At 55.6% G+C, this 70,377-nt stretch overlaps 3 protein-coding genes across 3 annotated transcripts; all 3 read left to right on the forward strand.

Annotated features, from left to right (window-relative positions):
• The first annotated feature begins 22,670 nt into the window (after positions 1-22,670).
• Positions 22,671-43,022, forward strand: LOC142924191 (dual specificity tyrosine-phosphorylation-regulated kinase 4-like). Its single transcript, XM_076065999.1, has 10 exons — positions 22,671-24,518; positions 28,644-28,698; positions 29,805-29,904; positions 31,513-31,670; positions 33,207-33,343; positions 34,684-34,830; positions 35,817-35,955; positions 40,417-40,498; positions 42,171-42,498; positions 43,016-43,022. The coding sequence occupies exons 2-10, from the start codon at positions 28,696-28,698 to the stop codon at positions 43,020-43,022; spliced, it is 1,101 nt and encodes a 366-aa protein (XP_075922114.1). The 5' UTR covers positions 22,671-24,518; positions 28,644-28,695.
• Positions 43,023-43,219: 197 nt separating this feature from the next.
• LOC142924192 (uncharacterized) lies at positions 43,220-47,940 on the forward strand. The gene is made up of 4 exons (XM_076066000.1): positions 43,220-43,387; positions 44,353-44,470; positions 44,959-46,890; positions 47,190-47,940. The coding sequence occupies exons 1-4, from the start codon at positions 43,315-43,317 to the stop codon at positions 47,536-47,538; spliced, it is 2,472 nt and encodes an 823-aa protein (XP_075922115.1). The 5' UTR covers positions 43,220-43,314; the 3' UTR covers positions 47,539-47,940.
• An 11,510-nt stretch (positions 47,941-59,450) lies between these two features.
• On the forward strand, positions 59,451-62,345 carry LOC142924193 (uncharacterized). The gene is made up of 4 exons (XM_076066001.1): positions 59,451-59,579; positions 60,067-60,664; positions 61,131-61,300; positions 61,608-62,345. The coding sequence occupies exons 2-4, from the start codon at positions 60,086-60,088 to the stop codon at positions 61,954-61,956; spliced, it is 1,098 nt and encodes a 365-aa protein (XP_075922116.1). The 5' UTR covers positions 59,451-59,579; positions 60,067-60,085; the 3' UTR covers positions 61,957-62,345.
• Positions 62,346-70,377: the final 8,032 nt, after the last annotated feature.

Genomic DNA, 70,377 nt, shown 5'->3' on the forward strand with positions numbered 1-70,377 from the left:
CGAGTGAGTGGGACGGTGTGGGAGGGTGAACGAGTGTGTGGAAGGGTGAATGAGTGAGTGGGTTGGGGAATGAATGGATGGAAGGGTGAGTGGGAGGGTGAGTGGGAGGGTGAACGAGTAAGTCGTTGGGTGGAGGAGTGAATGGGAGAGTGAACAAGTGATTGGGAGGGTGAGTGGGTGGGTGAACGAGTGAGTGGGAAGGTGAGTGGAAGGGTGAGCGGGAGGGTGAACGAGTGTGTGGGTGGGTGAGGGAGTGGATTCTTGAACGAGTGAGTTAGATGGTGTACGAGTGAGTAGGTGGGATTGGGAGGGTGAACGAGTGTGTGGGAGGGTGAGTGGGTGGGTGAACGAGTTATTTGAATGGTGAGTGTTTGGGTGAACGAGTGTATGCTAGGGTGAACGAGTGAGTGGGAGGGTGAACGAGTGAGTGGGTGGGTGGACGAGTGAGTAGGAGGGCGATTGGGAGGGTGAACGAGTGAGTGGGAGGGTGAGTGGGATGGTGAACGAGTTATTTGAAGGGTGAGTGTATTGGTGAACGAGTGTGTGCGAGGGTGAACGAGTGTGTGCGAGGGTGAACGAGAGTGGGAGGGTGAGTGAGTGGATTCGTGAACGATTGAGTTGGATGGTGTACGAGTGAGTAAATGGGAGGGTGAACGAGTGTGTGGGAGGGTGAACGAGTGTGTGGGAGGGTGAGTGGGTAGGTGAACGAGTGAGTGGGTGGAGGAACGAATGGATGGAAGGGTGAGTGGGAGGGTGAGTGGGAGGGTGAACGAGTAAGTCGTTGGGTGGAGGAGTGAATGGGAGGGTGAACAAGTGATTGGGAGGGTGAGTGGGTGGGTGAACGAGTGAGTGGGAAGGTGAGTGGAAAGGTGAGTGGGAGGGTGAACGAGTGAGTGGGTGGGTGAACGAGTGAGTGGGAAGGTGAGTGGAAGGGTGAGTGGGAGGGTGAACGAGTGAGTGGGAGGGTGAGTGGGAGGGTGAGTGGGAGGTGAACGTGTGAGAGGAGGGTGAGTGTTTGGGTGAACAAGTGTGTGGGAGGGTGAACGAGTTAGTCGGAGGAAGAGTGAGTGGATTCGTGAACGAGTGAGTTGGATGGTGTACAAGTGAGTAGGAGGGTGAGTGGATGGGTGAACGAGTCAGTGGGTTGGGGAACTAATGGATAGAAGGGTGAGTGGGAGAGTGAACGAGTGAGTGGGTGGGTGAGGGAGTGGATTCTTGAACGAGTGAGTTAGATGGTGTACGAGTGAGTAGGTGGGATTGGGAGGGTGAACGAGTGTGTGGGAGGGTGAGTGGGTGGGTGAACGAGTTATTTGAATGGTGAGTGTTTGGGTGAACGAGTGTATGCTAGGGTGAACGAGTGAGTGGGAGGGTGAACGAGTGAGTGGGTGGGTGGACGAGTGAGTAGGAGGGCGAGTGGGAGGGTGAACGAGTGAGTGGGAGGGTGAGTGGGATGGTGAACGAGTTATTTGAAGGGTGAGTGTATTGGTGAACGAGTGTGTGCGAGGGTGAACGAGTGTGTGCGAGGGTGAACGAGAGTGGGAGGGTGAGTGAGTGGATTCGTGAACGAGTGAGTTGGATGGTGTACGAGTGAGTAAATGGGAGGGTGAACGAGTGTGTTGGAGGGTGAACGAGTGAGTAGGAGGGTGAGTGGGTAGGTGAACGAGTGAGTGGGTGGAGGAACGAATGGATGGAAGGGTGAGTGGGAGGGTGAGTGGGAGAGTGAACGAGTAAGTCGTTTGGGTGGAGGAGTGAATGGGAGGGTGAACAAGTGATTGGGAGGGTGAGTGGGTGGGTGAACGAGTGAGTGGGAAGGTGAGTGGAAGGGTGAGTGGGAGGGTGAACGAGTGAGTGGGTGGGTGAACGAGTGAGTGGGAAAGTGAGTGGAAGGGTGAGTGGGAGGGTGAACGAGTGAGTGGGAGGGTGAGTGGGAGGGTGAGTGGGAGGTGAACGTGTGAGAGGAGGGTGAGTGTTTGGGTGAACGAGTGTGTGGGAGGGTGAACGAGTTAGTGGAAGGAAGAGTGAGTGGATTCGTGAACGAGTGAGTTGGATGGTGTACAAGTGAGTAGGAGGGTGAGTGGATGGGTGAACGAGTCAGTGGGTTGGGGAACTAATGGATGGAAGGGTGAGTGGGAGAGTGAACGAGTGAGTGGGTGGGTTAGGGAGTGGATTCTTGAACGAGTGAGTTAGATGGTGTACGAGTGAGTAGGTGGGATTGGGAGGGTGAACGAGTGTGTGGGAGGGTGAGTGGGTGGGTGAACGAGTTATTTGAATGGTGAGTGTTTGGGTGAACGAGTGTATGCTAGGGTGAACGAGTGAGTGGGAGGGTGAACGAGTGAGTGGGTGGGTGGACGAGTGAGTAGGAGGGCGAGTGGGAGGGTGAACGAGTGAGTGGGAGGGTGAGTGGGATGGTGAACGAGTTATTTGAAGGGTGAGTGTATTGGTGAACGAGTGTGTGCGAGGGTGAACGAGTGTGTGCAAGGGTGAACGAGTATGTGCAAGGGTGAACGAGAGTGGGAGGGTGAGTGAGTGGATTCGTGAACGAGTGAGTTGGATGGTGTACGAGTGAGTAAATGGGAGGGTGAACGAGTGTGTGGGAGGGTGAACGAGTGAGTAGGAGGGTGAGTGGGTAGGTGAACGAGTGAGTGGGTGGAGGAACGAATGGATGGAAGGGTGAGTGGGAGGGTGAGTGGGAGGGTGAACGAGTAAGTCGTTGGGTGGAGGAGTGAATGGGAGGGTGAACAAGTGATTGGGAGGGTGAGTGGGTGGGTGAACGAGTGAGTGGGAAGGTGAGTGGAATGGTGAGTGGGAGGGTGAACGAGTGAGTGGGTGGGTGAACGAGTGAGTGGGAAGGTGAGTGGAAGGGTGAGTGGGAGGGTGAACGAGTGAGTGGGAGGGTGAGTGGGAGGGTGAGTGGGAGGTGAACGTGTGAGAGGAGGGTGAGTGTTTGGGTGAACGAGTGTGTGGGAGGGTGAACGAGTTAGTGGGAGGAAGAGTGAGTGGATTCGTGAACGAGTGAGTTGGATGGTGTACAAATGAGTAGGAGGGTGAGTGGATGGGTGAACGAGTGAGTGGGTTGGGGAACTAATGGATGGAAGGGTGAGTGGGAGAGTGAACGAGTGAGTGGGTGGGTGAGGGAGTGGATTCTTGAACGAGTGAGTTAGATGGTGTACGAGTGAGTAGGTGGGATTGGGAGGGTGAACGAGTGTGTGGGAGGGTGAGTGGGTGGGTGAACGAGTTATTTGAATGGTGAGTGTTTGGGTGAACGAGTGTATGCTAGGGTGAACGAGTGAGTGGGAGGGTGAACGAGTGAGTGGGTGGGTGGACGAGTGAGTAGGAGGGCGAGTGGGAGGGTGAACGAGTGAGTGGGAGGGTGATTGGGATGGTGAACGAGTTATTTGAAGAGTGAGTGTATTGGTGAACGAGTGTGTGCGAGGGTGAACGAGAGTGCGAGGGTGAGTGAGTGGATTCGTGAACGAGTGAGTTGGATGGTGTACGAGTGAGTAAATTGGAGGGTGAACGAGTGTGTGGGAGGGTGAACGAGTGAGTAGGAGGGTGAGTGGGTAGGTGAACGAGTGAGTGGGTGGAGGAACGAATGGATGGAAGGGTGAGTGGGAGGGTGAGTGGGAGAGTGAACGAGTAAGTCGTTGGGTGGAGGAGTGAATGGGAGGGTGAACAATTGATTGGGAGGGTGAGTGGGTGGGCGAACGAGTGTGTGGGAAGGTGAGTGGAAGGGTGAGTGGGAGGGTGAACGAGTGAGTGGGTGGGTGAACGAGTGAGTGGGAAGGTGAGTGGAAGGGTGAGTGGGAGGGTGAACGAGTGAGTGGGAGGGTGAGTGGGAGGGTGAGTGGGAGGTGAACGTGTGAGAGGAGGTTGAGTGTTTGGGTAAACGAGTGTGGGAGGGTGAACGAGTTAGTGGGAGGAAGAGTGAGTGGATTCGTGAACGAGTGAGTTGGATGGTGTACAAGTGAGTAGGAGGGTGAGTGGATGGGTGAACGAGTGAGTGGGTTGGGGAACTAATGGATGGAAGGGTGAGTGGGAGAGTGAACGAGTGAGTGGGTGGGTGAGGGAGTAGATTCTTGAACGAGTGAGTTAGATGGTGTACGAGTGAGTAGGTGGGATTGGGAGGGTGAACGAGTGTGTGGGAGGGTGAGTGGGTGGGTGAACGAGTTATTTGAATGGTGAGTGTTTGGGTGAACGAGTGTATGCTAGGGTGAACGAGTGAGTGGGAGGGTGAACGAGTGAGTGGGTGGGTGGACGAGTGAGTAGGAGGGCGAGTGGGAGGGTGAACGAGTGAGTGGGAGGGTGAGTGGGATGGTGAACGGGTTATTTGAAGGGTGAGTGTATTGGTGAACGAGTGTGTGCGAGGGTGAACGAGTGTGTGCGAGGGTGAACGAGAGAGAGAGGGTGAGTGAGTGGATTCGTGAACGAGTGAGTTGGATGGTGTACGAGTGAGTAAATGGGAGGGTGAACGAGTGTGTGTTTGAGGGTAAACGAGTGAGTAGGAGGGTGAGTGGGTAGGTGAACGAGTGAGTGGGTAGAGGAACGAATGGATGGAAGGGTGAGTGGGAGGGTGAGTGGGAGAGTGAACGAGTAAGTCGTTGGGTGGAGGAGTGAATGGGAGGGTGAACAATTGATTGGGAGGGTGAGTGGGTGGGTGAACGAGTGTGTGGGAAGGTGAGTGGAAGGGTGAGTGGGAGGGTGAACGAGTGAGTGGGTGGGTGAACGAGTGAGTGGGATGGTGAGTGGAAGTGTGAGTGGGAGGGTGAACGAGTGAGTGGGAGGGTGAGTGGGAGGGTGAGTGGGAGGTGAACGTGTGAGAGGAGGGTGAGTGTTTGGGTGAACGAGTGTGGGAGGGTGAACGAGTTAGTGGGAGGAAGAGTGAGTGGATTCGTGAACGAGTGAGTTGGATGGTGTACAAGTGAGTAGGAGGGTGAGTGGATGGGTGAACGAGTGAGTGGGTTGGGGAACTAATGGATGGAAGGGTGAGTGGGAGAGTGAACGAGTGAGTGGGTGGGTGAGGGAGTAGATTCTTGAACGAGTGAGTTAGATGGTGTACGAGTGAGTAGGTGGGATTGGGAGGGTGAACGAGTGTGTAGGAGGGTGAGTGGGTGGGTGAACGAGTTATTTGAATGGTGAGTGTTTGGGTGAACGATTGTATGCTAGGGTGAACGAGTGAGTGGGAGGGTGAACGAATGAGTGGGTGGGTGGACGAGTGAGTAGGAGGGCGAGTGGGAGGGTGAACGAGTGAGTGGGAGGGTGAACGAGTGAGTGGGAGGGTGAGTGGGATGGTGAACGGGTTATTTGAAGGGTGAGTGTATTGGTGAACGAGTGTGTGCGAGGGTGAACGAGTGTGTGCGAGGGTGAACGAGAGAGGGAGGGTGAGTGAGTGGATTCGTGAACGAGTGAGTTGGATGGTGTACGAGTGAGTAAATGGGAGGGTGAACGAGTGTGTTGGAGGGTGAACGAGTGAGTAGGAGGGTGAGTGGGTAGGTGAACGAGTGAGTGGATGGAGGAACGAATGGATGGAAGGGTGAATGGGAGGGTGAGTGGGAGGGTGAACGAGTAAGTCGTTGGGTGGAGGAGTGAATGGGAGGGTGAACAAGTGATTGGGAGGGTGAGTGGGTGGGTGAACGAGTGAGTGGGAAGGTGAGTGGAAGGGTGAGTGGGAGGGTGAACGAGTGAGTGGGAGGGAGAGTTGGAGGGTGAATGGGAGGGGAACGTGTGAGAGGAGAGTGAGTGTTTGGGTGAACGAGTGTGTGGGAGGGTGAACGAGTTAGTCGAAGGAAGAGTGAGTGGATTCGTGAACGAGTGAGTTGGATGGTGTACGAGTGAGTAAATGGGAGGGTGAACGAGTGTGTTGGAGGGTGAACGAGTGAGTAGGAGGGTGAGTGGGTAGGTGAACGAGTGAGTGGGTGGAGGAACGAATGGATGGAAGGGTGAGTGGGAGGGTGAGTGGGAGGGTGAACGAGTAAGTCGTTTGGGTGGAGGAGTGAATGGGAGGGTGAACAAGTGATTGGGAGGGTGAGTGGGTGGGTGAACGAGTGAGTGGGAAGGTGAGTGGAAGGGTGAGTGGGAGGGTGAACGAGTGAGTGGGTGGGTGAACGAGTGAGTGGGAAGGTGAGTGGAAGGGTGAGTGGGAGGGTGAACGAGTGAGTGGGAGGGTGAGTGGGAGGTGAACGTGTGAGAGGAGGGTGAGTGTTTGGGTGAACGAGTGTGTGGGAGGGTGAACGAGTTAGTGGAAGGAAGAGTGAGTGGATTCGTGAACGAGTGAGTTGGATGGTTTACAAGTGAGTAGGAGGGTGAGTGGATGGGTGAACGAGTGAGTGGGTTGGGGAACTAATGGATGGAAGGGTGAGTGAGAGAGTAACGAGTGAGTGGGTGGGTGAGGGAGTGGATTCTTGAACGAGTGAGTTAGATGGTGTACGAGTGAGTAGGTGGGATTGGGAGGGTGAACGAGTGTGTGGGAGGGTGAGTGGGTGGGTGAACGAGTTATTTGAATGGTGAGTGTTTGGGTGAACGAGTGTATGCTAGGGTGAACGAGTGAGTGGGAGGGTGAACGAGTGAGTGGGTGGGTGGACGAGTGAGTAGGAGGGCGAGTGGGAGGGTGAACGAGTGAGTAGGAGGGTGAGTGGGATGGTGAACGAGTTATTTGAAGGGTGAGTGTATTGGTGAACGAGTGTGTGCGAGGGTGAACGAGTGTGTGCGAGGGTGAACGAGAGTGGGAGGGTGAGTGAGTGGATTCGTGAACGAGTGAGTTGGATGGTGTACGAGTGAGTAAATGGGAGGGTGAACGAGTGTGTGTTTGAGGGTAAACGAGTGAGTAGGAGGGTGAGTGGGTAGGTGAACGAGTGAGTGGGTTGAGGAACGAATGGATGGAAGGGTGAGTGGGAGCGCGAGTCGGATGGTGAACGAGTGAGTGGGAGGGTGAATGGGTGGGTGAACGAGGGAGAGGGAGGGTGAGTGGGTGGGTGGGTGGACGAGTGCGTTGGAGGCTGAGTGGACGAGTGAGTAAGAGGGTGAGTGGGAGGGTGAACGAGTGAGTGGGTTGGGGAACCAATGGATGGAAGGGTGAGTGGGAGCGTGAATGGGAGGGTGAACGAGTGAGTGGGAGGGTGAGTGGGATGGTGAACGAGTGAGTGGGTGGGTGAGGGAGTGGATTTTTGAACGAGTGAGTTAGATCGTGTACGAGTGAGTAGGTGGGATTGGGAGGGTGAACGAGTGTGTGGGAGGGTAAGTGGGTGGGTGAACGAGTTATTTGAATGGTGAGTGTTTGGGTGAACGAGTGTATGCTAGGGTGAACGAGTGAGTGGGAGGGTGAACGAGTGAGTGGGTGGGTGGACGAGTGAGTAGGAGGGCGAGTGGGAGGGTGAACGAGTGAGTGGGAGGGTGAGTGGGATGGTGAACGAGTTATTTGAAGGGTGAGTGTATTGGTGAACGAGTGTGTGCGAGGGTGAACGAGTGTGTGCGAGGGTGAACGAGTGTGTGCGAGGGTGAAAGAGAGTGGGAGGGTGAGTGAGTGGATTCGTGAACGAGTGAGTTGGATGGTGTACGAGTGAGTAAATGGGAGGGTGAACGAGTGTGTGGGAGGGTGAACGAGTGAGTGGGTTGGGGAACTAATGGATGGAAGGGTGAGTGGGAGAGTGAACGAGTGAGTGGGTGGGTGAGGGAGTGGATTCTTGAACGAGTGAGTTAGATGGTGTACGAGTGAGTAGGTGGGATTGGGAGGGTGAACGAGTGTGTGGGAGGGTGAGTGGGTGGGTGAACGAGTTATTTGAATGGTGAGTGTTTGGGTGAACGAGTGTATGCTAGGGTGAACGAGTGAGTGGGAGGGTGAACGAGTGAGTGGGTGGGTGGACGAGTGAGTAGGAGGGCGAGTGGGAGGGTGAACGAGTGAGTGGGAGGGTGAGTGGGATGGTGAACGAGTTATTTGAAGGGTGAGTGTATTGGTGAACGAGTGTGTGCGAGGGTGAACGAGTGTGTGCGAGGGTGAACGAGTGTGTGCGAGGGTGAACGAGTATGTGCGAGGGTGAACGAGAGTGGGAGGGTGAGTGAGTGGATTCGTGAACGAGTGAGTTGGATGGTGTACGAGTGAGTAAATGGGAGGGTGAACGAGTGTGTGGGAGGGTGAACGAGTGAGTAGGAGGGTGAGTGAGTAGGTGAACGAGTGAGTGGGTGGAGGAACGAATGGATGGAAGGGTGAGTGGGAGGGTGAGTGGGAGGGTGAACGAGTAAGTCGTTGGGTGGAGGAGTGAATGGGAGGGTGAACAAGTGATTGGGAGGGTGAGTGGGTGGGTGAACGAGTGAGTGGGAAGGTGAGTGGAAGGGTGAGTGGGAGGGTGAACGAGTGAGTGGGTGGGTGAACGAGTGAGTGGGAAGGTGAGTGGAAGGGTGAGTGGGAGGGTGAACGAGTGAGTGGGAGGGTGAGTGGGAGGGTGAGTGGGAGGTGAACGACTGAGTGGGACTGTGTGGAAGGGTGAACGAGTGATTTGGATGGTGAGCGTTTAGCTGAACGAGTGTGTGGGATGGTGAACGAGTGAGTGGGAGGGTGAGTGAGTGGATTCGTGAATGAGTGAGTTGGATGGTGTAGGAGTGAGTAAATGGATGGGTGAACGAGTGTGTGCGAGGGTGAATGAGTGAGTGGGAGGGTGGATGGAAGAGTTAGTAGGAGGGTGAGTGGACGAGTGAGTGGGAGCGTGAGTGGGAGGGTGAACGAGTGAGTGTGTGGGTGAACGTGTGAGTGGGAGGGTGCGTGTTTGGCTGAACGAGTGTGTGGGAGGGTAAACGAGTGAGTGGGAGGGTGAGTGGGTGGGTGAACTAGTAAGTGGGTGGGTGAACGAGTGAGTGGGACAGTGTGGGAGGGTGAACGAGTGTGTGGAAGGGTGAGTGAGTGGGAGGGTGAGTGAGTGGATTCGTGAACGAGCGAGTGGGTGGGTGGAGGGGTGGACGAGTGAGTAGGAGGGTGAGTGGGAGGGTGAACGAGTGAGTGGGTTGGGGAATGAATGGATGGAAGGGTGAGTGGGAGGGTGAGTGGAAGGGTGAACGAGTAAGTCGTTGGGTGGAGGAGTGAATGGGAGGGTGAACAAGTGATTGGGAGGGTGAGTGGGTGGGTGAACGAGTGAGTGGGAAGGTGAGTGGAAGGGTGAGTGGGATGGTGAACGAGTGAGTGGGTGGGTGAACAAGTGAGTGGGAAGGTGAGTGGAAGGGTGAGTGGGAGGTGAACGTGTGAGAGGAGGGTGAGTGTTTGGATGAACGAGTGTGTGGGAGGGTGAACGAGTTAGTGGGAGGAAGAGTGAGTGGATTCTTTAACGAGTGAGTTGGATGGTGTACAAGTGAGTAGGAGGGTGAGTGGATGGGTGAACGAGTGAGTGGGTTGGGGAACTAATGGATGTAAGGGTGAGTGGGAGAGAGAACGAGTGAGTGGGTGGGTGAGGGAGTGGATTCTTGAACGAGTGAGTTTTATGGTGTACGAGTGAGTAGGTGGGATTGGGAGGATGAACGAGTGTGTGGGAGGGTGAGTGGGTGGGTGAACGAGTTATTTGAATGGTGAGTGTTTGGGTGAACGAGTGTATGCTAGGGTGAACGAGTGAGTGGGAGGGTGAACGAGTGAGTGGATGGGTGGACGAGTGAGTAGGAGGGCGAGTGGGAGGGTGAACGAGTGAGTGGGAGGGTGAGTGGGATGGTGAACGAGTTATTTGAAGGGTGAGTGTATTGGTGAACGAGTGTGTGCGAGGGTGAACGAGTGTGTGCGAGGGTGAACGAGTGTGTGCGAGGGTGAACGAGTGAGTAGGAGGGTGAGTGGGTAGGTGAACGAGTGAGTGGGTGGAGGAACGAATGGATGGAAGGGTGAGTGGGAGCGCGAGTCGGGTGGTGAACGAGTGAGTGTGAGGGTGAATGGGTGGGTGAACGAGGGAGAGGGAGGGTGAGCGAGTGGGTGGGTGGACGAGTGCGTTGGAGGCTGAGTGGACGAGTGAGTAAGAGGGTGAGTGGGAGGGTGAACGAGTGAGTGGGTTGGGGAACGAATGGATGGAAGGGTGAGTGGGAGCGTGAATGGGAGGGTGAACGAGTGAGTGGGAGGGTGAGTGAGAGGGTGAACCTGTGAGTGGGAGCTTGATTGGGAGGGTGAACGAGTGAGTGGGTGGGTGGACGAATGAGTAGGAGGGTGAGTGGGAGGGTGAACGAATGAGTGCAAGGGTGAGTGGGATGGAGAACGAGATATTTGAAGGGTGAGTGTTTGGGGGAACGAGTGTGTGCGAGGGTGAAAGAGTGAAGGGGAGGGTGAGTGGGTGGGTGAACGTGTGAGTGGGAGGGTGAGTGGGAGGGTGAGTGGGAGGGTGAACGAGTGAGTGGGTGGGTGGGTGGACGAGAAAGTGGGTGGAGGAACGAATGGATGGAAGGGTGAGTGGAAGGGCGAACGAGTGAGTGGGATGATGAATGGGTGGGTGAACGACTGAGTAAGACGGTGAGTGGGAGCGTGACTGGGAGAGTGAACGACTGAGTGGGACGGTGTGGAAGGGTGAACGAGTGATTTGGATGGTGAGTGTTTAGCTGAACGAGTGTGTGGGATGGTGAACGAGTGAGTGGGAGGGTGAGTGAGTGGATTCGTGAATGATTGAGTTGGATGGTGTAGGAGTGAGTAAATGGGAGGGTGAACGAGTGTGTGCGAGGGTGAACAAGTGAGTGGGAGGGTGGATGGAAGAGTTAGTAGGAGGGTGAGTGGACGAGTGAGTGGGAGCGTGAGTGGGAGGGTGAACGAGTGAGTGTAAGGGTGAACGTGTGAGTGGGAGGGTGCGTGTGTGGCTGAACGAGTGTGTGGGAGGGTAAACGAGTGATTGGGAGGGTGATTGGGTGGGTGAACTAGTAAGTGGGTGGGTGAACGAGTGAGTGGGACGGTGTGGGAGGGTGAACGAGTGTGTGGAAGGGTGAATGAGTGAGTGGGAGGGTGAGTGGATTCGTGAACGAGCGAGTGGGTGGAGGGGTGGACGAGTGAGTAGGAGGGTGAGTGGGAGGGTGAACGAGTGAGTGGGTTGGGGAATGAATGGATGGAAGGGTGAGTGGGAGGGTGAGTGGGAGGGTGAACGAGTAAGTCGTTGCGTGGAGGAGTGAATGGGAGGGTGAACAAGTGATTGGGAGGGTGAGTGGGTGGGTGAACGAGTGAGTGGGAAGGTGAGTGGAAGGGTAAGTGGGAGGGTGAACGAGTGAGTGGGTGGGTGGACGAATGAGTAGGAGGGTGAGTGGGAGGGTGAACGAGTGAGGGGGTTGGGAACGAATGGATGGAAGGGTGAGTGGGAGCGTGAGTGGGAGGGTGAACGAGTGAGTGGGAGGGTGAGTGGGAGAGTGAGTGGGAGGGTGGACGTGTGAGTGGGTTGGAGAACGAATGGATGGAAGGGTGAATGGGAAGGTGAGTGGGTGGGTGAACAATTGAGTGGGATGGTGAATGGGTTGGTGAACGAGTGAGTGGGTGGGTGGACGAGTGAGTATGAGGCTGAGTGGACGAGTGAGTAGGAGGGTGAGTGGGAGGGTGAACGTGTGAGTGGATTGGGGAACGAATGGATGGAAGGGTGAGTGGGAGGGTGAGTGGCTGGGTGAACGAGTGAGTGGGAGGGTGATTGGGTGGCAGGATGAGTGGGTGGGTAGGTTAATGAGTGGGAGGTTGAGTGGGAGGGTTAGTGTGAGGGTGAACGAGTGAGTGGGAGCGTGAGTGGGAGGTGAACGTGTGAGTGGGAGAATAAGAGGGTGGGTGAACTAGTAAGTGGGTGGGTGAACGAGTGAGTGTGACGGTGTGGGAGTGTGAACGACTGAGTCGAGGGGGAGTGGTAAGGTGAACTAGTGAGTGGGTTGGGGAACGAATGGGTGGAAGGGTGAGTGGGATCGTGAGTGGGAGGGTGAACGAGTGAGTGGGAGGGTGAGCGTTTGGCTGAACGAGTGTGTGGGAGGGTGAACGAGTGAGTGGGAGCTTGAGTGGGAGGGTGAACGAGTGAGTGGGTGGTCGGACGAGTGAGTAGCAGGGTGAGTGGGAGGGTTAACGAGATATTTGAAGGGTGAGTGTTTGGGTGAACGAGTGTGTGCGAGGGTGAAAGAGTGAAGGGGAGGGTGAGTGGGTGGGTGAACGTGTGAGTAGGAGGGTGAGTGGGTGGGTGAACTAGTAAGTGGGTGGGTGAACGACTGAGTGGGACGGTGTGGAAGGGTGAACGAGTGATTTGTACGGTGAGGGTTTGGCTGCACGAGTGTGTGCGAGGGTGAACGAGTGAGTAAATGGGAGGGTGAACGAGTGTGTGCGAGGGTGAACGAGTGAGTGGGAGGGTGAGTGGGAGGTGAACGTGTGAGAGGAGGGTGAGTGTTTGGGTGAACGAGTGTGTGGGAGGGTGAACGAGTTAGTGGAAGGAAGAGTGAGTGGATTCGTGAACGAGTGAGTTGGATGGTGTACAAGTGAGTAGGAGGGTGAGTGGATGGGTGAACGAGTGAGTGTGTTGGGGAACTAATGGATGGAAGGGTGAGTGAGAGAGTGAACGAGTGAGTGGGTGGGTGAGGGAGTGGATTCTTGAACGAGTGAGTTAGATGGTGTACGAGTGAGTAGGTGGGATTGGGAGGGTGAACGAGAGTGTGGGAGGGTGAGTGGGTGGGTGAACGAGTTATTTGAATGGTGAGTGTTTGGGTGAACGAGTGTATGCTAGGGTGAACGAGTGAGTGGGAGGGTGAACGAGTGAGTGGGTGGGTGGACGAGTGAGTAGGAGGGCGAGTGGGAGGGTGAACGAGTGAGTGGGAGGGTGAGTGGGATGGTGAACGAGTTATTTGAAGGGTGAGTGTATTGGTGAACGAGTGTGTGCGAGGGTGAACGAGTGTGTGCGAGGGTGAACGAGTGTGTGCGAGGGTGAACGAGAGTGGGAGGGTGAGTGAGTGGATTCGTGAACGAGTGAGTTGGATGGTGTACGAGTGAGTAAATGGGAGGGTGAACGAGTGTGTGGGAGGGTGAACGAGTGAGTGGGTTGGGGAACTAATGGATGGAAGGGTGAGTGGGAGAGTGAACGAGTGAGTGGGTGGGTGAGGGAGTGGATTCTTGAACGAGTGAGTTAGATGGTGTACGAGTGAGTAGGTGGGATTGGGAGGGTGAACGAGTGTGTGGGAGGGTGAGTGGGTGGGTGAACGAGTTATTTGAATGGTGAGTGTTTGGGTGAACGAGTGTATGCTAGGGTGAACGAGTGAGTGGGAGGGTGAACGAGTGAGTGGGTGGGTGGACGAGTGAGTAGGAGGGCGAGTGGGAGGGTGAACGAGTGAGTGGGAGGGTGAGTGGGATGGTGAACGAGTTATTTCAAGGGTGAGTGTATTGGTGAACGAGTGTGTGCGAGGGTGAACGAGAGTGGGAGGGTGAGTGAGTGGATTCGTGAACGAGTGAGTTGGATGGTGTACGAGTGAGTAAATGGGAGGGTGAACGAGTGTGTGGGAGGGTGAACGAGTGAGTAGGAGGGTGAGTGGGTAGGTGAACGAGTGAGTGGGTGGAGGAACGAATGGATGGAAGGGTGAGTGGGAGGGTGAGTGGGAGGGTGAACGAGTAAGTCGTTGGGTGGAGGAGTGAATGGGAGGGTGAACAAGTGATTGGGAGGGTGATTGGGTGGGTGAACGAGTGAGTGGGAAGGTGAGTGGAAGGGTGAGTGGGAGGGTGAACGAGTGAGTGGGTGGGTGAACGAGTGAGTGGGAAGGTGAGTGGAAGGGTGAGTGGGAGGGTGAACGAGTGAGTGGGAGGGTGAGTGGGAGGGTGAGTGGGAGGTGAACGACTGAGTGGGACTGTGTGGAAGGGTGAACGAGTGATTTGGATGGTGAGCGTTTGGCTGAACGAGTGTGTGGGATGGTGAACGAGTGAGTGGGAGGGTGAGTGAGTGGATTCGTGAATGAGTGAGTTGGATGGTGTAGGAGTGAGTAAATGGATGGGTGAACGAGTGTGTGCGAGGGTGAATGAGTGAGTGGGAGGGTGGATGGAAGAGTTAGTAGGAGGGTGAGTGGACGAGTGAGTGGGAGCGTGAGTGGGAGGGTGAACGAGTGAGTGTGTGGGTGAACGTGTGAGTGGGAGGGTGCGTGTTTGGCTGAACGAGTGTGTGGGAGGGTAAACGAGTGAGTGGGAGGGTGAGTGGGTGGGTGAACTAGTAAGTGGGTGGGTGAACGAGTGAGTGGGACAGTGTGGGAGGGTGAACGAGTGTGTGGAAGGGTGAATGAGTGAGTGGGAGGGTGAGTGAGTGGATTCGTGAACGAGCGAGTGGGTGGGTGGAGGGGTGGACGAGTGAGTAGGAGGGTGAGTGGGAGGGTGAACGAGTGAGTGGGTTGGGGAATGAATGGATGGAAGGGTGAGTGGGAGGGTGAGTGGAAGGGTGAACGAGTAAGTCGTTGGGTGGAGGAGTGAATGGGAGGGTGAACAAGTGATTGGGAGGGTGAGTGGGTGGGTGAACGAGTGAGTGGGAAGGTGAGTGGAAGGGTGAGTGGGATGGTGAACGAGTGAGTGGGTGGGTGAACGAGTGAGTGGGAAGGTGAGTGGAAGGGTGAGTGGGAGGTGAACGTGTGAGAGGAGGGTGAGTGTTTGGATGAACGAGTGTGTGGGAGGGTGAACGAGTTAGTGGGAGGAAGAGTGAGTGGATTCTTGAACGAGTGAGTTGGATGGTGTACAAGTGAGTAGGAGGGTGAGTGGATGGGTGAACGAGTGAGTGGGTTGGGGAACTAATGGATGTAAGGGTGAGTGGGAGAGAGAACGAGTGAGTGGGTGGGTGAGGGAGTGGATTCTTGAACGAGTGAGTTTTATGGTGTACGAGTGAGTAGGTGGGATTGGGAGGGTGAACGAGTGTGTGGGAGGGTGAGTGGGTGGGTGAACGAGTTATTTGAATGGTGAGTGTTTGGGTGAACGAGTGTATGCTAGGGTGAACGAGTGAGTGGGAGGGTGAACGAGTGAGTGGATGGGTGGACGAGTGAGTAGGAGTGCGAGTGGGAGGGTGAACGAGTGAGTGGGAGGGTGAGTGGGATGGTGAACGAGTTATTTGAAGGGTGAGTTTATTGGTGAACGAGTGTGTGCGAGGGTGAACGAGTGTGTGCGAGGGTGAACGAGTGTGTACGAGGGTGAACGAGTGAGTAGGAGGGTGAGTGGGTAGGTGAACGAGTGAGTGGGTGGAGGAACGAATGGATGGAAGGGTGAGTGGGAGCGCGAGTCGGGTGGTGAACGAGTGAGTGTGAGGGTGAATGGGTGGGTGAACGAGGGAGAGGGAGGGTGAGCGAGTGGGAGGGTGAACGAGTGAGTGGGTTGGGGAACGAATGGATGGAAGGGTGAGTGGGAGCGTGAATGGGAGGGTGAACGAGTGAGTGGGAGGGTGAGTGAGAGGGTGAACCTGTGAGTGGGAGCTTGATTGGGAGGGTGAACGAGTGAGTGGGTGGGTGGACGAATGAGTAGGAGGGTGAGTGGGAGGGTGAACGAATGAGTGCAAGGGTGAGTGGGATGGAGAACGAGATATTTGAAGGGTGTTTGGGGGAACGAGTGTGTGCGAGGGTGAAAGAGTGAAGGGGAGGGTGAGTGGGTGGGTGAACGTGTGAGTGGGAGGGTGAGTGGGAGGGTGAGTGGGAGGGTGAACGAGTGAGTGGGTGGGTGGGTGGACGAGAAAGTGGGTGGAGGAACGAATGGATGGAAGGGTGAGTGGAAGGGCGAACGAGTGAGTGGGATGATGAATGGGTGGGTGAACGACTGAGTAAGACGGTGAGTAGGAGCGTGACTGGGAGAGTGAACGACTGAGTGGGACGGTGTGGAAGGGTGAACGAGTGATTTGGATGGTGAGTGTTTGGCTGAACGAGTGTGTGGGATGGTGAACGAGTGAGTGGGAGGGTGAGTGAGTGGATTCGTGAATGATTGAGTTGGATGGTGTAGGAGTGAGTAAATGGGAGGGTGAACGAGTGTGTGCGAGGGTGAACAAGTGAGTGGGAGGGTGGATGGAAGAGTTAGTAGGAGGGTGAGTGGACGAGTGAGTGGGAGCGTGAGTGGGAGGGTGAACGAGTGAGTGTAAGGGTGAACGTGTGAGTGGGAGGGTGCGTGTGTGGCTGAACGAGTGTGTGGGAGGGTAAACGAGTGATTGGGAGGGTGAGTGGGTGGGTGAACTAGTAAGTGGGTGGGTGAACGAGTGAGTGGGACGGTGTGGGAGGGTGAACGAGTGTGTGGAAGGGTGAATGAGTGAGTGTGAGGGTGAATGAGTGGATTCGTGAACGAGCGAGTGGGTGGAGGGGTGGACGAGTGAGTAGGAGGGTGAGTGGGAGGGTGAACGAGTGAGTGGGTTGGGGAATGAATGGATGGAAGGGTGAGTGGGAGGGTGAGTGGGAGGGTGAACGAGTAAGTCGTTGCGTGGAGGAGTGAATGGGAGGGTGAACAAGTGATTGGGAGGGTGAGTGGGTGGGTGAACGAGTGAGTGGGAAGGTGAGTGGAAGGGTGAGTGGGAGGGTGAACGAGTGAGTGGGTGGGTGGACGAATGAGTAGGAGGGTGAGTGGGAGGGTGAACGAGTGAGGGGGTTGGGAACGAATGGATGGAAGGGTGAGTGGGAGCGTGAGTGGGAGGGTGAACGAGTGAGTGGGAGGGTGAGTGGGAGAGTGAGTGGGAGGGTGGACGTGTGAGTGGGTTGGAGAACGAATGGATGGAAGGGTGAATGGGAAGGTGAGTGGGTGGGTGAACAATTGAGTGGGATGGTGAATGGGTTGGTGAACGAGTGAGTGGGTGGGTGGACGAGTGAGTATGAGGCTGAGTGGACGAGTGAGTAGGAGGGTGAGTGGGAGGGTGAACGTGTGAGTGGATTGGGGAACGAATGGATGGAAGGGTGAGTGGGAGGGTGAGTGGCTGGGTGAACGAGTGAGTGGGAGGGTGATTGGGTGGCAGGATGAGTGGGTGGGTAGGTTAATGAGTGGGAGGTTGAGTGGGAGGGTTAGTGTGAGGGTGAACGAGTGAGTGGGAGCGTGAGTGGGAGCGTGAGTGGGAGGTGAACGTGTGAGTGGGAGAATAAGAGGGTGGGTGAACTAGTAAGTGGGTGGGTGAACGAGTGAGTGGGACGGTGTGGGAGTGTGAACGACTGAGTCGGAGGGTGAGTGGTAAGGTGAACTAGTGAGTGGGTTGGGGAACGAATGGGTGGAAGGGTGAGTGGGATCGTGAGTGGGAGGGTGAACGAGTGAGTGGGAGGGTGAGCGTTTGGCTGAACGAGTGTGTGGGAGGGTGAACGAGTGAGTGGGAGCTTGAGTGGGAGGGTGAACGAGTGAGTGGGTGGTCGGACGAGTGAGTAGCAGGGTGATTGGGAGGGTGAACGAGATATTTGAAGGGTGAGTGTTTGGGTGAACGAGTGTGTGCGAGGGTGAAAGAGTGAAGGGGAGGGTGAGTGGGTGGGTGAACGTGTGAGTAGGAGGGTGAGTGGGTGGGTGAACTAGTAAGTGGGTGGGTGAACGACTGAGTGGGACGGTGTGGAAGGGTGAACGAGTGATTTGTACGGTGAGGGTTTGGCTGCACGAGTGTGTGCGAGGGTGAACGAGTGAGTAAATGGGAGGGTGAACGAGTGAGTGGGAGGGTGAGTGGGTGGCTGAACGAGTGAGTGGGTGGGTGGATGGAAGAGTGAGTAGGAGAGTGAGTGGACGAGTGGGAGCGTGAGTGGGAGGGTGAACGAGTGAGTCTGAGGGTGAGTGAGTGGATTCGTGAACGAGTGAGTTGGATGGTGTACAAGTGAGTAGGTGGGTTTGGGAGGGTGAACGTGTGAGTGGGAGGGTGAGTGGGTGGGTGAACGAGAGAGTGGGAGGGTGAGTGGGAGGGTTAGTGGGAGGTGAACGCCTTGACTCACACATCACCTCACCTCGTCTCTCCTCACCTATTGACTCAGCTCTTCTGCCTCTTAATCACCCATCTACTCACCTCGACTCTCCTCACCCATCACCTCACCTCGTCTACCTCACCCATCACCTCACCTCGTCCCCTTCCTCACCCATCGACTCACCTCGTCTGCCTCCTCACCCCTCACTTCACTTTGTTTCCCTCCCATCACCTCACCTCGTCTCGTCTCCCTCCCATCAACTCACCTTGTCTCTCCTCACCTATCAACTCATCACCTCGCCTCGTCGCCTTCCTCGCCCATCAACTCACCTCGTCTGGGTTCTCACCCATCACGTCACCTCGTCTCTGCTTGCTCATCACCTCAACTTGTCTCCCTGCCATCACCTCACCTCGTCTCTCCTCACCCATCACCTCGCCACGTCTTTCGGCAACTGTCACCTCAACTCTTCTAACTCCTAATCACTCATCTCCTCACCTCGCCTCCCTCCTCACCCATGACCTAACCTCATCTCTCCTCACCTATCACCTCACCTCGTCTGCCTCCTACTCACCCATCACATCACCTCGTCTCTCCTCACCTATCACCTCAAATCGTCTCCTTCCTCACCCATCAACTCCCCTCGTCTGCCTCCTCACCCATCACTTCACCTCGTCTCCCTCCCATCACCTCACCTCGTCTCTCCTCACCCATCACCACATCTCTTCTACTTCACCTCGTCCCCTTCCTCACCCATCACCTCACCTCTTTACTGCTTACTCATCACCTCACCTCGTCTCCCTCCAAACCCATCACCTCACCTTGTCTCTCCTCACCCATCATTCACCTCGTCGTCCTCACCCATCACCTCACCTTGTTTCTCCTCACCCATCACCTCACCTCGTCACTCCTCACCTATCTCCTCACATCTTCTGCCTCGTAATCACCCAAAACCTCACCTCGTCTAATCCTCACCGATCAACTCATCTCGTCTACCTCACCCATCACCTCATCTCCCTTCTCAAACGTTACCTCACCTCGTATCTCCTCACCCATCCCCTCAACTCGTCCCCTTCATCACCCATCCCCTCAACTCGTCTCTCCTCACGCATCACCTAACCTTGTCTCTCCTCACCCATCACCTCATCACGTCTCCCCCCCATCACCTCACCATGTCTCTCTTCACCCATCACCTCATCTCGTCGACCTCCTCACCCCTCACTTCACCACGTCTCCCTCCCATCACCTCACCTCCTTTCTCCTCACCTATCAACTCACCTCTTCTGCCTCCTAATCACCCATCGCCTCTCCTCGACTCTCCTCACCCATCACCTCACCTCGTCTACCTCACCCATCACCTCAACTCGTCCCCTTCATCACCCACCAACTAACCTCGTCTGCCTCCTCACCCCTCACTTCACCTCGTCTCCCTCCCATCAACTCACCTTGTATCTCCTCACCTATGAACTCATCAACTCACCTCGTCCCCTTCCTCACCCATCACCTCACCTCGTCTGCCTCCTCACCCTTCACCCCACCTTGTCTCTCCTCACCCATCACCTCACCTCGTCGGCCTCACCCATTCACCTCACTTCTTCTCCCTCCTCACCCTTCACCTCACCTTGTCTCTCCTCACCCATCACCTCACCTCATCTCTCCTCACCTATCAACTCACCTCGTCTGCCTCATAATCACCCATCTCCTCACGTCGAAATCCTCACCAATCACCTCACCTCGTTTACCTCACCCATCACCTCCCCTCGTCCCGTTTCTCACCCATCGACTCACCTCGTCTGCCTCCTCACCCCTCACTTCACCTCGTTTCCCTCCCATCTCCTCACCTCGACACTCCTCACCCATCACCTCATCTCGTGTACCTCTCCTCGTCCCCTTCCTCACCCATCACTTCTTCTCATCTGCCTTCTCACCCATCACCTCACCTCGTTTCTGCTTACTCATTACGTCACCTTGTCTCTCCCCACCCATCACCTCACCTGCCTCCTCACCCATCACCTCACCTCGTCTGCCTTCTCACCCATCACCTCACTTCGTCTCTCCTCACCCATCAGCTCATCTCGTCTCTCCTCAACCATCACCTCACCTCGTCTGCCTTCTCACCCATCACCTGACCTCGTCTCTCCTCACCTATCACCTCACCTCTTCTGCCTCCTAATCACCCATAACCTCACCTCGTCTCTCCTCACCCATCAACTCACCTCGTATGCCTCCTCACCCCTCACTTCACCTCTTCTCCCTCCCATCAACTCACCTTGTCTCTCCTCACCCATCACCTCACCTCGTCTCTCCTCACCTATGAACTCACCTCTTCTGCCTCCTAATCACCCATCGCCACTCCTCGACTCTCCTCACCCATCACCTCACCTCCTCTACCTCACTCATCACCTCACCTCGTCCCCTTCTTCACCCACCAACTCACCTCGTCTGCCTCCTCACCCCTCACTTCACCTCGTCTCCCTCCCATCAACTCACCTTGTATCTCCTCGCCTATCAACTCATCACCTCACCTCGTCCCCTTCCTCACCCATCACCTCAGCTCATCTGCCTTCTCACCCATCACCTCACCTCGTCTCTCCACAGCCACCACCTCACCTCGTCTCCCTCCTCACCCATCACCTTACCTAGTCTCTCCTCACCCATTATTTCTTCTCCCACATCACCCATCACCTCACCTCGTCTCCCTCCTAACCCATCAACGTACCTCGTCCCCCCCCAACCCATAAACGCCAACCCTTAAACACCAACCCATAAACGCCAACCTTAAACACCAACCCATAAACGCCAACCTTAAACACTAACCGTTAAAAGCCAACCCTTAAACGTCAACCTTCATTAAACGCCAACCCTTACACACCAACCCATAAACGCCAACCCTTATTAAACGGCAACTCTAAAAGCCAACCCTTAAACCCCAACCCCTAAACATCAACCCTTAAACACCAACCCTTAAACGCCAACCCTTAAACACCAACCCTTAAACGCCAACCCTTAAACCCCAACACTTAAACATCATCCCATAAACACCAACCAATAAACATCAACCCTTAAACACCAACACTTAAACGCCGAAGCTTAAACGGCCAACCCAAAAAACACCAACCCTTAAACGCAAACTCTAAAACGCCAACCCTTAAAGCCCAACCCTTAAACACCATCCGATAAACACCATCCGATAAACATCAACCCGTAAACGCCAACCATTAAACACCAATCCTGAAACGCGAACCTTTAAATAGCATCCCTTGAACGCCAACCCTGAAACACCAATCCTTTAACGCCAAAGATTAAACAACCAGGTAAAAACTTAACTGTTTAATGGTTATTCCATCATATCTGCCGGGTACTAGTCTATTTTTCCGAGTTAATTTCCCCCCGGATCCCCAGCGTTTGGCATTGTTGCTGCATTGGCATTGTTGCTGCATTGGCAGTGTTGCTGCATTGGCGTTGTTGCTGCATTGGAATTGTTGCTGCATTGGCGTTGTTGCTGCATTGGCGTTGTTGCTGCATTGGCGTTGTTGCTGCATTGGCATTGTTGCTGCATTGGCGTTGTTGCTGCATTGGCGTTGTTGCTGCATTGGCATTGTTGCTGCATTGGCGCTGTTGCTGCATTGGCATTGTTGCTGCATTGGCATTGTTGCTGCATTGGCGTTGCTGCTGCATTGGCATTGTTGCTGCACTGCACCGCTCGTGTGTCCCAGTTAACTTCCCCCCCGCATCCCCAGCTCTCTCGGCCTCCCACTGCCAGCCCCACCTATTTCCTCCCTGTCCAGCTTCACGTCCCTCTCCGAGCGTCCACGCAACGCCCCCCCCTACCCCCCCCCCTCTCTCTCCCCTTGCCCCTCCCCAGTCTCTTACCTATATAACCTCTTACCACGGCATCTCTCTCCCACTTCAGCAAAAAAAATTCTTGCTGTGGTTTTTCCCACCTGATGATGATTGCTTGTGTTGCAATCGAAACGTCGCGATTTGTTTTATTTGATTTTATTTCTAACTACGTGACTTTACCGAAAGAACCAAAGAGTATGGATTCCTGCAGTCACGAAAGCTTTAAATGAAGATTTTACCTTACCTTTATTATTTTTCTATCGACGCGACTCTACCAAAATAACCAAATAATTATTTCCGGCAGTCACGAAAGTCTAAGTCAAAACTTAGCCAGATCTTCAAACCTCAAGATATCAAAATACAACTCGTGAATAAAAAGCACGGATCACTGGATACAGACGGGGAACAAAGATTAATAAAACCCTAGGAATACATGTGGTAACAACTATGTCATCACAAAACCTTGGTTAAACATAGACCAAATAATACTTAGTAAGCATTAGACCGAGGGCCATCTAGAAGAAATACAATGCAAAACAGGTCAATCACACACAACCAAGATAATATGTATTCCATAGAATCAGTCTCCCAACCGCCTTTGTCTTCCAAACCACGACGGACGCACTGTAAACACTGCTCAAAACATACCTTGAGTCACTTAAAGAGTCAACACCGCAAAAAGGGACACATTCTAAGATAAGGGGTGGAAAATCATGTTTATTGTTCTCGCAACTCACAACCCATCAGAGTGAACGGAAAACATGGTAACGGGAGGTCAAACTTCAAGAGACGGCGCCCCTCTTCGTGAGAGACAAGAAAATGTAACACCTCCAACCGGGAGGGAAGAGGAGGAGGTAGAACGCAGCCTGACAAAAGGAACCCCTCCTCCTTCCAGATTAATTATTGCAGAAAGTTGAAAAACTAGAAAAACACACTTAGGGGCAATTTGGAGCATCTGTTTCCATTGATCGCGGGGTGGCTTGCGGAGGGGGACGGGAACCAGGTCTTGATGAGACTTAACAGTTACTTCAATAAATTAAAACAGACACACACACACGTACACCGGACAAACAACTGCCCCCACAAGCTGAGAGCGAAATCAAAGGAATTCCGGTCCTTTCTGAGAAGGCGAGCCGAGGGGAGGGAATTTCAGATATAAGCAGAGACACAACACACACAATTCAGTTCTGCAAGTGGCAGGCTCCGGCAATCTGTCTCTGTAACAGGCACATCGATAGGGAGCTGCATCGGCGCTAACCACTGCACCACCGCTCCCCCAACAGACACACACACAGTGCGCTAACCAAAGAGTATGGATTCCTGCAGTCACGAAAGCTTCAAATGAAGATTTAACCTTACCTTGATTATTATTTTTCTATCGACGCGACTCTACCGCTCCCCACACACAGTGCGCTAACCACTGCACCACCGTTCCCCACACACAGCACGCTAACCACTGCACCACCGCTCCGCACACACAGCGCACTAACCACTCCACTACCGCTCCCCACACACACAGTGCGCTAACCACTGCATCACCGCTCCCCACACACACAGTGCGCAAACCACTACACCACCGCTCCCCACACACACAGTGCGCTAACCACTGCACTACCGCTCCCCACACACACAGTGCGCTAACCACTACACCACCGTTCCCCACACACACAGCACGCTAACCACTGCACCACCACTCCCAACACACAGCGCACTAACCACTCCACTACTGCTCCCCACACACACACACAGCACGCTAACCACTGCACCACCGCTCCCCACACACAGTGCGCTAACCACTGCACTACCGCTCCCCACACACACAGCGCACTAACCACTGCACCACCTCTCCCACACACACAGCACACTAACCACTGCACCACCACACAGAGACCCACAGACTCACCACAGAGACACACAGACTCACCACACAGAGACTCACCACACAGAGACCCACAAACTCACCACAGAGACCCACAAACTCACCACACAGAGACCCACAGACTCACCACACAGAGACTCACCACACAAAGTTCCACAGACTCACCACACACAAAAACCTACACTCACCACACAGATCCACAAACCACACAGAAACCCACAGACTCGCCACACAGAGACTCACCACACTGAGACCCACAAACTCATCACATAGACCCACAGACTCGCCACACAAACTCACCACAGAGACCCATAAACCACACAGAGGCCCACAGAGACCCACAGACTCATCACACTGAGACCCTCACTCATCACACTGAGACCCACAGATTCACCACAGAGACCCACAGACTCACCACACAGAGACTCACCACACAAAGTTCCACAGACTCACCACACACAAAAACCTACTCTCACCACACAGAGATCCACAAACCACACAGAAACCCACAGACTCGCCACACAGAGACTCACCACACTGAGACCCACAAACTCATCACATAGACCCACAGACTCACCACAGAGATCCACAGACTCGCCACACAGACTCACCACACAGAGACCCACAAACTCACCACAGAGACCCATAAACTCACCACACAGAGACCCACAGACTCATCACACTGAGTCCCGTGTAGGCACCTTCAGGCTGCGTCGACCTAGAGGAGGCCCAGATAGGGTTCAGATTTTCCCGACGCCGCCTCCAATCTCCATAACCCGGAAGTAGACGCGGGGGTGGTGGGTGGTGCCCAGGGGAGGAGCTGTCGGTGGGCGTGGTCGCGTTGTAAGACGTCACTCGACGGGGCGTGGCTGCAATAACGTCTCTTCAGAATTTTAGACGGATGTGAAGGAGGCGGCTGCTGCTGGATCTACGGCTGCTTCATTTTCATCATCGACTTTCGAGCAGGTTCTGTCGAAGCCATCCACTCGAAAATCTTTACGAGGTGAGCTGTGTGTGTCCGTGTTGTGGATTCGTGGTGAGTGTGTGGGTCCGTGTTGTGGGTTCGTGGTGAGTGTATGGGTCCGTGTTGTGGGTTCGTGGTGAGTGTGTGGGTCCGTGTTGTGGGTTCGTGGTGAGTATGTGGGTCCGTGTTGTGGGTTCGTGGTGAGTGTGTGTGTCCGTGTTGTGGTAAGAGTGTGTGGGTCCGTGTTGTGGGTTCGTGGTGAGTGTGTGGATCCATGTTGTGGGTTCGTGGTGAGTGTGTGGGTCCGTGGTGAGTGTGTGGGTACGTGTTGTGGGTTCGTGGTGAATGTATTGGTCTGTGTTGTGGGTTCTTGATGAGTGGGTGGATCCGTGTTGTGGATTCTGGTGAGTGTGGGTTTGTATTGTGGGTTCGTGGTGAGTGTGTGGGTCCATGTTGTGGGTTCGTGGTGAGTGTATGAGTCCGTGTTGTGGGTTCGTGGTGAGTGTGTGGGCCCATGTTACAGGTTCGTGGTGAATATGTTGGTCTGTGTTGTGGGTTCGTGGTGTGTGGGTCCGTGTTGTGGGTTCGTGGGAAGAGTGTGGGTCCGTGTTGTGGGTTCGTGTTGAGTGTGTGGGTCCGTGTTGTGGGTTCGTGGTGAGTGTGTTGGTCTGTGTTGTGGGTTCGTGGTGAGTGTGTGGGTCCGTGTTGTGGGTTCGTGTTGAGTGTGTGGGTCCGAGTTGTGGGTTCGTGGTGAGTGTGTGGGTCCGTGTTGTGGGTTCGTGGTAAGTGTGTGGGTCCGTGTTGTGGGTTCGTGGTGAGCGTGTGGGTCCGTGTTGTGGGTTCGTGGTGAGTGTGTGGGTCCGTGTTGTGGGTTCGTGGTGAGTGTGTGGGTCCGTGTTCTGGGTTCGTGGTGAGTGTGTGGGTCCATGTTGTGGGTTCGTGGTGAGTGTGTGGGTCCGTGTTGTGGGTTCGTGTTGAGTGTGTGGGTCCGTGTTGTGGGTTCGTGGTGAGTGTGTGGGTCCGTGTTGTGGGTTCGTGATGAGTGTGTGGGTCCGTGTTGTGGGTTCGTGGTGAGTGTGTGGGTCCGTGTTCTGGGTTCGTGGTGAGTGTGTGGGTCCATGTTGTGGGTTCGTGGTGAGTGTGTGGGTCCGTGTTGTGGGTTCGTGGTGAGTGTGTGGGTCCGTGTTGTGGGTTCGTGGTGAGTGTGTGGGTCCGTGTTGTGGGTTCGTGGTGAGTGTGTGCGTCCGTGTTGTGGGTTCGTGGTAAGAGTGTGTGGGTCCGTGTTGTGGGTTCGTGGTCTAGTGTGTGGGTCCGTGTTGTGGGTTCGTGGTGAGTGTGTGGGTCCGTGTTGTGGGTTCGTGGTGAATGTATTGGTCTGTGTTGTGGGTTCTTGGTGAGTGGGTGGATCCGTGTTGTGGGTTCTTGGTGAGTGTGGGTTTGTATTGTGGGTTCGTGGTGAGTGTGTGGGTCCGTGTTGTGGGTTCGTGGTGAGTGTATGAGTCCGTGTTGTGGGTTCGTGGTGAGTGTGTGGGCCCATGTTGCAGGTTCGTGGTGAGTATGTTGGTCTGTGTTGTGGGTTCGTGGTGAGTGCGTGGGTCCGTGTTGTGGGTTCGTGGGAAGAGTGTGGGTCCATATTGCGGGTTCCTGGTGAGTGTGTTGATCTGTGTTGTGGGTTCGTGGTGAGTGTGTGGGTCCGTGTTGTGGGTTCGTGGTGAGTGCGTGGGTCCGTGTTGTGGGTTCGTGGTGAGTGTGTGGGTCCATGTTGTGGGTTCGTGTTGAGTGTGTGGGTCCGTGTTGTGGGTTCGTGGGAAGTGTGTGGGTCCATGTTGTGGGTTCGTGGTGAGTGTGTGGGTCCGTGTTGTGGGTTCGTGGTGAGTGTGTGTGTCAGTGTTGCGGGTTCGTGGTGAATGTATTGGTCTGTGTTGTGGGTTTTTGGTGAGTGTGTGGGTCCGTGTTGTGGGTTCTTGGTGAGTGTGGGTTTGTATTGTGGGTTCGTGGTGAGAGTGTGGGTCCGTGTTGTGGGTTCGTGGTGAGTGTGTGGGTCCGTGTTGTGGGTTCGTGGTAAGAGTGTGGGTCCGTATTGCGGGTTCCTGGTGAGTGTGTTGGTCTGTGTTGTGGGTTCGTGGTGAGTGTGTGGGTCCATGTTGTGGGTTCGTGGTGAGTGTGTGGGTCCGTGTTGTGGGTTCGTGGTGAGTGTGTTGGTCCGTGTTGTGGGTTCGGGGTGAGTGTGTGGGTCCGTGTTGTGGGTTCATGGTGAGTGTGTGGGTCCGTGTTGTGGGTTCGTGGTGAGTGTGTGGGTCCGTGTTGCGGGTTCGTGGTGAATGTATTGGTCTGTTGTGGGTTCTTGGTGAGTGTGTGGATCCGTATTGTGGGTTCTTGGTGAGTGTGGGTTTGTATTGTGGGTTTGTATTGTGGGTTCGTGGTGAGAGTGTGGGTCCGTATTGCGGGTTCGTGGTAAGAGTGTGTTTGTCTGTGTTGTGGGTTCTTGGTGAGTGTAAGGGTCCGTGTTGTGGGTTCGTGGTAAGTGTGTGGGTTCGTGTTGTGGGTTCGTGGTGAGTGTGTGGGTCCGTGTTGTGGGTTCGTGGGAAGTGTGTGGGTCCGTGTTGCGGGTTCGTGGTGAGTGTGTGGGTCCGTGTTGTGGGTTCGTCGTGAGTGTGTGGGTCCGTGTTGTGGGCTCGTGGTGAGTGTGTGGGTCCGTGTTGTGGGTTCGTGGTGAGTGTATGAGTCCGTGTTGTGGGTTCGTGGTGAGTGTGTGGGCCCATGTTGCAGGTTCGTGGTGAGTATGTTGGTCTGTGTTGTGGGTTCGTGGTGAGTGCGTGGGTCCGTGTTGTGGGTTCGTGGGAAGAGTGTGGGTCCGTATTGCGGGTTCCTGGTGAGTGTGTTGGTCTGTGTTGTGGGTTCGTGGTGAGTGTGTGGGTCCGTGTTGTGGGTTCGTGGTGAGTGCGTGGGTCAGTGTTGTGGGTTCGTGGTGAGTCCGTGGGTCCGTGTTGTGGGTTCGTGTTGAGTGTGTGGGTCCGTGTTGTGGGTTCGTGGGAAGTGTGTGGGTCCATGTTGTGGGTTCGTGGTGAGTGTGTGGGTCCGTGTTGTGGGTTCGTGGTGAGTGTGTGTGTCCGTGTTGCAGGTTCGTGGTGAATGTATTGGTCTGTGTTGTGGGTTTTTGGTGAGTGTGTGGGTCCGTGTTGTGGGTTCTTGGTGAGTGTGGGTTTGTATTGTGGGTTCGTGGTGAGAGTGTGGGTCCGTGTTGTGGGTTCGTGGTGAGTGTGTGGGTCCGTGTTGTGGGTTCGTGGTAAGAGTGTGGGTCCGTATTGCGGGTTCCTGGTGAGTGAGTTGGTCTGTGTTGTGGGTTCGTCGTGAGTGTGTGGGTCCATGTTGTGGGTTCGTGGTGAGTGTGTGGGTCCGTGTTGTGGGTTCATGGTGAGTGTGTGTGTCCGTGTTGTGGGTTCGTGGTGAGTGTGTGGGTCCGTGTTGTGGGTTCATGGTGAGTGTGTGGGTCCGTGTTGTGGGTTCGTGGTGAGTGTGTGGGTTCGTGTTGCGGGTTCGTGGTGAATGTATTGGTCTGTGTTGTGGGTTCTTGGTGAGTGTGTGGATCCGTATTGTGGGTTCTTGGTGAGTGTGGGTTTGTATTGTGGGTTTGTATTGTGGGTTCGTGGTGAGAGTGTGGGTCCGTATTGCGGGTTCGTGGTAAGAGTGTGTTTGTCTGTGTTGTGGGTTCTTGGTGAGTGTAAGGGTCCGTGTTGTGGGTTCGTGGTAAGTGTGTGGGTTCGTGTTGTGGGTTCGTGGTGAGTGTGTGGGTCCGTGTTGTGGGTTCGTGGGAAGTGTGTGGGTCCGTGTTGCGGGTTCGTGGTGAGTGTGTGGGTCCGTGTTGTGGGTTCGTCGTGAGTGTGTGGGTCCGTGTTGTGGGCTCGTGGTAAGAGTGTGTTTGTCTGTTTTGTGGGTTCTTGGTGAGTGTGTGGATCCGTGTTGTGGGTTCTTGGTGAATGGGGTTTGTATTGTGGGTTATTGGTGAGGGTGTGAGTCCGTAGTGAGGATGCGGGTTCGTGGTGAGGATGTGAGTTTGTGATGAATGTGTGAGTCCGTGTTGACGATGTGAGTCCACTTGTGATCGCGGTGACCTCGCCCTCCACTGACTCTCTCCTCCGTCCCCCCCCTCCACTCTCCACGCAGAGACACCGAGATATTTACGGAGCACAACAACGCTACTCTCAGAATTAGCGCCATGGTATGCGTGACCCCTTTTGCTCGACATATGAACCACACCAGGACTTACAAAACACCACCCACACTGATGAACACCCTCACTTACAAACACCACACCAACACCCTCACTGACGAACACCCTCACTGACGAACATCCTCACTTACGAACACCACCCACACTTATGAACACCCACACTTACGAACACCACCCACACTTACAAAGATCCACACTTGCGAACACTACCCACCTACGAACACCCACACTTACGAACACCACCCACACTTACAAAGATCCACACTTACGAACACTACCCACCTACGAACACCCACAATTACGAACACCACCCACACTCATGAACACCCACACTTACAAACACCCACACCTTTGAACACAGTTTTGTTACAGCCTCAAGGGGACCGTTGTCTTTGTGTGTGTGTGTTGACGAGTCTACTGCACCTTTGTCTATGTGTGTGTGTATGTGTGTAGCGATAGTGTAGCGGTTAGCGCGCTGCGCTATGAACCTGGCGACCCGGGTTCGATTCCCGCTCACGGCCAACACCAGTGACGATTATCTGAACCGGTCCCGGGCCTCCCCTAGGTCGACTCAGCCTCAAATGAGTACCTGGTGCGGTGTGTAAACATCGCCACTAGGGAGAAAAAGGCGGTCGGGCGTGGTGCTGGCCACCCACCCCCTCGTGTACCGTTCCGGCCTTCATAGGTGCTCGCTAACAGCACTTGCCCCCTGCAGTCTGTTAAGGCTATATGGGGGATCTTTATTTTTTATTTATGTGTATGTGGGGAGCGGTAGTGTAGCAGTTTGCGCACTGCCACGAACCTGGCAACCCGGGTTCGATTCCCGCTTATGGCCAACACCAGTGACGATTATTTGAACCGGTCCTGGGCCTCCCGTAGGTCGACTCAGCCTCAAATGAGTACCTGGTGTGGTGTGTAAACATCGCCACTGTGGAGACAAAGGCGGCCGGGCATGGTGCTGCCCACCTACCCCCTCGTGTGCCATGCTGGGCTTCATAGGGGCTTGCTATAAGCACTTTCCCCAACAGTCTGTTACAAGCTATACGGGGGATCTTTGTCTTTGTACGTGTGTGTGTGTTTATGTGTGTGTGTAGACAAGTCGAGCTGGACCGAGTGGGAGGCAGCCTCCGTCTATCACCACGTGGAGCGCGTTCACCTCCGGCACCGGATTAATCCGCAGCAAATCACCCAAAGGTTAGAGAGAGAGAGATGAGCAGGAAAATCATCAAAGTCTAAGAATGATAGCAGCTCAAATAGCAGCAGCTCAACCAAGTGGCCTGATATCATCAAATCATCATCATTGTCATCGCCTGGAAATGCACAGCAGCAGCGAAAAAACACTTTGATAAAAGCGTGACAATGGTGATTCCTCAAAATGTGAAGGGGAACAAATCCATGCAGTGACCACCACGGAGACCCACAGAGACACACATAGAGACCCACAGACACCCAGCCACCCACAGAGACACCCATAGAGACCCTTAGACCCACAGAGACACCTATAGACACATAGAGACTCACAAATATACCCATAGACACATAGAGACACCCATAGAGACCCATAGACACACAGAGATACCCAAAGAGACTCCAAAGACACATAGAGACACCCATAGAGACCCATAAACACACAGATACACCCCACAAAGAACCATAGATCCACAGAGACACCCATAGACACCCACAGAGACCCATACCTTAGCACGGTTAGCTACGTGCAGTGCGAACGAAGTTCATCATCCGTACACGCACCCTGTACCGCTCCGTGGGTCTCTGAGTATCGGTCTCTGTGGGTCTATATGGTTCTATATGAGTATAGGTCTTTGTGGGTCTCTGGTTCTATATGAGTGGCAGTCTCTGTGGGTCTCTATGGTTCTATATGAGTATGGGTCTCTGTGGGTCTATGAGGGTCTCTGTGCATCTCTGTGGGGCTCTATGGTTCTATATAAGTATGGGTCTCTGTGGGTCTCTGGTTCTATATGAATATGGGTCTCAGTGGGTCTCTGAGGGTCTCTGCGTCTCTGTGGAGCTCTATGGGTATCCTTGGGTCTCTATGGTTCTATATGAGTATGGTTCTGTGTGGGTCTCTGTGGGTCTCCATGGTTCTATATGAATATGGGTCTCTGTGGGTCTCTGTTTCTAAATGAGTATGGGTCTATGAGGGTCTCTATGCATCTCTGTGGGGCTCTATGGTCTATATGAGTGGGTCTCTGTGGGTCTCTGGTTCTATATGAGTATGGGTCTCTGTGGGTCTATGAGGGTCTCTGTGCATCTCTGTGGGGCTCTATGGGTCTCCTTGGGTCTCTATGGTTCTATATGAGTATGGTTCTTTGTGGGTCTCTGAGGATCTCTGTGGTTCTCTATGAGTCTCTATAAGTCTGTATCAGCGTGCACTTAGAGCAAATGGCTCCCACATGGTGATGACGACGATGGTGACGATGATGATGACGGTGATGATGACGACGACGATGACGTTGACGATGATGATGATGATGATGACGACGATGACGACGATGATGATGACGACGATGATGATGACGATGATGACGACGATGACAACGATGATGATGACGATGATGATAATGAAGATGACGATGATGATGACGATGACGATGATGATGACGATGACGACGATGATGACAATGATAATGATGACGACGACGATGATGACAATGATGATAATGATGATGACGACGACGATTAGGATGATGATACCAGTCACTTCGGTGGGGGGCTTAACCCGGTGTGTGCGTAAATAAAATTAGTTTATAGTTTAAGTTGTTATTGTTGTCACGTGTGCAGCGATCCTGAGTCTCTTCAAGCCTCACTTGACTGAGCGCCAGAAGCTGGAGCTGACCACCATGCAGGAAGTTTGGTTCTTCACTCTGGACGGGGAAGGAAGCTCACGAGATGGAGTGAAGAACGGAGAATTTGACGACGACGACAACAACTACATCCTTGTGAGACTCACAGACACACACAAAGACACAGACACAACAACAACAACCGCCATTCGCCACTAAGTGGCGGTGACGTCACCACAACGCTTGTGCCAGGCCAGGTGCACCTTGAGGCCACGTGAAGTGTTGAACGCCCGCTGCCAGGAGGTCACGGGGTAGACCCAGGTGCCACGGGACGACTGTCTGAGATGACTGGCTGATGCACCACCTGTGCCCCCTACCGTGCCATCCTGCTGTGCTTTAGCCACCCGGCGCTCCGCTCATTGTTGTGACCGTCGCTCCTCCGCCCTCCGTTGTTGTTGGAGGGCGGCTGCCTCCAACTTCCCAGTAGCGTCCTTCACGAGCCTCCTCCACAGAGGCTGATCTTGACACCGCATCCTCCTGTACCACATCACTCCATCTCTTCTCTAGCCCGTGCTGCGCCCGTTTAGCCCCCTTGATCCGGCCGAATAAAATCTGTTTCGGCATGCGTTGGCTGGGCATGCGGGCTACATGACCCATCCAACGCAGCCTTGCCTGCCGGAGGAGCTCACCGATGGGACCTTGCCCAGATCTTTCAAAGATTTGTGAGCTCCTCACACAATCCAGCCTGGTTAAACCCATGATGGATCGTAGGCAGGCTAGCCTAAATGTTTCTAACCAGCGAAGATGTTCCATTTGGGGGGTCCATGTTTCGCAAGTGTAGAGAAGGGAGGGAATGACCGTGGCCGAGAAGACCTGAAGCTTCGTGCGGAGCGACAGACCAGGTAGCTTCCACACAGCGTTACACAACCGATGGAAATATATTGCCGCCCGACTGATTCTGAGTGAGACCTCTGCTGTTAAACTGTAGCCGGTCATAAGCACACTGCCCAGGTATGGGAAACTCTCCACTCTCTCCACAATTGCCCCATCACCGATTGGGAGTTGTGGGGGTGGAGTATCCGATGGTACAAAATACCCAGGCAGGTGCTTAGTTTTGGTGGGGCTGATGGTAAGGCCCCATCTCTTAGTGGCACACTCCAGTCTCAGCAGCAGCGTCTCCAACTCCTCCTCTGAATGAGCAGCTATTACCAAATCATCGGCATACATAACGTGGTTGAGCAATAGGGAGCCATCCGTTGACCGCACCCGGGCATCGATCAGCCTCCCATTATATCTGTACCAAATGGAGATTCCCCCAGTACAGCTATTGAAGGCTTCACGAACTACGTGGTCAAAATAGATGTTAAATAATGTGGGAGCCAGAGGACATCCCTGTCACACCCCAAGGTGTACAGGGAATGGCTCTGACTCCCGGCCACGTAGTTTTACCCGGGCCTGTTCACTATCATGAAGGCCCACACAGAGACACTGATACCCATAAAGCACCACAGATTAGCACGGTTGGCTACGTACAGTGCGAAAGAAGTTCAACATACACACATACAGAGACACCCAGACACATAGAGACGCACAGAGACACCCACAGACACCCACAGTGACCCACAGATTAGCACTGTTGGCTACATGTGACCTCCTCGTGACCCCCACCCTGACCTCCCGTGACCCCTGCAGGTCCAGAACGAGCACTTCTACTACCGCTTCCAGCTGGACAGGAAGATTGGGCAGGGTGGGCAGAGCGTGGTGGTGAGGTGTCTGGACCACAAGACTCGGACGATGGTGGCTCTCAAGATCCTCGCCTCGCCCTCCACGTGAGTGGGCCCTGGCGCAGCAGTGCAGTCAACAACAACAATAACACCACCAATAACAAGAACAATAAACAAATACACACTATGGGACTGCTGCTGGCTGTGAACCACAACAACAAACAATGACTGAACATCCTTTACTTGAATCTCCATCGCTCAACCACCACCTCCCCACCACCACCTCCACAGGGACACTCCCACCCCACCACCACCTCCCCACCACCCTCACCACCACCGCCACCACTGGTTGTGTGTTGGAGACGAACCCCACCACAACACTGACAATTGACTTTGACACTTTCCAACACAACAACCGGTTAAGTGCTGAGCAAGTAACGAGCTGGCCAAGCGTTTTGTGTTTAGGTGACAAACCACCTCAACCAATTGGGCGTGTGTCAGTGTGGCGGGTTTAATGACACAACATTTATATTTACGTCATATAACCCAAACTCACCTCTATTGTGGATAATATTGATAGCGACAGACCAACTACGCATTACCCATTACTACTACTCAGTGTTACACACACAGACCCACTACTACTAATCAGTGTTACACACATAGACCCACTACTACTACTCAGTGTTACACACACAGACACATTACTACTACTCACTGTTACACACACAGACCCACTACTACTACTCAGTGTTACACACACAGACCCACTACTACTACTCAGTGTTACACACACAGACCCATTACTACTACTCAGTGTTACACACACAGACCCACTACTACTCAGTGTTACACACACAGACCCACTACTACTACTCAGTGTTACACACATAGACCCACTACTACTACACAGTGTTACACACACAGATCCAATACGACTTCTACTCAGTGTTACACACACAGACCCACTACTACTACTCAGTGTTCCACACACAGACCCACTATTACTACTCAGTGTTACACACACAGACCCATTACTACTACTCAGTGTTACACACACAGACCCACTACTACTCAGTGTTACACACACAGACCCACTACTACTACTCAGTGTTACACACATAGACCCACTACTACTACACAGTGTTACACACACAGATCCAATACGACTTCTACTCAGTGTTACACACACAGACCCACTACTACTACTCAGTGTTCCACACACAGACCCACTATTACTACTCAGTGTTCCACACACAGACCCACTACTACTACTCAGTGTTCCACACACAGACCCACTGTATATTAAAGTCTAAACTCTCTGTCTCTGTCTGTCTCTCTCTGTCTGTCTCTGTCTTGATCTCTGTTTCTTTATGTCTCTTTCTCTCTATCTGTCTCTCTTTCTTTCTCTCTCTCGTTCTGTGAACTTGCTCACTCGCTCGCAGCTCCAGGGAAGAAAAGCACCAGAGAACGGAGCTGCTAATGTCCATGGAGCTCCAGAGCGACCGTAGCAACGTGGACTACAACGTAGTCAGGGTCCTGGAGACTTTCTACTTTCGAGGCCACAAATGCCTTGTCATGGAGCTGTTGAAGTACGCACACCACCAGCACCACGACCACCACTCACTCACTCATTAACTCACCACCAACATTCACTCACCCACTCACTCGTTCACTCACCCACCACCCACTCACTCACCACCACCACCGACTAACTCACCATCACCACCACCACCACTCACCCACCACCACCACCACCACTCACCCACTCACTCACTCACTCACCACCACCACTTACCCACTCACTCACTCACCACCACACCACTCACCCACTCACCCTCCACCACCCACCCACCATCACCACCACACCACCCACTCAACCACCCACCATCACCAGCACAACCGCTCACCCAACCACCCACCATAACCACCCACCCACCACCCATCCACCATCACCCACCAGCACCCACCACCACCAAACACCACCACCACAACACCACCACCACCCATACAGACCCATAGAGACACCCATACCCATACATTAGTACGGTTGGCTATGTATGGTGCAAAAGAAGTTCTGCATACATTCACACACAGAGACCCACAGACCCACAGAGACCCATAGAGACCCACAGAGACACCCACACAGACACCCATAGAGACCCACACATTAGCATGCTTGGCTACGTACGGTGTGAATGAATTTCAACATACGCACACAAAGATCAAAGATCCCCCATATAGCCTTAACAGACTGTAGTGGCAAGTGCTGTTAGCGAGCACCTTTAAAGGCCGGCACGGCACACGAGGGGGTGGGTGGCCAACACCACGCGCGGCCGCCTTTGTCTCCCCAGTGGCGATGTTTACACATCGCACCAGGTACTCATTTGAGGCTGAGTCGACCTAGGGTAGACCCAGGACCGGTTCAGATAATCGTCACTGGGTGTTGGCCATGAGCGGGAACCGAGCCCAGTTCGCCAGGTTCGCAGTGCAGCACGCTAACCGCTGATGTCACTGACGTCGTCGCTGACGTCGTCGCTGACGTGACTGACATGGTCGCTGTCTCTCCGCGTGGCAGGGCGAAACTCCATTGCGTGCTCAGACAGATGACGCTGTGGCAAAGTCACGAGGATGCGGTGAGGTCGTACACTAGGGCCATCCTCCACTTCCTGGCCCACACCAAGTCCCGGGGCATCGTACACGGGGACATCAAGCCCGTGAGTGGAGTGCATGCTGTGTAATGGTGTCTGTGTGTGTGGGTGTATATGTGTGTGGGTGTCTGTGTGTGAGTGTGTGTGTGTGGGTGTCTGTGTGTGGGTGTGTCTGTGTGTGTGGGTGAGTACACGGCAAAACAACCCGCTAACTCCTCGCAGTGCCGGATGGGCAACTCTGTCGTGGACAGTGCTGTGGGGGGAGGGCCAATTCCGATTGGCTACTCCCCTCATGGCGTCTGTGACCACCACAGTGGCTAAACGGGGGGCTCTGGATGGGTGCGAGGGGCTGGTAACCCCTCCACCTTCAAAATTTTACCACTAAACCACGACTGAAATATGTAACTAATAAGCTTGTGCCGGAGGCCCCAGGGGGACAGGCATTTTTGACGTCTCCTAGCCAAACTCCAATTGGCGGAGCCAGGAGATTGAATCTCTACACTCGGGGCTCCTCCAGAAACAACGAAAAGCCACTTTGTGTGGCCACGTGGAATGTTCGAACGCTCACTGCGGAGGAGAGGCTGCCACTCCTCTGTCGGGAGCTGGACCGGTACCGCCTGGATCTCTGTGGCATTCAGGAGGTCCGGTGGACCGGTTCTGGTTCCTGCCACCATGAGGGGTGGACAGTCCTCTACTCGGGGCAACAGACTGCCAAACAACAGGATGTGGCTCTTCTTTTGAACAAAAGAATGAAGGGGGCGTGGGAGCGTGGCGGTGAGGTGTGGGAAGCTGTAAGCCCCAGGCTACTTTGGGCTCGCCTTCCCATCAACCGGAGGAGAGGAGTGGTGTTCGTGGTTATTTATGCCCCCTCCGAAGACGAACGTCCGTGGAGGGATGCAGGCAAAGCCGATGAGTCAGATGCCTTCTATGACCTCGTGCCACAGGTGCTGGCTAAAGTGGCCCCTCAGGATAGAGTCATCTTGTTGGGTGACTTCAATACCCGAGTTGGTCATGATGCTGGCACCTGGTCTGGAGTGATTGGAGGGCATGGGCCAGATCAGCTCAATAACAACGGTAGGAGGCTGCTAGATTTTTGTGCAGCCCATGGGCTTGTAATTACCAACACGCTGTTCCGGCATCGGCGCATCCACACAACATCATGGATGCATGCCGGGTCCAAGCAAGAACATCTGCTGGACTATATAGTGACGGACCAGCGGATGCGAGCCCATGTCCTTGACACCAGGACCTACCGTGGAGCTGATCTGCCCTCTGACCATCGACTAGTCATCTGTAAGATGCACCTGCCATTCTTCCACTCCGGTGTTGGGTGTACACCCAGGACCCCATTCCAACCTAAAGTGGCCTGGTCTCAGTTATCTGATGAAAGTTGCAAGTGAGAATTTCATCATCGCTTGCGGCTGGGGTTGGCATTGTCCCCCACTCCTCCTGATGTCGAGGGTAAATGGGCGAGGTTTAGGACTGTGACTCATGCAGCTGCAATGGCTGCTTTGGGTACGTGGTCCAGACCTCCCCAGAGACCCTGGCTGACAGAGGAGGTGTTGAGGTTGGTTGAGAAAAAGCGACAGGCCCACTGTCATTGGCTACAGAATCCCACGTCAGAGAATGAGGAGGCTTACCACAGCCTTCGCTCGGAGGTTCGGAGAGCCGTGAGGCGCTGCAATGATGGGTGGTGGTCGCAGGTTGCTGAGGAGATGGAGTCTGCCTCAGTGGCCCGCGATCACAAATCTCTATTTAACTCCATCAAAAAAGTAACCTGCAGCGCCACACCTATTACCATCATTAGGGGAAAAAACGGTGATCCAATCTCTGACCCCCAGGAACAGGTTTGCAGATTTGCTGAGCATTTCTGTGAGGTCCTGGGGGAGGGGAAATCCATCAGCCAGGAAAACATCGTGGCACAAGGTGGGGATGATCCTGCTGAGGCTGCAGTGCCTCAAATATTGGAAGAAGTCACCCCCTGTGAGTGGCTGGCTGAGGTGCCATCTGTTGAGGAAGTACTGAAGGTGATCCGGAGTCTGAGACCAGGAAAGGCACCGGGTAGAGATGATCTCCCAAGCGAAATGCTGATGGAGGGTGGCGTTTGTGCACAGACTGCCCTATATGACTTCATAACAACAGTCTGGACCACTGGATGGGTTCCGCAGGATTGGCAGAAGGGGGACCGCAAAAACTGTAACAACTACAGGGGCATCTCACTCCTCAGTGTGCCGGGAAAGGTCCTGGCAAGGATTATTCAACATCGCCTTGCCAGGCACGCTGAGGAGAGGCTTGCGGAGCCCCAATGTGGTTTCAGGAAAGGGCGGTCCTGCACAGATGCCATATTTTCTGTCCGTCTGCTACAGCAGAGGTGTAGGGAATTCCAACAAGACCTACATCTCTGCTTTATTGACCTTGATCTTCGTGCTTTTGGAGTCCCTGACCCTCTGCTCACGATCATTAAGGACCTTCATGATGGTGAGCCGGCCCGGGTAAAACTACGTGGCCGGGAGTCAGAGCCATTACCTGTACACCTTGGGGTGCGACAGGGATGTCCTCTGGCTCCCACATTATTTAACATCAATTTTGACTACGTAGTTCGTTAAGCCTTCAATAGCTGTACCGGGGGAATCTCCATTTGGTACAGATATAATGAGGGGCTGATCGATGCCCGGGTGCGGTCAAGGGATGGCTCCCTATTGCTCAATCACATTATGTATGCCGATGATTGGGTAATAGCTGCTCATTCAGAGGAGGAGTTGGAGATGCTGCTGCTGAGACTGGAGCGTGCCACTAAGAGATGGGGCCTTACCATCAGCCCCACCAAAACTAAGCACCTGCCTGGGTATTTTGTACCATTGGACACTCCACCCCCACAACTCTCAATCGGTGATTGGGCAGTTGTGGAGAGAGTGGAGAGTTTCCCATACCTGGGCAGTGTGCTTATGACCGGCTCCAGTTTAACAGCAGAGGTCTCACTCCGAATCAGTCGAGTGGCAATATCTTTTCATCGGTTGCGTAACGCTGTGTGGAAGCTACCTGGTCTGTCGCTCCGCACTAAGCTTCAGGTCTTCTCGGCCACGGTTATTCCCTCCCTTCTCTACGCTTGCGAAACGTGGACCCCCCTAATGGAACATCTTTGCCGGTTAGAAACATATAGGCTAGCCTGCCTACGATCCATCCTGGGTTTAACCTGGCTGGATTGTGTGAGGAACTCACAAATCTTTGAAAGATCTGGGCACGGTTCCATCGGTGAGCTCCTCCGGCAGGCAAGGCTGCGTTGGCTGGGTCATGTAGCCTGCATGCCCAGCCACCGCATGCCGAAACAGCTTTTGTTCGGCCAGATCTAGGGAGCTAAATGGGCGCGGCACGGGCTAGAGAAGAGATGGAGTGATGTGGCACAGAAGGACGTGGAGCTAAGTGGACTTGCCGATGACTGGTACCAGTGGTGTCAAGATCGGCCTCTGTGGAAGAGGCTCGTGAAGGACGCTGCTGGGCAGTTGGAGGCAGTTGCCCTCCAACAACAACGGAGGATGGAGGAGCGACGCTCACAATAACGAGCGGAGCACCGGGTGGCTAAAGCACAGAAGGTTGGCACAGTAGGGGGCACAGGTGGTGCATCAGTCAGTCATCTGAGTCAGTCGACCCGTGGCACTTGGGTCTGCCCCGTGACCTCCTGCCAGCGGGCGTTCGACACTTCACGTAGCCTCAAGGTGCACATGGCCTGGCACAAGCGTCGTGGTGACGTCACCGCCACTTAGTGGCGAATGGCGGTTGTTGTACACGCTGGGGTGCTGGTGCTCGCTCTGCAGATGTAAATGCCACTGATTATTCATGTTCTGCAGATGTAGATGTCACTGGTGTTCTTCATGTTCTGCAGATGTAGATACCACTGGTTCTTCACGTTCTGCAAATGTAGATGCCACTATGTCTTAACATCCTGTAGATGTAGATGGCACTGGTTTTTCACGTCCTGTAGATGTAGATGCCACTGGTTTTTCACGTTCTGCAGATGCAGATGCCACTCGTTCTTCATGTTCTGCAGATGTAGATGCAAATAGTTCCTCATGTTCTGCGGATGTAGATGCCACTGGTTCTTCACGTTCTGCAGATGTAGATGCCACTGGCTCTTCACGTTCTGCAGATGTAGATACCACTGGTTCTTCACGTTCTATAGATGTAGATGCCACTGGTTCCTCACGTTCTGTAAATATAGATGCCACTGTTCCGTCACGTTATGTAGATGAAGATGTCACTGGTTCTTCATGCTCTGTAGATCCCACTGGTTCTTCACGTTCTGTAGGTGCCACAGGTTGTTCATGTTCTGTTGATGTAGATGCCACAGGTTCTTCACGTTCTGCAGATGTAGATGTCACTGTTTTTTTGCGCATATCTCTGAAACGTTCGTAAGTTGAACGTCTGTGAGCGGAGGCAGTCCCCCTGCACAGACGCTCGGTCGTAAACGACGCTCACCGCCTTGACCATGCTGGGTGTGAATTCCCTCCCTGCGGCTCACTCCCCATCCAGAGCAACGTTCTGTTGGCGAACATCGCGGATGGGATCGTCAGGGTCAGGAACTTCGCCTCAAGCTTCTTTGTGGATGGCAAAAGTGAGTGGAGACACCCACACACACCCACCCATCCACCCACTGACACCCCCACACACCCATCTACCCACCCATCCACCCACCTACACATCCATTCGCCATCAACCCATCCATTCCCCCACCCATCAAGCCACCTACCGACCCCCCCATCAATCCACCCACCCATCCACCCACCCACTGACCCATCCACCCACCCACCCATCCATCCACCCACCCATCCACCCACCCAGCCACCCACCTACCCATTCACCCACCCAGCCACTGACCCATCCACCAACCCACTCACCCACCCATCCATATATCCATCCATGCACCTACCCACCCACCCAGCCATCCACCCATCCATCTACCCACCCAGCCATCCAGCCACCCACTCACCCACCCACCCATCCACCCACCCACCCATCCACCCACTAGCCCATCCACCCACCCACACATCCATTCACCCATCCACCCATCAACCCATCAACCCACCGACCCATCCACCCACCCACCCACCCACTCTCCCACCCACCCACCCATCCATCTATCCATCCATCTATCCATCCATGCACCCACCCACACAGCCATTCACCCACCCATCCATCCACCCACCCAGTCATCCAGACACCCACCCACCCAGCCATCCAGCCACCAACTCACCCGCCCACTCACCGAGCGATCCATGCACCCACCCAGCGAGCCATCCACCCACTCACCCACCCACCCACTGATTCAGCTACCCAGCCACCCACTCACCCAGCCACCCACTCACCCACCCACCCACTCACCCACCCACCCATCCATCTATCCATACATCCACCCACCCAGCCATCCACCCACCCACCCAGCCATCCACCCACCCACCCACCCAGCCATCCATCTACCCACCCATCCACCCCTCCACCCAGCCATCCAGCCACCCACTCACCCAACCACCCACCCGGCCATCCACCCACCCACTCATCCATCCAGCGACCTACTCACCCATCCACCCAGCCAGCCATCCACCGACTCACCCACCCACCCACTCACCCAGCCAGCCAGCCAGCCATCCACCCACTTACCCACCCACCCACTCACCCACCCAGCCAGGTAGCCATCCGCCCACCCACTCACCCACGCGCCCATCCACCCACCCATCCACCCACCCACCCACCGACCCCCCCCCATCCAGCGACCCACCCACACACCCATCCACCCATACACCCATCCACCCATACACCCACTCAACCACCCATCCATCTATCTACCCACCCACCCAGCCATCCACCCACCCAGCCATCAAGCCACCCACCCACCCAGCCGGATATCCACCCACTCACCCACCCAGCCATCCACCCACCCGCCCAGCCACTGACCCACCCACCCATCCATCTATGCACCCACCCACCGACCCATCCAGCCACCGACCCATCCAGCCACCTACCCACTCACCCACTGACCTGCCCATCCAGTCACCCACCCATGAATCCACCCACCCACCCACTCACCCACCCGCCCACCCACTCACCCATCCATGTATCCATCCACCCACCCACTCACCCGCCTAACCATCCACCCCCCACCCACCCAGCCACTGCCCCAGCCACCCAACCCAGCCACCCAACCCAGCCACCCAACCCACCCACCCACCTACACACACGTACCTAGTCTACAATCTTCATCATCATCGCTGCTGTTGTCGTCTGCACAGCCTCGCACGTGGGAGGAACCCTCGCCTACGTGGCCCCCGAGGTGCTTCTCGGCTACCCGGCGACCTGCGCTGTGGACACATGGTCGCTGGGCTGCACCGTCGCCAAGCTGGCCACCGACAGGGAACTCTTCCTCTCGTTCAGCCGCGACGACCACCTGGCATGCTGCATCGAGGTGACTGGGGAGCCTCCCTGGGGGGCCTCGAGCGACGACCTGGCCCACAGCCAGCCAGTCACCCAGCCAGTCACTCAGTCACCCAACCCTGTCAGCCAGTCAACCAACCAGCCACCCAACCACCCACCCACTCACCTACCCACCCACCTACCTACGCATCCTCTCACTCACCTACACATTTACCCACCCACCCATCTACCTACTTACCCGCACACTCACCCACCTATTTACCCAGCCACCCACCTACCTACACACCCACGTAACCACCCACTCACCCACCTACCTACCTACCCACCCACTCACTCATCCACCTACCCACCCACTCGCCCACCCCCTCACCCACCCACCTACCCCCTCACCCACCCACCTACTCACTGACTCACCCACCTACCCACCCAGTAACCCTCCCACCTACACACCCACTGACCTATCCACCCATCCACTCACCCACTCACCCACTCACCCATCCACTCACCCACTCACCCACTCACCCACCCACTTACCCACCGACCTACCCACCCATTCACCCACTCACCTACCTACCCACTCACCCACCCACCTACCTATCCACTAACCCACCCACTCACCCTCCCCCCACCCACCTACTCACCCATGATGCTAGATGCGCTGAGCAACAACGATAATGTCACGTTCAGGTCTTTCGTCGTACAGCCAATGAAAAACAGCCACGTAGCTCAGTGGGGCCTTCCCTGGTGAAATCAAAATAGTTCAGTTTTAGTGTGGGCCTCTGAGTCTCAATGGTTTTATATGAGTCTCTGGACCTCTATGGGTCTATGTATGGGTCTCTGTCGGTCCGTATGGGTCTCTGTGGATCCATATGGGTCTCTGTGAGTCCCTATGGTTTTATATAAGTCTCTGGATCTCTATGGGTCTCTGTATGGGTCCCCGTGTGTAACACGCGTGTAACATTCGTGTAACATGCGTGTGTCCCTCTGTGTGTCTGTCTTGAAATGGTTGCGCAGATCCTGGGCATGCCTCCAAAAGAAATGGTGGAGAAAGCTCGCAAAAGAGCGGCATACTTTGGTGAGTTGAAGGGTGGTGTGATGGTGGTGTGGTGTTGGTGGTGAGGTGGTGGTGTGGTGGTGGTGAAGTGCTGGTGAGGTAGTGGTGAGGTGGTGGTGGTAAGGTGGTGGTGGTGGTGGTGGTGTAACGCTAGCGGTGTGGTGGTGAGGTGGTGATGGTGTGGTGGTGGTGGTGAGGTGGTGGTGGTGAGGTGGTGGTGGTGTAGAGGTGGTAGTGGAGGTGGTGAGGTGGTGGTGTGGTGGTTGTGTGGCAGTGGATAGTGGTGAGGTGGTGGTGTGATGGTCGTGAGGTGTAGTGGTGGTGAGGTGTTAGTGGTGGCGATAGTGGTGGTGTGGTGGTGGCGGGGTGGTGGTGTGGTGGTGGTGTAGAGGTGGCAGTGTGGTGGTATGGTGGTAGTGGTGGTGTGGTGGTGTAGAGGTGGCAATAATGGTGGTGAAGTAGTGGTCATGTGGTGGTGGTATAGGGCTAGCGGTGTGGTGGTGAGGTGGTGATGGTGTGGTGGTGGTGGTGAGGTGGTGGTGGTATGGTGGTGTAGATGGGGTAGTGGAGGTGGTGTGGTGGTGTTGGTGAGGTGGTGGTATGGCAATGGATAGTGGTGGTGTGGTGGTGGTGGTGGTGAGGTGGTGTTGTAGGGGTAGCGGTGTGGTGGTGAGGTGGTGGTGGTGTGGTGGTGAGGTGGTGGTCGTGCTTTGGTGGTGGCGTAGAGGTGGTAGTGGAGGTGGTGTGGGGGTGAGGTGGTGGTGTTGTAGGGGTAGCGGTGTGGTGGTGAGTGGGTGGGTAGGTGGGTAGGTGGTTGGTGACACTGTGCGTGCCTCTCTCTGTGTGTCTCTCTTTCCATCTCTCTGTCTCTGTGTATGTGTCTCTCTCTCTGTCTCTCTTCCTCTTTGTTTGTCTCTCTGTGTATCTCTCTGTCTCTATCTCCCTCTCTGTGTGTATGTATATCTCTCTCTGTCTCTGTCCTACAGATGAGGCCGGCCAGCCTCACTGCCCGGCCAGGAAACGACTCCCGGCAAGTGTCCCCCTGCATTTGGTGCTGCGGGGATGTGGAGCTCAGCTTGTGGCCTTCATTAGCAGCTGCTTGCAGTAAGAACACAGACACATACCGCCCGTGTAGCCTCAAGCCGACTGTAGGGGCAAGTGCTGTTAGTACTAGCGAGTAGCAGCGCCTATACACAGACAAAGATCCCCCGTGTAGACTCTAGCAGATTGTAGGGGCAAGTGCTGTTAGTAGTAGCGAGTAGCAGCACCGCCTATGAAGGCCTCCGGCACTGTGGCACACACAGAGGAGGTGGGTGGCTAGCACCACCACGTCCGGCCACCTTTGTCTCCCCAGTGGCGATGTTTACACTAGGTACTCATTTGAGGCTGAGTCGACCTAGGGGAGGCCTAGGACCAGTTCAGATAATATAATTGCTGTCACTGGTGTTGGCCGTGTGCAGGAATCTAACTCGGGTTTCTGCCGGGTTCATAACACCACCGCTGTCCATTACACACACACACGTACACACACACGTACAGATGGGAACGTCAAATCCTCACCTCCCCTGTCTCCATCCCCCCCGCCTCCCCAGGTGGGATCCAGAACTCCGCATGACACCGGAGCAGGCGCTGAGTCACGGCTGGCTCCAGAACGAGACCACCACCATCGAGGCCACCCCCACCACCATCGAGGCCACCCCCACCACCATCGAGGCCACCCCCACCACCATCGAGGCCACCACCATCGAGGCCACCCCCACCACCATCGAGTCCAACCCCACCACCATCGAGGCCACTCCCACCACCATGGAGGCCACCCCCACCACCATGGAGGCCACCCCCACCACCATCGAGGCCACCACCATCGAGGCCACCCCCACCACCATCGAGGCCACCACCATCGAGGCCACCCCCACCACCATCGAGGCCACCCCCAGCACCATCGAGGCCACCCCCAGCACCATCGAGGCCACCCCCACCACCATCGAGGCCACCCCCACCACCATCGAGGCCACCCCCACCACCATCGAGGCCACCCCCACCACCATCGAGGCCACCCCCACCACCATCGAGGCCACCCCCACCACCATTGAGGCCACCCCCACCACCATCGAGGCCACCCCCACCACCATCGAGGCCACCCCCACCACCATCGAGGCCACCCCCACCACCATCGAGGCCACCCCCACCACCATCGAGTCCACCCCCACCACCATCGAGTCCACCCCCACCACCATCGAGGCCACCCCCACCACCATCGAGGCCACCCCCACCACCATCGAGGCCACCCCCACCACCATCGAGGCCACCCCCACCACCATCGAGGCCACCCCCACCACCAGCGAGGCCACCCCCACCACCGTCGAGGCCACCCCCACCACCGTCGAGGCCACCCCCACCACCGTCGAGGCCACCCCCACCACCATGGAGGCCACCCCCACCACCATCGAGGCCACCCCCACCACCATCGAGGCCACCACCATCGAGGCCACCCCCACCACCATCGAGGCCACCCCCAGCACCATCGAGGCCACCCCCAGCACCATCGAGGCCACCCCCACCACCATCGAGGCCACCCCCACCACCATCGAGGCCACCCCCACCACCATCGAGGCCACCCCCACCACCATCGAGGCCACCCCCACCACCATCGAGGCCACCCCCACCACCATCGAGGCCACCCCCACCACCATCGAGGCCACCCCCACCACCATCGAGGCCACCCCCACCACCATCGAGGCCACCCCCACCACCATCGAGACCACCCCCACCACCATCGAGTCCACCCCCACCACCATCGAGGCCACCCCCACCACCATCGAGGCCACCCCCACCACCATCGAGGCCACCCCCACCACCATCGAGGCCACCCCCACCACCATCGAGGCCACCCCCACCACCATCCAGGCCACCCCCACCACCAGCGAGGCCACCCCCACCACCATCGAGGCCACCCCCACCACCGTCGAGGCCACCCCCACCACCGTCGAGGCCACCCCCACCACCGTCGAGGCCACCCCCACCACCGTCGAGGCCACCCCCACCACCGTCGAGGCCACCCCCACCACCGTCGAGGCCACCCCCACCATCGTCGAGGCCACCCCCACCACCGTCGAGGCCACCCCCACCACCGTCGAGGCCACCCCCACCACCGTCGAGGCCACCCCCACCACCGTCGAGGCCACCCCCACCACCATCGAGGCCACCCCCACCACCATCCAGGCCACCCCCACCACCAGCGAGGCCACCCCCACCACCAGCGAGGCCACCCCCACCACCAGCGAGGCCACCCCCACCACCAGCGAGCCCACGCCCACCCCCACCACCAGCGAGGCCACCCCCACCACCAGCGAGGCCACCCCCACCACCATCGAGGCCACCCCCACCACCAGTGAGGCCACAACCGCCACCAGCGAGGCCACCCTCACCACCATCGAGGCCACCCCCATCACCAGCGAGGCCACAACCGCCACCAGCGAGGCCACCCCCATCACCAGCGAGGCCTTTGGAGCTGCGGATCTACGGTGAGACTCCCTCTGTATGCTCAGTGCAGGGTCTCTGAGTATGGGTCGTTGTGAGTCTGTATGGGTCTCTGAGTATGGGTCTCGATGCATCTATATGAATTTAGTATTTGGTCTGCCGCTATGAATCCCCACGTGACGATGATGATGATGACATCAGCCACTTGGTTGAGCTGCTTTCATTTGTGCTGGCCAGGTCCACTTCTGGCCGTGGGGACCGATCGCGACCTCTGGCTGTAGTACCAGCATGACGATGATTATGATGATGTGCTGCTGTGGTGCTGCTGCCTCTCTCTCCACAGAGCTGAGTCGGAGAAAAAGCCCCCATCATCATCATCCTTGTCATCATCGCTGGATGAGGATGAGACAGAGGAGGTGGAGGAGGAGGAGAACGAGGATCAGACGGAGGAGGAGGATGAGACAGAGGAAGAGGAGAAGATGGAAGTGGAGGAGAAGACAGAAGACGAGGAGCAGATGGAAGTGGACGAGAAGACAGAAGAGGATGAGCAGATGGAAGAGGAGGAGGAGGTGCAACAGCAGCAGGAGAAGAAGAAGAAAAAGAAGCAAAGGGGTCTGGCCCATATGGGCAGGGCGCTCTCCTCGATCTTCCGCCGCCTGCTGCTGTGTGGTGGGCAGCCCATGGCAGAGTAGCGGGGTGGTGGTGGTGGTGGTGGAGTCGGTGCCAACCACCACCACCACGAGCAGCTGCACCGCACCACCCACCCACACACACACAGTCACCCCACACACACCCAGCCACCCACACTCACTCACCCCACACACACACACCCACTCACCACACTCACTATCGTGGAGACCAGCTGTGGAAGACGACTGAAGAGCGGCCGCCAGACATGGACTGGACACAGCCACTCACTGCACTCACCACACGCTCACCCCACCACACACTCACCAGTAGCTTACCCAGGGCCCCCCTTATCTCAGGCTACAACCCTACCACGTGGTGTGTGTTAAAATAGCATTGTACGTGTGTAGTTTTGTATATTATTATTGTAAATATGATTGTTATAATTATATATGAAGTCACCAGTATGTGAAAAACGTTGCAGACGTTTTTTTTCGTGGGGTTTAGTGCCTTCGATCGTCAGTGCCGTGTGGGGGTCTGGGTTCATAATGTCCAGGTAGGGTGGGGTTATAATGGCCAGGTAAGGTGGGTTATAATGGTCAGGAAGGGTGGGGTTATAATGGTCAGGTAGGGTGGGGTCATAATAGCCAGGTAGAGTGGGGTTATAATGGCCAGGTAAGGTGGGTTATAATGGTCAGGAAGGGTGGGGTTATAATGCCCAGCTAGGGTGGGTTCATAATGCCCAGCTAGGGTGGGCATAATGGCGGTTGGGCGCCTTCCCCACGTAAAATGGCGGTTGTGCGGCTTCCCCACGCAAGATGGTGGTTGGGCAAAGTCCCTACCTAAGATGGCGATTGGCCACCTTCCCAACGTAAAATGGCGGTTGGGCACCTTCCCCACGCACAATGGCGGTTTGCCGTCTTCCTTACCTAAGAGGGCGTTTGTGCGCCTTTCCTACGTAAGATGGCGGTTGGACGCCTTCCACGTGAAATAATGGTGGGTGGCCGCCTGGTGGTTGGGCGCCTTCCCCACACAAGATGGCGGCTGAGCACCGTATTTACGCTAGAAATGGCTAGATGGTGTGTGAGGGCTGATGCCCCCCTCCTCCTCTCCCCCTTGGACCTCCTCTCTTTTACGCCGGGCTGCCGCCGATCGAGTCATCGGCCTCCCCGCACCAGCATCCTCTCTGTGGGACATGGCTCGTTGCTGGCTCTCCACCGCCTCACGTTATTCTGCCTCCCACCCCCCACGTAAACCACCACTCACGCTGCGAGGGCTGCGGGCGCGCGCACAACCGGACCTGCTGCCCACCACGTGCACGCGCTAAAAATAGCGCGGCTGCTGCGCGAGCGCTGGCGCAGGTAATGAGTTAGTGCGCAGCGCAGCCTTACTTGCACACACGCCAGAATTACGCACCACGCCGAACCCTTAATGCGATCGCCGCCACGTAAACCCCCTGCGTAAAACGCGCTCGGTAAATACGCACGCGACCGCAAACACCAGGTGGGTGTGAGAATGAGTGTTGAGTGAGTGTGTGTGAGGATGAGTGGCGGGTGGGTGTGAGAATGATTGTTGAGTGAGTGTGAGGATGAGTGGCGGGTGGGTGAGCGGGCGTGAGAGTGGGTGGGTGTGAGAGTGAGTGGTGGGTGGGTTGTGAGAGTGAGTGGTGGGTGGGCGTGAGAGTGAGTGGGTGGGTGGGAGAGTGTTAGAGTGAGTGGTGGGTGGGTGGGTGTGAGAGTCAGTGGGTGGGTAGGCAGGCGTGAGAGTGATTGGTGAGTGGGTGTTGAGCAGATTACAACAACAAAACAAAACCAAAAGGAGTGCAAAGTGTAAGGAAGTCACAAAAAAATAAAGCATATAAATACAAATTGTATAAATCAAATCCTGTCAGTTTTTCAATACTCAAAGCAAGCTTGGGCAAGGCAAAAAAAAACTGAATAAAAAACTGCCCCAGACCACACCAAGACAACACAAAGTCCATCAATAAAATTGCACATTAAAATTTCACTTCCATTCCTTTGGGTTTGGCAATGGAAGCCTCACACACACGCTGTGCAACAAGTGTTGGATGGACATCCCCGCCAGTGTTGGAAATTTAATCTTCAAATCACTCAATTCGGATCACACAGCAGTAGTAGCAGTAAATTTGTTCTGTACTGCAAACAACTTGGCAGGACCCTCTGAAAAAGAGTCTTGAGACTGAGTGAGGCTCGTGCTGGCTAAATAAGCGTAGTCGTAGTAATAAAAAGAAATCGATACTAAACACACATACAGGAGCAGAGTCGTTCCCCAGGTACGGTGTATGGGGGCGACTACACCGGGCCCCATGCTTTTGGGGGCCCTGCGCTTCGGTGTCACAGTGTCAGACATTACTTCCGTTTAACACGTAGGCTATCGCACCGGAATGTCTCACAAGTAATGACATCACATGCATCATTCTAATTAAGACCGAAAGAGGATTTATCCGCGATTCAAAGGCCCACATGTTGTGATTAGCCCCAGGCCCCGCACGCCCCTATAGACTTCCTTGATCACGAGACAAGCAGGTAGTGGCTTACCGTGGCTCAGCAGCTCCAGAGCTCTTCACACTGCCAGCAGCAGCAGCAGTGGTGGTGGCTTTGCTGGTGGTGGTGCTGGTGGCCACGGTCCCGAGCCAGCTATGAGCCAGCACCTGCGCTGGCGTCATGCGACAATTCGGATCCCATCTGTTGAGATACGCATGGGGGACACACGCAGCCACGTGGTTAGAGAGTCATGGTGAGAGCTTTGATGTTCCTTCCCTTCTCCCAAGAGGTCCAGGAACGCACAGCAGCAGGGGAAGCAGCAGTAGCAGTGGCAGTCCTCTGATGCCCAGCAGCGTCTTGCACAGACCTCCCACTCCTCCACAGAGGGCTAACTTCACGCCGGTGGTACCGCTTATTGGCAGGTCCACTCGCCTCCACATCTTCCTGGTGATTGGTGGAGAGCAGTCGCGATCACATGGAGGGGAGCAAACTTCGTGGGCCAGGAGCTGATGAATTCGACAAACTCCGGGTCATCGCTTTTGAGCACCCTGTGAAGTGGGAAGCACCCCGGCACCCTTTTCTTGCCTGGGCAGAACATCTTCCCCCGATGGTCTGCAGGAGCCATGCACAGCGGGAGAGACCAAGTCACCAACCACCACGTCACCCACCTACCCACTTACTGACCGATCCATCAACCCACGCATTCACATTACCCACTCACCCATCCACTCTTCCACCTTCCCAATCACTCACCTATCCGCCTATCCACACACCGACCCACCGACTCACCAACCTATTCGCCTACTCACCCACATAACCACCCACTTTCCCACATACTAATTTACCCACCCACACACCCAAATAATTTAAAATACAAAGAGGCTCCCTCCAAAAAAATATAACAGCCCGAGGCCACTCCCTAAAACAGAATCCGGTCCGTCACTCGCCCCACCCTTCAACTCACCAAAGAACTGCGTTCTGTTGGGAGCTGCATCCACCATGTACCTTGGAGGCATCCCCAGAATCTGCACACGGTTGATATGAAGACAAAGGTCACCCGTATAGCTTCGGCACACTGTATGGAGCAAGTGCTGTTAGTATTGAATAGCAAAAGCAGCAACACACAAAGACAGGGGTGGCGGGCCACGTTGACCAAGGTACTTCACACACTCCACCAGGTACTCAGTTGAGACTGACTCGAACTAGGGGAGGCCCATGACCACTTCAGATCATCGTCACTGGTGTTGGCCATGAGCTGGACTCGAACTCAGTTTCTAGCACAGCAGGCTAACCGCTACACTACCGCTCCCCCACACATACAAGATGCACACGTGTACACACAACCACACACAACATACGACGGCCATTATTCAGAGATCACAAAGTGGCCACCCACCCTCCTGCCCCCCCCCCGCCCCCCCCCCCATGGCCCACGACTCCAAGGAAAGAGAGGGGGATCACGTGGCTGTCGGACCAGAAAAATTCCCTGCCCGTCGCCAACTCCGCCACCGTGCAGCCCAGTGCCCACATATCCTTTCCACAGGCCAAGCTATAGCCCTGCAACAGTTTCGGAGCCAAGTATTCCAGGGTCCCATGAACATCCATAGCTGCACAATGATCACAAGAACAACATACATATGTGCATGTATACACTGTCTTAAACAGCATCATCATCACACACATAAACAGTCACAAGTACAGACACTCAGATACACAGAGACACTCAGACAGACACTTAGAGACGAATACTTGCACACAGCCACAGAGACTGTGGTGCCGCCGCAGCGGAGCCGCTCCATCGGGGCCGTGCCCACCGCCGTGACACCGCCACCGGGGAGTGACAGCGCCGACGCGGCGCGCCTCTCGCCACCCCTTCCCCCCCCGCCCCACATGAATGCACGCATACCCCACGTAGAGCCGGGAGGGAAGGTCACCTGGCCGACAGGTTTTTATCCAGAAGCCCCTAATGGGATCAAGTTTCATGGTTTCCTGCGGGCGGGCAATTGGGCGATCTACCCCCGAGGCTGACATGCACCGCAGCGCCGTGACCTGATATTAAAGTTACGTGGTCACGGCAGAGGCCGTTGAGCCACCGTGAGTGAAACCGCACACACACAAGCACGAGTACGGATCAGAATGCCTTTGCTAGGATTAGGGATCTAGATAACAAAGGGACAAGAATAGCCAGGCCTCTGAATGGACAGGGCCGCACGGGTGCGGAAGCATCTGAATGCCTTTTGTTATAAAGTTGAGATTACGGATCCAAATAACAACGGGACAGGAGCATTCCGACATCTGAATGGACAGGGCGGCACGGGGTGTGGGAACAGCGGAACGCCTTTGTTATAGGCAGGATTAGGGATCTAGATAACAAAGGGACAAGAATAACCAGGCATCTGAATGGACAAAAGGGCACGGGCAAGCAAGGTCCGCGGAAATGCCTTTTGTGTTAGGTAGGATAAAAGGCAGGTGATTGAGACAGTAGGAGAGTTCTTCTTCAAGAGATCGAGAGCAGCGAGGTGTTAGGGTCAGCCGTTCGAGACGTCCGTGTGACGAGCTTCAATGCAGCCAGGCTCAACCCTCTATGGAGACGACCCACAGCATCGCCCTTCTACAGCTTCCAGCGCAGCAGAGTGGACGTAGGCATAAGTCAGTGAGCGGTGAGTTTGAGCTATTTAATCGAGGGTAGAGAGCGGAACGATAGGCAGGATAAATTGAGCCTAGGAGCCCAGGGGGAATAGGCTGGCATCCACTGACTCACACAATCACGCGTAGTTTAACGGGTTACTCGCGGTAAATAAAATAGCTAGCAGGGGGATCAACTGTGTCGTGTGGTCTTTGGGAGTGTGAAGAGGAGGGTAGAGCATGCTTGGTGTTCGCGTGCATGCGCGGTTGTTTACCATGAGGCGGAGTGTTCAGCGTGCGCGTGCCTACGCGACTGTTTACGGTGGTGTTTAGCGCTCGCGTACCTGTGCAATTGTTTACAGTAGTGCTTAGCACTCACGTCCCTGTGTGACTGTGTTGCGGTCGCGTGCCTGCGCGATTGTTTATAGCGAGGTAGCGAGCTAGGTGCCTGGCGTGCGCGTATTCGCGCGGCTGTTTAAACGACCCTTTAAATCGGAGCGAAGTGACCCCCCCAATCAGCAGCCCGCGCACGGCAGACGCCCCTGGCCTCCCACCCCCGACCCCCCACTCCCTCGCGTGGGATTGGTGCACGGGGCTCGGCAGGTAGCAGCGTCGTGTTTGTTATTGCCTGAGCGCGTAGAGCGTGTGTCTGAGGGAATCACACGTCGGCGCACCGTACCTGTTTGTTCACGTGCGGGACGGGGTTTTACTTTGCGAGCGCGCTCACCGCGGCACGCCGCCACTGAACAACATAGCGCGTTGTAAGCGTAGAGCAGGCGGCCCCACTAATTGAGCCATGCCTACGTGGTCGGCAACAAAGTCAGGGGCCCCAGGTGGTGAGGAGGTGGAGGTCGCTAACCCGAACCCCACAGAACAACCGGGGGGTAGTGGTATGAATGGAACGGGGGAGTCGGGGGGCAACGGCCCCGACAATTCGGTGATGGCAGGGGACGGTAGCCCCCACAGTTTGGCGTCAGAAGCGGTACGAACCCCCGCAAGATGATCTCCCAAGCGAAATGCTGAGGGAGCGGGGCGTTTGTGCACAGACTGCCCTATATGACATCATAACAACAGTCTGGACCACTGGATGGGTTCTGCAGGATTGGCAGAAGGGGGACCGCAAAAACTGTAACAACTACAGGGGCATCTCACTCCTCAGTGTGCCGGGAAAGGTCCTGGAAAGGATTATTCAACATCGCCTTGCCAGGCACGCTGAGGAGAGGCTTGCGGAGCCCCAATGTGGTTTCAGGAAAGGGCGGTCCTGCACAGATGCCATATTTTCTGTCCGTCTGCTACAGCAGAGGTGTAGGGAATTCCAACAAGACCTACATCTCTGCTTTATTGACCTTGTTCTTCGTGCTTTTGGAGTCCCTGACCCTCTGCTCACGATCATTAAGGACCTTCATGATGGTGAGCCGGCCCGGGTAAAACTACGTGGCCGGGAGTCAGAGCCATTACCTGTACACGTTGGGGTGCGACAGGGATGTCCTCTGGCTCCCACATTATTTAACATCAATTTTGACTACGTAGTTCGTTAAGCCTTCAATAGCTGTACCGGGGGAATCTCCATTTTGTACAGATATAATGAGGGGCTGATCGATGCCCGGGTGCGGTCAAGGGATGGCTCCCTATTGCTCAACCACGTTATGTATGCCGATGATTTGGTAATAGCTGCTCATTCAGAGGAGGAGTTGGAGACGCTGCTGCTGAGACTGGAGCGTGCCACTAAGAGATGGGGCCTTACCATCAGCCCCACCAAAACTAAGCACCTGCCTGGGTATTTTGTACCATTGGACACTCCACCCCCACAACTCTCAATCGGTGATTGAGCAGTTGTGGAGAGAGTGGAGAGTTTCCCATACCTGGGCAGTGTGCTTATGACCGGCTCCAGTTTAACAGCAGAGGTCTCACTTCGAATCAGTGAAGTGGCAATATATTTTCATCGGTTGCGTAACGCTGTGTGGAAGCTACCTGGTCTGTCGCTCCGCACTAAGCTTCAGGTCTTCTCGGCTATGGTTATTCCCTCCCTTCTCTACGCTTGCGAAACGTGGACCCCCCTAATAGAACATCTTTGCTGGTTAGAAACATATAGGCTAGCCTGCCTACGATCCATCCTGGGTTTAACCAGGCTGGATTGTGTGAGGAGCTCACAAATCTTTGAAATATCTGGGCACGGTCCCATTGGTGAGCTCCTCCGACAGGCAAGGCTGCGTTGGTTGGGTCATGTAGCCCGCATGCCCAGCCACCGCATGCCGAAACAGCTTTTGTTCGGCCGGATCGAGGGAGCTAAATGGGCGCGGCACGAGCTAGAGAAGAGATGGAGTGATGTGGCACAGAAGGACGTGGAGCTGAGTGGACTTGCCGATGACTGGTACCAGTGATGTCAAGATCGGCCTCTGTGGAGGAGGCTCGTGAAGGACGCTGCTGGGCAGTTGGAGGCAGTTGCCCTCCAACAACAACGGAGGATGGAGCAGCGACGCTCACAACAACGAGCGGAGCGCCGGGTGGCTAAAGCACAGCAGGTTGGCACAGTAGGGGGCACAGGTGGTGCATCAGCCAGTCATCTGAGTCAGTCGACCCGTGGCACTTGGGTCTGCCCCGTGACCTCCTGCCAGCGGGCGTTCGACATTTCACGTAGCCTCAAGGTGCACATGGCCTGGCACAAGCGTCGTGGTGACGTCACCGCCACTTAGTGGCGAATGGCGGTTGTTGTACACGCTGGGGTGCTGGTGCTCGCTCTGCAGATGTAAATGCCACTGATTATTCATGTTCTGCAGATGTAGATGTCACTGGTGTTCTTCATGTTCTGCAGATGTAGATACCACTGGTTCTTCACGTTCTGCAAATGTAGATGCCACTGGTTTTTCACGTTCTGCAGATGCCACTCGTTCTTCACGTTCTGCAGATGTAGATGCCACTCGTTCTTCATGTTCTGCAGATGTAGATGCAAATAATTCCTCATGTTCTGCGGATGTAGATGCCACTGGTTCTTCACGTTCTGCAGATGTAGATGCCACTGGCTCTTCACGTTCTGCAGATGTAGATACCACTGGTTCTTCACGTTCTGTAGATGTAGATGCCACTGGTTCCTCACGTTCTGTAAATATAGATGCCACTGTTCCGTCACGTTATGTAGATGAAGATGTCACTGGTTCTTCATGCTCTGTAGATCCCACTGGTTCTTCACGTTCTGTAGATGCCACTGGTTTTCCATGTTCTGTTGATGTAGATGCCACTGGTTCTTCCCGTTCTGTAGGTGCCACAGGTTGTTCATGTTCTGTTGATGTAGATGCCACAGGTTCTTCACGTTCTCCAGATGTAGATGTCACTGTTTTTTTTGCGCATATCTCTGAAACGTTCGTAAGTTGAACGTCTGTGAGCGGAGGCAGTCCCCCTGCACAGACGCTCGGTCGTAAACGACGCTCACCGCCTTGACCATGCTGGGTGTGAATTCCCTCCCTGCGGCTCACTCCCCGTTCAGAGCAACGTTCTGTTGGCGAACATCGTGGATGGCATCGTCAGGGTCAGGAACTTCGCCTCAAGCTTCTTTGTGGATGGCAAAAGTGAGTGGAGACACCCACACACACCCACCCATCCACCCACTGACACCCCCACACACCCATCTACCCACCCATCCACCCACCTACACATCCATTCGCCATCAACCCATCCATTCCCCCACCCATCAAGCCACCCACCGACCCCCCCATCAATCCACCCACCCACCCACTGACCCCTCCACCCACCCACCCACCCACCATCCATCCACCCACCCACCCATCCACCCACCCACCCATCCACCCAGCCACCCACCTACCCCTTCACCCACCCAGCCACTGACCCATCCACCCACCCACTCACCCACCCATCCATATATCCATCCACGCACCTACCCACCCACCCAGCCATCCACCCATCCATCTACCCACCCAGCCATCCAGCCACCCACTCACCCACCCACCCACCCATCCACCCACCCACCCACCCACCCATCCACCCACCCACCCACCCATCCACCCACCCACCCACTCACCCACCCTCCCACCCACCCATCCATCTATCCATCCATGCACCCACCCAAACAGCCATTCACCCACCCATCCATCCACCCACCCAGTCATCCAGACACCCACCCACCCAGCCATCCAGCCACCAACTCACCCGCCCACCCACCGAGCGATCCACGCACCCACCCAGCGAGCCATCCACCCACCCACCCACCCACTGATTCAGCTACCCAGCCACCCACTCACCCAGCCACCCACTCAGCCACCCACCCACTCAGCCACCCACCCACTCACCCACCCACCCACCCATCCACCCAGCCATCCATCTACCCACCCATCCACCCCTCCACTCAGCCATCCAGCCACCCACTCACCCAACCACCCACCCGGCCATCCACCCACCCACTCGGCCATCCAGCGACCTACTCACCCATCCACCCAGCTAGCCATCCACCCACTCACCCACCCACCCACTCACCCATCCACCCAGCCAGCCATCCACCCACTCACCCGCCCAACCATCCACCCCCCACCCACCCAGCCACCGCCCCAGCCACCCAACCCAGCCACCCAACCCAGCCACCCAACCCACCCACACACCTACAGACACGTACCTAGTCTACAATCTTCATCATCATCGCTGCTGTTGTCGTCTGCACAGCCTCGCACGTTGGAGGAACCCTCGCCTACGTGGCCCCCGAGGTGCTTCTCGACTACCCGGCGACCTGCGCTGTGGACACATGGTCGCTGGGCTGCACCGTCGCCAAGCTGGCCACCGACAGGGAACTCTTCCTCTCGTTCAGCCGCGACGACCACCTGGCATGCTGCATCGAGGTGACTGGGGAACCTCCCTGGGGGGCCTCGAGCGACGACCTGGCCCACAGCCAGCCAGTCACTCAGTCACCCAACCCTGTCAGCCAGTCACCCAACCAGCCACCCAACCACCCACCCAATCACCTACCCACCCACCTACCTACGCATCCTCTCACTCACCTACACATTTACCCACCCACCCATCTACCTACTTACCCGCCCACTCACCCACCTACTTACCCAGCCACCCACCTACCTACACACCCACTCACTTATCCACCTACCCACCCACTCGCCCACCCCCTCACCCACCCACCTACCCCCTCACCCACCCACCTACTCACTGACTCACCCACCTACCCACCCAGTAACCCACCCACCTACACACCCACCGACCTATCCACCCACTCACTCACCCACTCACCCATCCACTCGCCCACTCACCCACCCACTTACCCACCGACCCACCCACCCATTCACCCACCCATTAACCCACCCACCTACCTACCCACTCACCCACCCACCTACCTATCCACTAACCCACCCACTCACCCTCCCCCCACCCACCTACTCACCCATGATGCTAGATGCGCTGAGCAACAACGATAATGTCACGTTCAGGTCTTTCGTCGTACAGCCAATGAAAAACAGCCACGTAGCTCAGTGGGGCCTTCCCTGGTGAAATCAAAATAGTTCAGTTTTAGTGTGGGCCTCTGAGTCTCAATGGTTTTATATGAGTCTCTGGACCTCTATGGGTCTATGTATGGGTCCCCGTGTGTAACATGTGTGTAACATTCGTGTATCATGCGTGTGTCCCTCTGTGTGTCTGTCTTGAAATGGTTGCGCAGATCCTGGGCATGCCTCCAAAAGAAATGGTGGAGAAAGCTCGCAAAAGAGCGGCATACTTTGGTTAGTTGAAGGGTGGTGTGATGGTGGTGTGGTGGTGGTATGGTGGTGGTGTGGTGGTGGTGAAGTACTGGTGAGGTAGTGGTGGAGAGGTAGTGGTGGTGGGGGTGAGGTGGTGGTGGTGGTGTAACGCTAGCGGTGTGGTGGTGAGGTGGTGATGGTGTGGTGGTGGTGGTGGTGAGGTGGTGGTGGTGAGGTGGTAGTGTCGAGGTGGTAGTGGAGGTGGTGTGGTGGTGAGGTGGTGGTGAGGTGGTGGTGTGGTGGTTATGTGGCAGTGGATAGTGGTGAGGTGGTGGTGTGGTGGTGGTGAGGTAGTGGTGGTGAGGTGTTAGTGGTGGCGATAGTGGTGGTGTGGTGGTGGCGGGGTGGTGGTGTGGTGGTGGTGTAGAGGTGGCAGTGTGGTGGTATGGTGGTAGTGGTGGTGTGGTGGTGTAGAGGTGGCAATAATGGTGGTGAAGTAGTGGTCATGTGGTGGTGGTATAGGGCTAGCGGTGTGGTGGTGATGGTGTGGTGGTGGTGGTGGTGAGGTGGTGGTGATATGGTGGTGTAGATGGGGTAGTGGAGGTGGTGTGGTGGTGTTGGTGCGGTGGTGGTATGGCAATGGATAGTGGTGGTGTGGTGGTGGTGGTGAGGTGGTGTTGTAGGGGTAGCGGTGTGGTGGTGGTGGTGTGGTGGTGAGGTGGTGGTGTGGTTGTGGTGTGGTTGTGGTGAGGTAGTGGTGGTGAGGTGTTGGTGGTGGCGATGGTGGTGGTGTGGTGGTGTTCTAGGGGTAGCCGTGTGGTGGTATGGTGGTAGTGGTGGTGTGGTCAGGTGGTGGTGGTGTGGTGGTGAGGTGGTGGTCGTGCTTTGGTGGTGGCGTAGAGGTGGTAGTGGAGGTGGTGTGGTGGTGAGGTGGTGGTGAGGTGGTAGTGTTGTAGGGGTAGCGGTGTGGTGGTGAGTGGGTGGGTAGGTGGGTGGGTGGTTGGTGACACTGTGCATGCCTCTCTCTGTGTCTCTCTTTCCATCTCTCTGTCTCTATCTGTGTATGTGTCTCTCTCTGTCTCTCTTCCTCTTTCTTTGTCTCTCTGTGTATCTCTCTGTCTCTATCTCCCTCTCTGTGTGTATGTATTTCTCTCTCTGTCTCTGTCCTACAGACGAGGCCGGCCAGCCTCACTGCCCGGCCAGAAAACGACTCCCGGCAAGTGTCCCCCTGCATTTGGTGCTGCGGGGATGTGGAGCTCAGCTTGTGGCCTTCATTAGCAGCTGCCTGCAGTAAGAACACAGACACATACCGCCCGTGTAGCCTCAAGCCGACTGTAGGGGCAGGTGCTGTTAGTAGTAGCGAGTAGCAGCGCCTATACACAGACAAAGATCCCCCGTGTAGACTCTAGCAGATTGTAGGGGCAAGTGCTGTTAGTAGTAGCGAGTAGCAGCACCGCCTATGAAGGCCTCCGGCACTGTGGCACACACAGAGGAGGTGGGTGGCTAGCACCACCACGTCCGGCCACCTTTGTCTCCCCAGTGGCGATGTTTACACCAGGTACTCATTTGAGGCTGAGTCGACCTAGGGGAGGCCTAGGACCAGTTCAGATAATATAATCACTGTCACTGGTGTTGGCCGTGTGCAGGAATCTAACTCGGGTTCTGCCGGGTTCATAACACCACCGCTGTCCATTACACACACACACGTACACACACACGTACAGATGGGAACGTCAAATCCTCACCTCCCCTGTCTCCATCCCCCCCACCCCCCCAGGTGGGATCCAGAACTCCGCATGACACCGGAGCAGGCGCTGAGTCACGGCTGGCTCCAGAACGAGACCACCACCATCGAGGCCACCACCACCACCATCGAGGCCACTCCCACCACCATCGAGTCCACCCCCACCACCATCGAGGCCACCCCAACCACCATGGAGGCCACCCCCACTACCATTGAGGCCACCCCAACCACCATTGAGGCCACCCCAACCATCCTGGAGGCCACCCCAACCATCCTGGAGGCCACCCCCACCACCATCGAGGCCACCCCCACCACCATCGAGGCCACCACCATCGAAGCCACCCCCACCACCATCGAGGTCACCCCCACCACCATCGAGGCCACCCCCACCACCATCGAGGCCACCCCCACCACCATCGAGGCAACCCCCACCACCATCGAGGCCACCCCCACCACCATCGAGGCCACCCCCACCACCATCGAGGCCACCCCCACCACCATCGAGGCCATCCCCACCACCATCGAGGCCACCCCCACCACCATCAAGGCCACCCCCACCACCATCGAGGCCACCCCCACCACCATTGAGGCCACCCCAACCACCATGGAGGCCACCCCAACCATCCTGGAGGCCACCCCCACCACCATGGAAGCCACCCCCACCACCATGGAGGCCACCCCCACCACCATCGAGGCCACCCCCACCACCATCGAGGCCACCCCCACCACCATCGAGGCCACCCCCACCACCATCGAGGCCACCCCCACCACCATCGAGGCCACCCCCACCACCATCGAGGCCACTCCCACCACCATCGAGACCACCCCCACCACCAGCGAGGCCACCCCCACCACCAGCGAGGCCACCCCCCACCACCAGCGAGGCCACCCCCACCACCAGCGAGGCCACGCCCACCACCCGCGAGGCCACGCCCACCACCACCATCCAGTCCACCCCCACCACCAGCGAGGCCACCCCCACCACCAGCGAGGCCACCCCCACCACCAGCGAGGCCACCCCCATCACCAGCGAGTCCACCCCCATCACCAGCGAGGCCAACCCCATCACCAGCGAGGCCACCCCCATCACCAGCGAGGCCACAACCGCCACCAGCGAGGCCACAATCGCCACCAGCGAGGCCACCCCCGTCACCAGCGAGGCCACCCCCACCACCAGCGAGGCCACCCCCACCACCAGCGAGGCCACCCCCACCACCATCGAGGCCACCCCCATCACCAGCGAGGCCTTTGGAGCTGCGGATCTACGGTGAGACTCCCTCTGTATGCTCAGTGCAGGGTCTCTGAGTATGGGTCGTTGTGAGTCTGTATGGGTCTCTATGAGTATGGGTCTCGATGCATCTATATGAATTTAGTATTTGGGCTGCCGCTATGAATCCCCACGTGACGATGATGATGATGATGATGATATCAGCCACTTGGTTGAGCTGCTTTCATTTGTGATGGTCAGGTCCACTTCTGGCCGTGGGGACCGATCGCGACCTCTGGCTGTAGTACCAGCATGACGATGATTATGATGATGCGCTGCTGTGGTGCTGCTGCCTCTCTCTCCACAGAGCTGAGTCGGAGAAAAAGCCCCCATCATCATCATCCTTGTCATCATCGCTGGATGAGGATGAGACAGAGGAGGTGGAGGAGGAGGAGAACGAGGATCAGACGGAGGAGGAGGATGAGACAGAGGAAGAGGAGAAGATGGAAGTGGAGGAGAAGACAGAAGAGGAGGAGCAGATGGAAGTGGACGAGAAGACAGAAGAGGATGAGCAGATGGAAGAGGAGGAGGAGGTGCAACAGCAGCAGGAGAAGAAGAAGAAAAATAAGCAAAGGGGTCTGGCCCATATGGGCAGGGCGCTCTCCTCGATCTTCCGCCGCCTGCTGCTGTGTGGTGGGCAGCCCACGGCAGAGTAGCGGGGGGGTGGTGGTGGAGTCGGTGCCAACCACCACCACCACGAGCAGCAGCACCGCACCACCCACCCACCCACACACAGTCACCCCACACACACCCAGCCACCCACACTCACTCACCCCACACACCCACTCACCACACTCACTATCGTGGAGACAGCTGTGGAAGACGACTGAAGAGCGGCCGCCAGACATGGACTGGACACAGCCACTCACTGCACTCACCACACGCTCACCCCACCACACACTCACCAGTAGCTTACCCAGGGCCCCCCTTATCTCAGGCTACAACCCTACCACGTGGTGTGTGTTAAAATAGCATTGTACGTGTGTAGTTTTGTATATTATTATTGTAAATATGATTGTTATAATTATATATGAAGTCACCAGTATGTGAAAAACGTTGCAGACGATTTTTTTCGTGGGGTTTGGTGCCTTCGATCGTCAGTGCCGTGTGGGGGTCTGGGTTCATAATGTCCAGGAAGGGTGGGGTTCTAATGACCAGGTAAGGTGGGTTATAATGGTCAGGAAGGGTGGGGTTATAAATGCCAGGTAGGGTGGGGTCATAATGCCCAGCTCGGGTGGGCATAATGGCGGCTGGGCGCCTTCCCCACGTAAAATGGCGGTTGTGCGGCTTCCCCACACAAGATGGTGGTTGGGCAAAGTCCCTACCTAAGATGGCGGTTGGCCACCTTCCCAACGTAAAATGGCGGTTGCGCACCTTCCCCACGCATAATGGCGGTTTGCCGTCTTCCTTACCTAAGAGGGCGTTTGTGCGCCTTTCCTACGTAAGATGGCGGTTGGACGCCTTCCACGTGAAATAATGGTGGGTGGCCGCCTGGTGGTTGGGCGCCTTCCCCACACAAGATGGCGGCTGAGCACCGTATATACGCTAGAAATGGCTAGATGGTGTGTGAGGGCTGATGCCCCCCTCCTCCTCTCCCCCTTGGACCTCCTCTCTTTCACGCCGGGCTGCCGCCGATCGAGTCATCGGCCTCCCCGCACCAGCATCCTCTCTGTCGGGCATGGCTCGTTGCTGGCTCTCCACCGCCTCACGTTATTCTGCCTCCCACCCCCCACGTAAACCACCACTCACGCTGCGGGGGCTGCGGGCGCGCGCACAACCGGACCTGCTGCCCACCACGTGCACGCGCTAAAAATAGCGCGGCTGCTGCGCGAGCGCTGGCGCAGGTAATGAGTTAGTGCGCAGCGCAGCCTTACTTGCACACACGCCAGAATTACGCACCACGCCGAACCCTTAATGCGATCGCCGCCACGTAAACCCCCTGCGTAAAACGCGCTCGGTAAATACGCACGCGACCGCAAACACCGGGTGGGTGTGAGAATGAGTGTTGAGTGTGTGTGAGGATGAGTGGCGGGTGGGTGAGCGGGCGTGAGAGTGGGTGGGTGTGAGAATGAGTGGTGAGTGTTTGGTGGCTGGGTGTGAGAGTGAGTGGTGAGTGTTTGGTGGCTGGGTGTGAGAGTGAGTGGTGAGTGAGTGGTGAGCGAGTAGGCGGGCGTGAGAGTGGGTGGGTGTGAGAGTGAGTGGTGGGTGGGTTGTGAGAGTGAGTGGTGGGTGGGCGTGAGAGTGGGTGGGTGGGTGGGAGAGTGTTAGAGTGAGTGGTGGGTGGGTGTGGGTGAGTGTGAGGGTTAGTGGGTGGCATGAGAGTCGTGAATTAGTGGTGAGTGGGTGTGAGTGAGTGAGTGGGCGGGTGTGCGTGAGTGATTCGTGAGAGTGGTGGGTGGGCGTGAGAGTGAATGGTGGGTGGGTCGGTGTGAGTGGTGTGTGTGAGAGTGGGTATATGCGTGTGAGAGTGAGTGGTGGGTGGGTGTGAGAGTGAGTGGTGGGTGGGTGGGTGTGTGTGAGAGTCAGTGGGTGGGTAGGCAGGCGTGAGAGTGATTGGTGAGTGGGTGTTGAACAGATTACAACAACAAAACAAAACCAAAAGGAGTGCAAAGTGTAAGGAAGTCACACAAAAAAATAAAGCATATAAATACAAATTGTATAAATCAAATCCTGTCAGTTTTTCAATACTCAAAGCAAGCTTGGGCAAGGCAAAAAAAACTGAATAAAAAACTGCCCCAGACCACACCAAGACAACACAAAGTCCATCAATAAAATTGCACATTAAAATTTCACTTCCATTCCTTTGGGTTTGGCAGTGGAAGCCTCACACACACGCTGTGCAACAAGTGTCGGATGGACATCCCCGCCAATGTTGGAAATTGAATCTTCAAATCACTCAATTCGGATCACACAGCAGCAGTAGCAGTAAATTTGTTCTGTACTGCAAACAACTTGGCAGGACCCTCTGAAAAAGAGTCTTGAGACTGAGTGAGGCTCGTGCTGGCTAAATAAGCGTAGTCGTAGTAATAAAAAGAAATCGATACTAAACACACATACAGGAGCAGAGTCGTTCCCCAGGTACGGTGTATGGGGGCGACTACACCGGGCCCCATGCTTTTGGGGGCCCTGCGCTTCGGTGTCACAGTGTCAGACATTACTTCCGTTTAACACGTAGGCTATCGCACCGGAATATCTCACAAGTAATGACATCACATGCATCATTCTAATTAAGACCGAAAGAGGATTTATCCGCGATTCGAAGGCCCACATGTTGTGATTAGCCCCAGGCCCCGCACGCCCCTATAGACTTCCTTGACCACGAGACAAGCAGGTAGTGGCTTACCGTGGCTCAGCAGATCCAGAGCTCTTCACACTGCCAGCAGCAGCAGCAGTGGTGGTGGTGGCTTTGCTGGTGGTGGTGCTGGTGGCCACGGTCCCGAGCCAGCTATGAGCCAGCACCTGCGCTGGCGTCATGCGACAATTCGGATCCCATCTGTTGAGATACGCATGGGGGACACACGCAGCCACGTGGTTAGAGAGTCATGGTGAGAGCTTTGATGTTCCTTCCCTTCTCCCAAGAGGTCCAGGAACGCACAGCAGCAGGGGAAGCAGCAGTAGCAGTGGCAGTCCTCTGATGCCCAGCAGCGTCTTGCACAGACCTCCCACTCCTCCACAGAGGGCTAACTTCACGCCGGTGGTACCGCTTATTGGCAGGTCCACTCGGCTCCACATCTTCCTGGTGATTGGTGGAGAGCAGTCGCGATCACATGGAGGGGAGCAAACTTCGTGGGGAGGTGGTGGGAGTAGTAGGTGGTTCTTACAGCAGCCAGGAGCTGATGAATTCGACAAACTCCGGGTCATCGCTTTTGAGCACCCTGTGAAGTGGGAAGCACCCCGGCACCCTTTTCTTGCCTGGGCAGAACATCTTCCCCCGATGGTCTGCAGGAGCCATGCACAGCGGGAGAGACCAAGTCACCAACCACCACGTCACCCACCTACCCACTTACTGACCGATCCATCAACCCACGCATTCACATTACCCACCCACCCATCCACTCTTCCACCTTCCCAATCACTCACCTATCCGCCTATCCACACACCGACCCACCCACTCACCAACCTATTCGCCTAATCACCCACATAACCACCCACTTTCCCACATACTAATTTACCCACCCACACACCCAAATAATTTAAAATACAAAGAGGCTCCCTCCAAAAAAATATAACAGCCCGAGGCCACTCCCTAAAACAGAATCCGGTCCGTCACTCGCCCCACCCTTCAACTCACCAAAGAACTGCGTTCTGTTGGGAGCTGCATCCACCATGTACCTTGGAGGCATCCCCAGAATCTGCACACGGTTGATATGAAGACAAAGGTCACCCGTATAGCTTCGGCACACTGTATGGAGCAAGTGCTGTTAGTATTGAATAGCAAAAGCAGCAACACACAAAGACAGGGGTGGCAGGCCACGTTGACCAAGGTACTTCACACACTCCACCAGGTACTCAGTTGAGACTGACTCGAACTAGGGGAGGCCCAGGACCACTTCAGATCATCGTCACTGGTGTTGGCCATGAGCTGGACTCGAACTCAGTTTCTAGCACAGCAGGCTAACCGCTACACTACCGCTCCCCCACACATACAAGATGCACACGTGTACACACAACCACATGCAACATACGACGGCCATTATTCAGAGATCACAAAGTGGCCACCCACCCTCCTGCCCCCCCCCGCCCCCCCCCCCCATGGCCCACGACTCCAAGGAAAGAGAGGGGGATCACGTGGCTGTCGGACCAGAAAAATGCCCTGCCCGTCGCCAACTCCGCCACCGTGCAGCCCAGTGCCCACATATCCTTTCCACAGGCCAAGCTATAGCCCTGCAACAGTTTCGGAGCCAAGTATTCCAGGGTCCCATGAACATCCATAGCTGCACAATGATCACAAGAACAACATACATATGTGCATGTATACACTGTCTTAAACAGCATCATCATCATACACATAAACAGTCACAAGTACAGACACTCAGATACACAGAGACACTCAGACAGACACTTAGAGATGAATACTTGCACACAGCCACAGAGACTGTGGTGCCGCCGCAGCGGAGCCGCTCCATCGGGGCCGTGCCCACCGCCGTGACACCGCCACCAGGGAGTGACAGCGCCGACGCGGCGCGCCTCTCGCCACCCCTTCCCCCCCCGCCCCACATGAATGCACGCATACCCCACGTAGAGCCGGGAGGGAAGGTCACCTGGCCGACAGGTTTTTATCCAGAAGCCCCTAATGGGATCAAGTTTCATGGTTTCCTGCGGGCGGGCAATTGGGCGATCTACCCCCGAGGCTGACATGCACCGCAGCGCCGTGAACTGATATTAAAGTTACGTGGTCACGGCAGAGGCCGTTGAGCCACCGTGAGTGAAACCGCACACACACAAGCACGAGTACGGATCGGAATGCCTTTGTTAGGATTAGGGATCTAGATAACAAAGGGACAAGAATAGCCAGGCCTCTGAATGGACAGGGCCACACGGGTGCGGAAGCATCTGAATGCCTTTTGTTATAAAGTTGAGATTACGGATCCAAATAACAACGGGACAGGAGCATTCCGACATCTGAATGGACAGGGCGGCACGGGGTGTGGGAACAGCGGAACGCCTTTGTTATAGGCAGGATTAGGGATCTAGATAACAAAGGGACAAGAATAACCAGGCATCTGAATGGACAAAAGGGCACGGGCAAGCAAGGTCCGCGGAAATGCCTTTTGTGATAGGTAGGATAAAAGGCAGGTGATTGAGACAGTAGGAGAGTTCTTCTTCAAGAGATCGAGAGCAGCGAGGTGTTAGGGTCAGCCGTTCGAGACGTCCGTGTGACGAGCTTCAATGCAGCCAGGCTCAACCCTCTATGGAGACGACCCACAGCATCGCCCTTCTACAGCTTCCAGCGCAGCAGAGTGGACGTAGGCATAAGTCAGTGAGCGGTGAGTTTGAGCTATTTAATCGAGGGTAGAGAGCGGAACGATAGGCAGGATAAATTGAGCCTAGGAGCCCAGGGGGAATAGGCTGGCATCCACTGACTCACACAATCACGCGTAGTTTAACGGGTTACTCGCGGTAAATAAAATAGCTAGCACGGGGATCAACAGTGTCGTGTGGTCTTTGGGAGTGTGAAGAGGAGGGTAGAGCATACTTGGTGTTCGCGTGCATGCGCGGTTGTTTACCATGAGGCGGAGCGTTCAGCGTGCGCGTGCCTACGCGACTGTTTACGGTGGTGTTTAGCGCTCGCGTACCTGTGCGATTGTTTACAGTAGTGCTTAGCACTCACGTCCCTGTGTGACTGTGTTGCGGTCGCGTGCCTGCGCGATTGTTTATAGCGAGGTAGCGAGCTAGGCGCCTGGCGTGCGCGTATTCGCGCGGCTGTTTAAACGACCCTTTAAATCGGAGCGAAGTGACCCCCTCCAATCAGCAGCCCGTGCACGGCAGACGCCCCTGGCCTCCCACCCCCGACCCCCCACTCCCTCGCGTGGGATTGGTGCACGGGGCTCGGCAGGTAGCAGCGTCGTGTTTGTTATTGCCTGAGCGCGTAGAGCGTGTGTGTGAGTGAATCACACGTCGGCGCACCGTACCTGTTTGTTCACGTGCGGGACGGGGTTTTACTTTGCGAGCGCGCTCACCGCGGCACGCCGCCACTGAACAACATAGCGCGTTGTAAGCGTAGAGCAGGCGGCCCCACTAATTGAGCCATGCCTACGCGGTCGGCAACAAAGTCAGGGGCCCCGGGGGGTGAGGAGGTGGAGGTCGCTAACCCGAACCCCACAGAACAACCGGGGGGTAGTGGTATGAATGGAACGGCTTAGTCGGGGGGCAATGGCCCCGACAATTCGGTGATGGCAGGGGACGGTAGCCCCCACAGTTTGGCGTCAGAAGCGGTACGAACCCCCGCGTGACCCCACGTAAAAATAAGGCATATATTTACCGGCCAGGGGACCCCGTCATGGAAGGTATTTTCCCACAACGTTTAAGGGGTTAAAAAAAATAATGGGTGGATAGACGCACAGGCGTTAGAGCAACTAACCATACACTTAGATGGACGGGCGGCTGACTTCACAGAAGCCCTACCCGCGAGCACACAAACCCAGCTAGCAGAGCTAATGCGCCAACTTGACTTGGGTTCGGCGTGAGTAATGAGGAGGAGGCAAAGATCGCCTTAGAGGCACGCCGCCGCCAACCCAACGAGGATTTGTGTGACTATGTCGAGGACGTGCGTACGCTAACGCAGCTTGCACGCCCAGGGTACACGGCGGAGGCAGTTGAGGACCTCGCCTCCGAGAAAATCCTACGATACTTGACTCGTACCTCATGGTGGCACCCCGATCTAAGCTGCACCCGCCTTTCCTTTAACGCCCTTGTTGAGCGCGCGCGTAAGTGTGAAAGACTTTCCAGCCAACGCGCGCAGCTCCGGGGCCCGGGACGAGAGCGAGCCATCGCGAGCCTGCGCCAAGAGGAAGAGGAAGAGGAGGAGGAAGAGGGACTCACCCGCACGATAAAGGGTCGAGCAAGAGAGTCTACGGGGCCCCGCGAGACAACCCCGGGCTGGGTAGTGGGGATACAGACGGGTATAAAAGATATACGGGACGAAGCGAACAAAAATGTAAAGACCATTCAATCCGAAATGGGTGAGCTATGCCCCACAGTGGGGGGACTGGCCGGACGGGTGACCCAGTTAGAAGCCGACCTTGCGCAGCTACGTACGGGAAGGGGGAGAGGGGGTGGACAGGGGACCTCCTACGGAACCGCCCCCCGGGCATGTTACCTGTGCGACCACCGGGGACATCTAGTGAGAGACTGTCCTCAGATCGCCCGCGCTAGAAACGCGCCAGGGTTAAACGCCAACGCCCCCTAGAGAGTGGACCACCTAGGGGTGCAATCAATGAGGTCCCGAAACAAAACGACGATAATATTAATGGTGAGCGAGTGACCCCCACGCAGATTCCGACCCCAACACCCAAGGATGCGGTGAGGACGGGCGACTGGCTACGGGAGCTGGTGGCAGGAATCACGGGGCCACATCGCTGGTGGAAAGACAGGTGAACGGGCAGCGCACCCGAATCCTACTGGACACGGGAGCCATAGCCTCACTCGTGAGCGCCGCACACTGCAGCGTGCTCGGGGTTGACGTGAGCCGCCTGCAGGCCCCGGATCGCACGCTGCACACAGCGAGCGGAGCCGGGATGGGGTTGCTGGGAAGGATCTCCCTCGAGGTCCGTCTCGGACACCAGGTGTGCACCCAGGAATTCTACGTCTCGAGTGTGTTATGCCACGAGTGTATTGCAGGTACGGACCTCCTGGAAAAGCTGGGGCTCAACGTGCAGCCCCGCCAGCGATGCGCCACCGTGGAGGGCAGCGGGGAGCGGATCCCGTTCCTGGGACCCAAGCCGAATCGCCCTCGCTTCACACCCATAGCCGCTATGCTGGTGTCGGCCGTCACCATCGGGCCGCTCGCCGAAATGCTGGTGCGAGTGGCATGTTCTCTCCGTGGTCACTTGGATTTTTCTGTGGGTCCACTGGTTTTCCCCTCCACATTTAAAATCAACATGCTACTTTGTTAAGCTTTAATTTGTGGCCAGGTCACTTTAAAAATATTATGAAAGTTTGTTAAGTTAGTTAACCACGTTATAGGCGGGTGGGGGGGGGGGGGCGGCGGCAGCAGCACACAGTACATACTTCAGCTTCAGAACGATACAGCGGTGTTCTCTGAAATAAAATCTGTTCAGGACTTTTATGATGTTGAAATCTTCATCACTGCCCTCGCCCTGAAGTTCCAGAGCTATCTGCAGCTTGTTGTATATGTGGGTGTGTGAAAATTGATGAAAAATAATTAAAATTAAATGAAATTCGAAATTTGCATAATTAATCCGAAATTATGCTAATTCGTGTAATTATGCGTGTAACTATGCTAATTAGAGAGGTAATCGTATTCATTTATACGAGTGGGTGTGGTTGTGTTAATGATAGCCTTTATGATAATCAGGCCCCGCCTCGTTGACGAGGTGGGGTTATCAATCAGGATA

Source organism: Petromyzon marinus, chromosome 10 (genome assembly GCF_048934315.1).
Source record: "Petromyzon marinus isolate PM22_M1 ecotype Great Lakes invasive population chromosome 10, UKy_Petmar_22M1.pri1.0, whole genome shotgun sequence".
NCBI lineage: Eukaryota > Metazoa > Chordata > Hyperoartia > Petromyzontiformes > Petromyzontidae > Petromyzon > Petromyzon marinus.

What these genes read in the sequence shown, in the direction of transcription:
- LOC142924191 (XM_076065999.1), top strand. An exon ending in CCGCAGCAAATCACCCAAAG is followed by an intron (nt 29,905 to 31,512) that starts GTTAGAGAGAGA and finishes TCACGTGTGCAG; the next exon opens with CGATCCTGAGTCTCTTCAAG. An exon ending in CTTCTTTGTGGATGGCAAAA is followed by an intron (nt 40,499 to 42,170) that starts GTGAGTGGAGAC and finishes TCGTCTGCACAG; the next exon opens with CCTCGCACGTGGGAGGAACC.
- LOC142924192 (XM_076066000.1), top strand. Translation starts at nt 43,315, where the DNA reads ATGGTTGCGCAGATCCTGGGCATGCCTCCAAAAGAAATGGTGGAGAAA. An exon ending in CAAAAGAGCGGCATACTTTG is followed by an intron (nt 43,388 to 44,352) that starts GTGAGTTGAAGG and finishes TCTGTCCTACAG; the next exon opens with ATGAGGCCGGCCAGCCTCAC. An exon ending in TTCATTAGCAGCTGCTTGCA is followed by an intron (nt 44,471 to 44,958) that starts GTAAGAACACAG and finishes CCGCCTCCCCAG; the next exon opens with GTGGGATCCAGAACTCCGCA.
- LOC142924193 (XM_076066001.1), top strand. Translation starts at nt 60,086, where the DNA reads ATGACACCGGAGCAGGCGCTGAGTCACGGCTGGCTCCAGAACGAGACC. An exon ending in CCACCCCAACCATCCTGGAG is followed by an intron (nt 60,665 to 61,130) that starts GCCACCCCCACC and finishes ATCACCAGCGAG; the next exon opens with GCCACAACCGCCACCAGCGA. An exon ending in TTTGGAGCTGCGGATCTACG is followed by an intron (nt 61,301 to 61,607) that starts GTGAGACTCCCT and finishes CTCTCTCCACAG; the next exon opens with AGCTGAGTCGGAGAAAAAGC.